Source organism: Helianthus annuus, chromosome 10 (assembly GCF_002127325.2).
Source record: "Helianthus annuus cultivar XRQ/B chromosome 10, HanXRQr2.0-SUNRISE, whole genome shotgun sequence".
Classification (NCBI taxonomy): Eukaryota; Viridiplantae; Streptophyta; class Magnoliopsida; order Asterales; family Asteraceae; genus Helianthus; species Helianthus annuus.
This window is the reverse complement of record NC_035442.2, coordinates 146,025,252-146,097,340: the sequence shown is the minus strand read 5'-3', so window position 1 is coordinate 146,097,340 and position 72,089 is coordinate 146,025,252. Positions and strand designations below refer to the sequence as shown.

At 38.7% G+C, this 72,089-nt stretch overlaps 2 protein-coding genes and 1 long non-coding RNA gene across 3 annotated transcripts; all 3 read right to left on the bottom strand.

The window, feature by feature from the left end:
- Positions 1–24,864: 24,864 nt before the first annotated feature.
- LOC118483128 (S-type anion channel SLAH1-like) lies at positions 24,865–26,298 on the bottom strand. The gene has a single exon (XM_035978669.1). It carries the CDS (start codon positions 26,262–26,264, stop codon positions 25,065–25,067), a length of 1,200 nt encoding a protein of 399 aa, XP_035834562.1. The 5' UTR covers positions 26,265–26,298; the 3' UTR covers positions 24,865–25,064.
- A 25,119-nt stretch (positions 26,299–51,417) lies between these two features.
- On the bottom strand, positions 51,418–52,251 carry LOC110882936. The gene is made up of 2 exons (XR_002560300.2): positions 51,808–52,251; positions 51,418–51,669 (listed from the first exon to the last, which is right to left on the bottom strand). It is a non-coding gene; the product is annotated as an uncharacterized LOC110882936 (long non-coding RNA).
- Positions 52,252–63,926: 11,675 nt separating this feature from the next.
- On the bottom strand, positions 63,927–64,681 carry LOC110882893. Its single transcript, XM_022130791.1, has 3 exons — positions 64,334–64,681; positions 64,071–64,265; positions 63,927–63,956 (listed from the first exon to the last, which is right to left on the bottom strand). Exons 1-3 carry the CDS (start codon positions 64,679–64,681, stop codon positions 63,927–63,929), a joined length of 573 nt encoding a protein of 190 aa, XP_021986483.1.
- Between the last annotated feature and the right edge of the window lie 7,408 nt (positions 64,682–72,089).

The following is a 72,089-nucleotide window of genomic DNA, read 5'->3' as shown; positions in this document are numbered from 1 at the left end:
ATTCACACCCCGGTCTTCCGTATAGGTACGGTAGTAGAACTCCAACTCAGACTCACCAGGCTGAATGGATGGTTCTTCAAAACCTGTACCCCCAGAGGCAGAACCAGAAGCCTTCTCGACAGCAGGAGATTTTTGCTTTTCAGCATCAGCAAACTTCAGATTCAGATTATCTCGCGGGGGGATCAAATTATCATGAGAATCCACCGTATCAAAGATTTGATCCGCGGTCTTCTCCCAAACTTCCTCTGCTTGCACAGAAGGATCAGTAACCACTTCGAAAGAAGGGCTTCTTGTAAACTCTTTATTAACCCCCGCATCCGCAGCCGCGTCATGCGCGGGGGAAGTGGGAGCATCAAACAAGGAGAAGCCTCCATCTTGCGGTTCTGCGAACAAATCAAAAACAACTATAAGTTACAAGCTTATAGTAGCAAACACTTGTAAAGTTATGATTCACTTACCAGCCACAACCGCAGGCTTCGGCTGCGAGACGGCAGTTGTCCGTCTCGTCCGCAACTTCGGACGTTTCTGCTCCCCAGCACCAACAGCCTTCTCCTCTACCTTCCTGTTTTTCTTCTCATCAGCAGGTTTGGAACCCGCAGAGGAACCACCTGCAGCCGCACCACCACCTGGAACACCCAAACCCTCAAGGGTGTCAGACACTACCGCGTAATCGGTGTATCTGCGGAAACGAGAACGAGAGATACCTGCCACCTGCGGCACCAAAGGAGGAATCACAGCAGGCTCATGCATTTTCATCTGGCGAAACCACATACCTTTCACCACCTGCTTTTTGGGAACACCCTTCGCCTCAAGGTCTCCCAAGGCCCCAAGATCACCAATGTTTCAATCAAGCAGATCAGCAAGGCCACGTTTTTTACAAAAACAAGTAAAGACATTATCTACTATACCTTTGCCTTGCGGCAGTGGTGCTTTCATCGCATCGCGATCAGGAATGCGGAAGTTGTCGCGAATGGTCAAGTTAAAACTTTCTTCCCCATCCGCACACGCAAGCACCTCAACCTTGCCCTTGAAGTCCGGATCGAATATTCTCCACAGGGCAACATCCTCTGATAGTACACTTACAAATCAGTAATACATAAGGGAGTAAGAAAACCGCACAAGAGGAAAAGTACTTACCACCACTTTTCTCCCGCACAACGGGCCTTGCTTTCCTACTGGGCCTGGTTAGCATCATCCGCAGTACCCACAACTACGAGTTGTCCAGCTTCTTAAACTCAACGGTCCGCAACTTTGAGAACCAATCCACCGTATCAGCCCTGGGGACAGCAATGGTCTCCGATATGATGGTATCAGTCACATTCCAAAAGGTCATCTTGGCAACGACCGCGGCAGCTTTAATATAGAAGAATTTTCTCTTCCACTTCGTGATACCCTTGGGAGGGGTCATCACCTTAGGGCTCCCATGTCGTTGGCCAAAAGAAAAGAACCCACTGTGCACTGTCAACTGATAAAATCGCCGAAAATCTTCGACGGCAGGTTCCATACCAAGAGCACGAAAAGTATACTCAAAATTTCGAACCCGGATCATCCCAAACGGGCTCAGTTGAGAAATGTGGATCTTGTACCACTCCAAAACTCGACAAAGAATACTGTTAACGGCAGTCGGAGGTTGCCATCACCAAAGAAGTCGGCGCACATGGTGACGTATCCCGCCAGAGCATCGACACCGGTGTCACCTTCCTGTGGGTAGATAAACCCATACTCTTGGGGCATCTGAACACTAGTCATCAGGGTATCGTACTGACCCTTTGACCACTTCAACACTGGTAAGCCTCCGCCGGGGGCACCACCATCTTCCTCCTCCTCCGCCGCCACCGGCGACGAAGGATCTGGGTTTTTACCCTCAGCAACATGAGGATTTGATGGTTCAGCCATTGTAATGAAGAAGACAGAAACTAGAAGATGAGTTCAAAAACTCATAAACCTCACCGGAAAATCAAACAAATGATCGGAGACGACGAAGGAATATCTCTTTCTCTCACCAGAAATTTTTTTGAATTTTTGAACAAGTGAGGGGAAACTGCAAACGGTTTCCCCTTATATACCCATCGCAATAAATGCGGAGCAGAAACCGAAATGTCATGGGTAAAAAGAACAAACCAAGCGGTGACACGTGTACAGCGACGGTTCCGCTGACGGTTACAACGCGCGAGTAGCCGCTCACGCGCCTGACAAAAGAGACTTTTACACTCCTGCTACATTGCATTGATTACCTCAAGCAGTGCAAACGTCCTTTCGTTTCAGCACATGTCAGGCAAATCTCACCAACTTCCACCAACTCGCACGTGCGGTCTACAACGATTGTAAAAAGCTACCAATGAAGATAACTCTAATGTACGTGGCATGAGGTTTTTTTATGGTTTCTCAAACCATAACCTAGACCGTATGTCGTTTTTTACATCCCCTCAAAAAATAGAAAAAATATATTTACACTATGTAAAGAGGATAAATCAATATCCGCATATACCTACGAGCACACGTGGAATATGCGGAGATGACACACACGAGCCCGTACAGGTGTGTCAGATACTCAGAACCAGCGTTGTTCTTTGGACTGCGAAAACCGCTTCTCAGGAACCACAAATCCGCATCACCTTGAAGTTCTTCAAGCTTCAAATCCCTCGTGTCCGGTTCATAATCACAGAGGGGACGCAAACAGCTTCTCGTTAGGGAAAAGGATAAGTATGATGAGCGACCACACATTCGCAACCCTGACTCCTGATCTTTCAAGAGCCACATCCAAGTACAAAACTCTTTTAAAGCGAGTCTTCTATTACAAACCGCAGACACTCATGAGTCATTGCGGTTACACATAAAGCTCCGTGATCGGTAGATACAGAAGAGCCACAGCTAAGTCGTCATGCATATGAACGGAGCTACTTCAAGGAAAAATGCTTCCCATTGAAGCATGAAGGAAAGTGGCTACAGAATGAATGCGGACGAGTTTCACCCAGATTCCAAAGCACCTAAGGTGATCTCCTTGAGCAACAAGCCAAGGAACAGTGGTAACAAGTCTGCTTATGACGTTGTTTGCCCACCTATGAGCCGCATAGAATAAACAATGGTGGGCATAACCATGCCTATGACCATGTTTATTTGACCATTATCCAGATTCACATTGTTTGACCAAACACGGCCAACAATGACGCAAGTACCGCACATTATTCGACCAAACATGGCCAACAATGCAACGGAACGAGGTAACCGCAAAGGACGTGCGGTTACTTGAGAGCTAACTGGAAGAACAAGAACACCCCACAAAATAGGGATCATCGTTGCATGTCCAGTTGCTGAACATAGAGCTTGAGCAAAGCATTTACAGCATTGCATCAGCTGACGCAGAGGTTACAACTAGAGTTGCGGTCGCGTATATCTCCCGTCACGTCTCAAAGGTTGGTTCGAACCCTGCTCACATCTTCAGTCACAATCTCATAGGTTGGTTCGACACACCAACAGGTGGCAACCAACCCTGATGATATCAGAAAAAGGTAGACCATACTACCGGATCAAAACCCTAGGGTGAGAATTCTGCATCAGACGGAACTTGCTCACCGGTACGGAAGAGACGTCACACGACTCTACCAGATCCCCAGCTTGATTTACGAAAAGCAGGAGCCATCTACATGGCCTAGAATCTTCACCAGACTCCAAACTACCTTCTAGACACCATAGTCCAGTACTCCTCCCATATACAACTTGCATGAGGAATCAACACTAGACTGGGGGGCTTGAAGGGGTATGGTCCCAGATCTCGCGTCAGCATGACCGCGAGTGACCATTACCCTTATCAAAAACCCCCACCAGCAAGAACTTATCTGTGTCCGTGCGGGCACGCGCGAACACAGCAGTCGAATCCAATCGGTCAAGCGATAGGAAGACTTACCTTGTGTATGAAAACGGGTGTACGCATAGCGATGCGGCCTAGCACCACATCCTATGAACATTCTCGTCATGACAAGGGATCTGGATAACAGCAACAGTCACCACAAGTGACGATGCGGCTTGGCACCGCATCCCACAATCTTCGCCAGAGTGAGAACGCGGAAACAATAGTAGTTACCGCAGGCAGCGATGCGACCGCATCCTGCCCACGAGGCAAGTGGGACTGACACCACAGGGCAAGTAGCACCAGTGATAGTCGCCTGTTAGCCCATACGTAAGCAACAGAACAGACTGACACCGTAGTAGGACGTGGCTTCACCTCCAAAGCCGACAAGCCTGACACACCTCCATAAGGGCGGCGCGTCGTCAGTCTGTCCACTCAACCACCCTCCTTCACTCATCGGCTATAAATACCCATCCCGAACCAGGTTTGAGGGATCGCTTCTAAACTCTCTCACTACTACTACCACTACCACTACCATTACCACTACCACTACCACTACCACTACCACTACCACTACCACTACCACTACCACTACCACTACCACTACCACTACCACTACCACTACCACTACCACTACCACTACTACTACTACCGATTCTCACGCCGGAGAGTGGTAACAAGGAGCACCCCTACCTCTTCCTACTTGTTACGAGTCACGGTGTGTTTTCCTTGTGCAGGAGATCAACTAGTGGACGGTCCAGCCACCGATCCTCGGAAAGAAGGGATCAACCCTACTTCACGAGACCAGTGAATTAACCTCTCTTGGTTAACCACTGTTTCATCAGATGGCTTGTCTTGAAATTTTCGTTGTAGCATTTTGAAAACAGAGAAGTATCTCTACCTTTCAGGTCGTTCGATCGAACAGCGGTTCGATCGGATGACGATCCGTTCGGCGAGGTATTTCTCAGAGAACAAGTTCACAGCAGGATTGTCATCCAATCGGATGGTCTACCGATCGGGTGGCAATCCGTTTAGAACTGATCATGCTTTGGAAGTTATAAAAATGTTAAGTATGGAGGTCCAAGTGTAATCCGATCGGATTGCGGTTCGATCGGATGGAAATCCGATCGGACGGCAATCCGTCTCGCGACCTGATCGTGTTGCTAACTGTCACACCCCAACCGATGAGTGGCGCGTTTAATGGTGGAAAAATACCAAGTGTCGGATGGTAATCCGATCGGAAGGCAATTCAATTGGATGGTCATTCAATCGAATGTCAATCCGTTCGGATGGTCATCTGATCGGATGGCCATTCGGTCGGGTTGACATTCGTTTGGTAAGGATGTGTTTGTGTAAGATGGCTTGTCTTTTGAAGTTTTCGTTGTAGCGTTTTGAAAACAGAGAAGTATCTCTACCTTTCAGGTCGTTCGATTGAACGGCAGTTAGATCGGATGATGATCCGTTCTGCGAGGTATTTCTCAGAGAACAAGTTCACAGTAGGATTTTCATCCAATCGGATGGTCTACCGATCGGGTGGCAATCCGTTTAGAACTGATCATGCTTTGGAAGTTATAAAAATGTTAAGTGTGGAGGTCCAAGTGCAATCCGATCGGACAACAATCCGTCCCGCGACCTGATCGTGTTGCTAACCTGAAAACCTATTAAGTTTTGCGGTTTGTTTGAGACGATATGACAACGTGCTAAGCAACAGAAACCCCATCAAGACCTAAGTGATCCGATCGAACAGGAATCACCCTAGTCCGATCAGTCGACTGTTTGAGACGGTGGTTCATGCTTAACCCGAAATCGGTCGTCTCTTAGATAGAAATCGGATCTTGAACCAATACATCACTAAGAAAGAGTAGAAGATCAGAACAAGTTCTGATTCTATCGGTTTTGAGTGCATTGAGTGTAAAAGAGTTGAAAGAAAGTTGGAAAACCATCTTTCAATCCTTTAACCATGGAAATGTTCAGATCTATGTGAGAATCGTGTTTAGTCATGTGGAAATCCTTCAGATCTGAGTTGTTCTTGGTGGAATGAGGCCAAAACTTGAAGTTCATAAGAACTCCATGATGACATCACCCTAGAACTCCTCAAATCCACTGATTTCACGGTTAAAAGTTAAGATTCAAAGGTGAAAAAGATGAAGAAGTGTGTGTAGATCATAGAAGTACAAGATTTAGGTTGGAAACTTACAAGAATCGAGAGAAATGAGTGCTTGAGCGAGCTGGTCGGGTGGGGGAGCTGTCACATCACAAATGATGTGGCAGGAGGGTATTTATAGGGTTTCCAAAAGAGGAAAGTGCGCAGGGTCGAATTGGTCACTGATCGGATGGCAATCCGTTCGGATGGCCACTCGATCAGTTGGCCACTCGATCCTAGTGTCGGGCGTGTTGAGTATCGTCGTTTCGATTCGCGTGTTGAGCGTTGCGTTGCGATTCGTTTCGAGTGAGCTATGCGATAGATTTATAATAAATACACAAATACTATATCTAACATACAATCATCATATATAGCTGGCGTTTAGCGTTTGTGATTCGATTGCGATAGAGTTGCGATTGCGTTTTGATTAATCACCACAAACAATAAGTAAACATGCACAAGTAACACATAAATAGCACACACACGTAAAACAATATCCAGAATGCATAATTCGGGTTGCGAATGTGATTGCAATGCGATAAGCGATAAACAACAAGACATGCGATTAAACCTCGATTATTCACAGATACCCACATAATACAACTAAAGCAAATAAAACAAAGGATTCGATTGCAAGTCAAAGAAGTAAAAAACAGTAGTTGAGCAAGGAGTGACAGATCGCAATTAGCAATCTTTTCTTCCTTTGACTTCAATCTTGACTTTGACTTTAACTTTCGAAACACGGGGTGTTACACATAACAAGCATGTAACATGTAATGGGTGAAACAAGTAACTATCAACAATGATACAACCTAACCACGAGACTGCGTTGTGGAGTATTGATGTGTGTAAAATGCAACATATAAATCACATCAATTAAGGCATAAAACTAACCCTTTTTAAGTACTAATGTTGGAAAAAGAGTGTTTTTGTCTTCCTTTTGTATTTTCATGATGAAATGAGCTCAAAATCACAAAAGAAGCAAAAAGACAACTAATTCTACCATAAAATACAAGAAAAGGAACAAAAGTGGACTGCCCGGACCCTCAACGGCACCTCCCAAGGCAAAGGAGAAGAAACAGAGTCTGAACACGCCCCGTGTCCAGTGAACACGGGGGCGTGCCCAGGAAGCAGTAGAAAAGACAAACCAGTAGAAGCTTCCATTGCCCACCACGGGGCCGTGTCCAGCGAGCACGGGGGCGTGGTGAAAGTACAGCAGGCGCATTAATTGTAATTCGCAATTACAATTAATGAAGTGAGAGAATGTCAGACGGGCACGGGGCCGTGTCCAGCGGACACGGGGCCGTGTCCAGCCTTCTGTTCAGCCTATAAATAGAGGAGCTTGGCTTCATTCTCTCTCATCCCTTGGCACACCACCTCTCTCACACCTCATCCACCACCCACCACCACCATAACACCATCATCCACCACCATCATCCATTGTCCATCGTAGAGTGTGTGAGTCGTCTCGGGATCCAAGATTGATCGTAAGAGTTCTTGACAATCAAGGCCATGTTTGCCTAAGTCTCTTACATCACTTGGTGACGACAAGTGTTTAGTATAATACTTTTTATTTTTAATCTTTTGCACTTTTTATTTGGTTTTGTATTAATGACTTTAATAACTAGTTACTTATGTTGAAGGTGATCTTTCCTTATCGTTTGTCCGTGGTGTCTTGGCATTATTTTACTGTCTATATAAAATAAAAGATTTTCACCATTCATATCTCCACGGTCTATATGGAGGTATCTTGGCTACCTGGTCGGGGGTTAAGGGAACGGTTTGGTAAGGGTCTTGCCCTTGTTCAGCGTTTAGAGGTCCTGCTTGGGACCTGGGTCAAATTTAGTAGGATCTCCTTCAATGCCCATTGGTATTGGATGGCGGGGATCCAAACTCTTTGACCCCCTCATAAGTTAACTACTATTAATACTATAACCCGGCTATTTAGGACTGTATCCCTGCTGACTCAGACTACTTAGCCGAGGGTAACGTCACCGCCAAAAGCGGGGCCTACCATAATTTGCATTAATAACTTAATTCATTATCTTTCAATAATCCGACCCTTTAGGATTGTATCCTTGCTGACTCAAACTACTGGGTTGAGGGTAACGTCGCCTTCAAAAGAGGGGCCTACTACAATAACTAAGATAATCTCTTAAACAAGTGCAAAAGTGCGAAAATAATCAAAGGTTATACTAATACACGTGTCGGATCCAAGTGATTCATCTTGTCTATCTGTTTTTATTTTATTTTTATTTTCAGCATTTAGTTAGTTTTTATTTTTCTTAGTTTAAAACATTCTTCTCACTTTTTGATTTGATTAGACGTTGAGGATAAACCGGTATTAAAAGCTCTTGTGTCCTTGGACGACCTCGGTATCTTACCAACACTATACTACGTCCACGATGGGTGCACTTGCCCATATGTGTGTTTAGTGTTAGTGAATATCGTGTTTTATAAATTTAAAACTTGGCTAAAAGTGTAAAAAGGGCTTAAATATACGTCTAAAAATATAACACACTTCACGCACATCAAGTTTTTGGCGTCGTTGCCGGGGACACAAGGATTTTAAGAAAGTTAGGAATCAACGGCCTAATCATATTTTTATTTTTCTTTAATTTTTTTTAGGATTTTTTTTAGATTTTTAGCTTCTGCAGAGCTCAACACGGGGCCGTGCCCGCTGAACACGCCCCGTGCTCAATCATTGGAACTGGCAATCCTGTTTTAAGTCAGACAGTAGGCTGAACACGGGGCCGTGTCTACTCAACACGCCCCCGTGCCCAAGATTCAGTTGCTGAAAACAGAACCGTTAGATCCCGGCGGTTGGTAATTTCTGACACGAACATGAGTGATAGTAATTCTTTTTACTTTCGGCACTCTTATGGTTTGTGGTGTCGAATATGTGGAGGCGAACATGAGGAATTAAAATGTTTTTTCCTCACTTATAGGCCCCACTATATAGACCCACCGATTCCTTGTAACCTTAAGAGGGGCGAAAGTAAAAATAAGCACTATTTCTCCCTCGAATGCGCCCAGCCAGATATTCTAGGAGAAATGCTCCTTGACGAGCTATTTCAACTAGAAGAACTACTTCTCAATTGGTCAAAAGAACTCAGGAAGGATTTTTTAGATCCATCCCAAGATGATGACCATGAGGAAATGTTGGAACCGCATTCCGACAACCTCGTTGCTCCCGAAAATACCTTCTTACCTAGAAAAGACGCGGACGATAGTTGTCCCTGTGCCGATTGTGCCGTGAAGGACTCCCCATCGACTTCGTTCGATGCATACATAGACCTGAGCGATTCGGCATACACCTTCTTTAACGAGAGCCCGGGAAAGGGTTGGACTTGTCCACCTAGAATGAAAATAGGAATTACCCTCACCGACAACCTCTTGCGTTCTCGCCTTAGTATAGGACAATTAAGGTATCTTAGGCACTTTGGGGTTGTTCCAACAAGTCAAGAGCCACCCGATATAGATTAGCTCCTTAGTAAAGACAAAACTTCATAAGACAGCTTTCCAACACGGGGCCGTGCCCGGCCAACACGCCCCCGTGTCCACAAAAAATTCCCTTCTGATCAGAACGTCAGAATACGGACAAACTGTATCAGAATTTCATCTGCACACGGGGCCGTGTCCAGCGGACACGGGGCCGTGTCCAGCAGGCTGTCGTTTTCTATAAATGCAGCCAAAAATCCTGCACATTTGGACCAACTTGGGGACAGAGATTTGAAGGAATCTTCTCTCAAACAATCCTAGGTAAGTCTAAAAGAAGTTTCCAACAACCCATCTTGTCCTTTCCTCTTCTAGACATTTCCTTCTTCTTCATCTTTCTTCAAGAACTACCATGAAAAGTTTGAATTTTCAATCTTTGTGGTAGGGAACAATGAGTTTTGATCATAGAATCTTGGTAAAAACATGTTATGTAACATTGTTTAAAGTTATTTACTGTCAAAAAGCTTGCATAAACTCAGAAAATAACTTAAAAACCCAAGATTCCTTGCTCCAAAATTCTGCAGAAAGATGAACACGGGGCCGTGCTCAATGAGCACGGGGCCGTGTCCAGAAACTGTTTCGTCATATAAACTGCTTTTGGTTTATTTTTCGTAGAATGGCGAGTGAAAACAGCGAAACATCATCCGTTCATTCCTCAAACATCCGAAGGGGAAGGAGGCCTTCCGTTGAAGCTACACTTGTGCACTACGTGATAGCGCTAAGGGAAGCTCTCGACGAAATGACGTCAGTAGAGGAGGTCCTCATTGACCGTATTAACGATCTTACAATGGGGCTTGAAAGCAGCTTCCAAGAGATTAACCTTTTGCACCAAAGGTTAAACATTTTGGTAGCACCCCCTATGGAACCAGTCCTTCCACAACAAGACTGGAACTTGGCACTCGGTGTTAACAACCCTACCGGGTGGGGAGACTTTCCCGCAGAACCTCCTATGGAAAACCCACAAGAAGTTCCAGCGGAAGTTGAAACTCCTCGAACCAATGCAAACGAGCCCTCTTTTCTCCTTCCAAGGGAGGTAGAGGAGTGGCTTGTCGACATATGAGGAGAACCGCACCTGAAAGGAGGAGTTCTACAAAGCCTTATCTAACCAAGACTAGTAGCTTCTTGGAAATTCTGCTAAATTAAAATAAAACATAGGGCTAGAACTCCATAAGTTTAATATTTATGTAATTTTTATCTTTATGTAATGTCTCTCTATGATTTGCAATGCTATGATGGTTTTTATGATTGATGGTTGTCGTGAGTATAAAACACACTCATGGTGGTAATGGATGAAAAAGGGAACGAGAAAAATGGAACCATGCACGAAGAACAGAGCAACCCGACAAAAATCTCCATCACAGAAGGCTCAACACAGGCCGTGCCCAACCAACACGGCCCCGTGCTGAGCCCCTGCAGAAAATCACCCAGTTCAGGTAACTGGACACGGGCCGTGTTCAGCGGACACGCCCCCGTGTCCAGGCTTCTGTTTCAATTCTGTAATTTGTGTTACTGGCACTTGACCACGGGGCCGTGCCCGGTCAACACGGGGCCGTGTCCAGGATGCCAGTAACATAAATCTTTGCGTTTTAACCCACTTTTATACATTCTAATTAACCAAAAACATTATTTTTGGACACATTGAGGACAATGTGTAATTTAAGTGTGGGGGGGATGCTTAAACCCTTGAAATTTTGCAAAATCCTAAACACAAGCCTTACACAAAACTCTATTGGAACCGCTAAACACCCCAAATTTTTTCAAAAAACTTTTTCATTTTTTTTATTTACTTGTCTTAGTTTAAGTTGGGAATAACAAGTTCTAAAAAGGTTATATTTTTACAAGTTTACAACCGATAGCGTCGTGATAAAAAAAGAACCAACATAAGAAAATTATGAAACGGTATAACAAGTCTAGTTAAAAATTCGATTATATATGCTTGGTCACATTAAAAACCCATTCCCACAAAAGTGAGTTTTGAGCCTTTATTGAGCACAAAAATACACATATTTAGATTAAATGCTCATTTTTCGTTTCTTGTGTGAATAGCCGCTCGGTCCTTACAAATCTAGAACTTGCCACGACGATACATTCCCGGTCCTTACCAACTTAAACCCAAGTAAGTAAATGATGGAGGCATTAGGACTAACCATTTTTCCTTTCAAAACCATTATTTTTCATTTTTTTTACCTACCCAAAATCCCCCTAGATAGCCCCTTTGAGCCTAAACCTTTCATTTCATTACCCCAAAACCCTTTTTACCCACCAAAAACCTTTTTTATTTTTTTTATTTTAGTAACAAGTTCGCTTTTTCGTAAACTCACCTTTTTATGTGACGATCAAAAAAAAAAAAAAAAACAACAACAACAATGATGAAGTCAAAAACAAACAAAAGCTATAAAAGCTTGTTTGGAGAAATACTTCAAAATAAAAAGTCACTAAAAACAAGGTACTTCACGAAAACCGACGCTTGTTACGATTTTCGCCCTTTTTACTAACCACTAACCAACCACCCACCTTTAAACCCAAGCCTTCACCCAAAAAGTCCTCTTGATATTTACAAAGGTAAAAAGTTAAAAAGGAGGAGGATTGATTGCTTGGCAAGCCTATGGAAGACGTGAGTTCCGTGCCGCTCTCGAGTGATTCACTAAAAATATACACCTTCGGCCGAGTGTTGAGTGATCTCCCGTGAGGTATGTGAACTTGTATATAAATGGAATTTTAATAAGGCATGCTATGCCTAAATAAGTAATTCATCTTATGAAACGTTCAAAATAAATCATAACGAATAGGATTGTAAATAAATAAAAATAAAACCTATAAAAACCTTGGATTCCCGACACTCTAGGACAAGCTAAAAAACTTCTCTTCTACCTATTCCATTTGGGAGTGTAAGCCACATTTAAAGAGTTTTGCTTGAGGACAAGCAAAAGTTCAAGTGTGGGGGTATTTGATGTGTGTAAAATGCAACATATAAATCACATCAATTAAGGCATAAAACTAACCCTTTTTAAGTACTACTGTTGGAAAAAGAGTGTTTTTGTCTTCCTTTTGTATTTTCAGGATGAAATGAGCTCAAAATCACAAAAGAAGCAAAAAGACAACTAATTCTACCATAAAATACAAGAAAGGAAAAAAAGTGGACTGCCCGGACCCTCAACGGCACCTCCCAAGGCAAAGGAGAAGAAACAGAGTCTGAACACGCCCCGTGTCCAGCGAACATGGGGGCGTGCCCAGGAAGCAGTAGAAAAGACAAACCAGTAGAAGCTTCCATTGCCCACCACGGGGCCGTGTCCAGCGAGCACGGGGGCGTGGTGAAAGTACAGCAGGCGCATTAATTGTAATTCGCAATTACAATTAATGAAGTGAGAGAATGTCAGACGGGCACGGGGCCGTGTCCAGCGGACACGGGGCCGTGTCCAGCCTTCTGTCCAGCCTATAAATAGAGGAGCTTGGCTTCATTCTCTCTCATCCCTTGGCACACCACCTCTCTCACACCTCATCCACCACCCACCACCACCATAACACCATCATCCACCACCATCATCCATTGTCCATCGTAGAGTGTGTGAGTCGTCTCGGGATCCAAGATTGATCGTAAGAGTTCTTGACAATCAAGGCCATGTTTGCCTAAGTCTCTTACATCACTTGGTGAAGACAAGTGTTTAGTATAATACTTTTTATTTTTAATCTTTTGCACTTTTTATTTGGTTTTGTATTAATGACTTTAATAACTAGTTACTTATGTTGAAGGTGATCTTTCTTTATCGTTTGTCCGTGGTGTCTTGGCATTATTTTACTGTCTATATAAAATAAAAGATTTTCACCATTCATATCTCCACGGTCTATATGGAGGTATGTTGGCTACCTGGTCGGGGGTTAAGGGAACGGTTTGGTAAGGGTCTTGCCCTTGTTCAGCGTTTAGAGGTCCTGCTTGGGACCTGGGTCAAATTTAGTAGGATCTCCTTCAATGCCCATAGGTATTGGATGGCGGGGATCCAAACTCTTTGACCCCCTCATAAGTTAACTACTATTAATACTATAACCCGGCTATTTAGGACTGTATCCCTGCTGACTCAGACTACTTAGCCGAGGGTAACGTCACCGCCAAAAGCGGGGCCTACCATAATTTGCATTAATAACTTAATTCATTATCTTTCAATAATCCGACCCTTTAGGATTGTATCCTTGCTGACTCAAACTACTGGGTTGAGGGTAACGTCGCCTTCAAAAGAGGGGCCTACTACAATAACTAAGATAATCTCTTAAACAAGTGCAAAAGTGCGAAAATAATCAAAGGTTATACTAATACACGTGTCAGATCCAAGTGATTCATCTTGTCTATCTGTTTTTATTTTATTTTTATTTTCAGCATTTAGTTAGTTTTTATTTTTCTTAGTTTAAAACATTCTTCTCACTTTTTGATTTGATTAGACGTTGAGGATAAACCGGTATTAAAAGCTCTTGTGTCCTTGGACGACCTCGGTATCTTACCAACACTATACTACGTCCACGATGGGTGCACTTGCCCATATGTGTGTTTAGTGTTAGTGAATATCGTGTTTTATAAATTTAAAACTTGGCTAAAAGTGTAAAAAGGGCTTAAATATACATCTAAAAATATAACACACTTCACGCACATCAAGTATGCGCGACACATGTTCACCGAAGCGAACACGTGAAGTAAAGTAATGTGATCCCTAGCAACCTCTGTCACACAGGTGCTGAGTCCAAACTATAGTACTATCGTTGCTAGAGGCGGTCTAGTGTAACACTGTATAAGCATATTACAAGCATTCAACAAATCACGTATTGTATCCAGGAACGGTTAAATTTTATAAAGTGTTTGCATTGTGTGTTGTGTTTTGATAGAGAACGTATGTAACACACAAAAGTACGTTAAATGAAAATGGGTTCGAGTATACTCACAGTGTGTGTTTAGCAAGTAAACACAATCTGGATTGGATTGAAGGGAGCGCTGGATCAGCCTGCGTACGGGAACAGAAGCATAAGTCTTCCTCAGGTCTGAATGGTCGTAAACAGAATCGAGCGGGTTAAGTATTTGACAGTGCATCCAAACGGATGGGTCTTGCTTGCTTATATATATTAATTCATTATCTTTCAATAATCCGACCCTTTAGGATTGTATCCTTGCTGACTTAAACGAGAGTATACCTCAAAACTATCTACGGCACGTTGATGTAGAGTTTCCCTACTCCTGCTCCTACTCGCGCTCCAAAAACGACTATTAACAACACCCAACGGGGTATCGTATACTCAGGATTCTCTATACTAGAGCATTCCCGTTAAAAAATTGGTACCTAAACAACCTACTGAGACTCTTATCACTGCCAGGGTGAATGGAATACTTAGACTTATGAGCTTCCTCTAAGATTGTATCCTGCAGTCCTCCAAAATTAGGAACCCATATCCTATTGTTGAACCTAAGGATATTATCATTTCCCATTGTCAGTAGCTTCAGTCTCCCAATCATTCTTTCTTTTACAGTATGATTCTCTTTTAAGGCTTCTTGTTGTATATTCCTAACTTGATCTAAGAGACTAGTTTTAACCTCTATTCTGGTTGCACGAATTCTTATTGGTTGAGGTTTCTCTTTTCTACTTAGAGCATCTGCTACTATGTTTGCCTTACCTGGATGGTATTGTATCTCACAGTCGTAATCACTTAATAACTCCATCCATCGTCTCTGACGCATATTGAGCTCCTTCTGCTCAAATATGTGTTTTAAACTTTTATGGTCACTATAGATAGTGCACTTTGTACCGTAAAGATAGTGCCTCCAAATTTTCAATGCGGACACTATGGCACCAAGTTCCAAATCATGGGTTGTGTAGTTCCGTTCATGAATCTTCAACTGTCTAGAGGCGTAGGCAATCACTTTGCCTCTTTGCATGAGTACACATCCCATACCATAGTGAGATGCATCACAGTAGACGGTATTCCCTCAGGAAGTGACAATATTGGGGCGCTACATAACTTATGCTTTAACGTGTTAAAGGCTTCTTCTTGTTTAGGTCCCCAATTAAACTTAGAGGCTTTCTGGGTTAGTGTGGTTAATGGTGTTGCAATCTTTGAGAAGTCTTGAATAAACCTTCTATAGTATCCTGCTAACCCTAGAAATCTTCTGATTTCAGTGGGATTATTTGGTACTTCCCATTTCTTGATGGCCTCGATCTTTGTAGGGTCAACTAGTATTCCACATTCATTTATCATGTGGCCTAGGAATTGCACCTCACGTATCCAAAATTCACACTTAGAGAACTTTGCATAGAGTTTTTCTTTCTTGAGCAATTCAAGGACTGCTCTCAGGTGTTGTTCATGTTCTACCTCATTCTTAGAGTAGATAAGGATATCGTCAATAAAAACGATCACAAACTTATCGAGGTAAGGTTTACAAACCCTGTTCAAGAGGTCCATGAACACTGCAGGTGCGTTGATTAATCCAAATGGCATTACCAAAAATTCATAACGACCATACCTAGTCCTGAAGGCAGTCTTAGGTATGTCTTCTGGTGCAACTTTCACTTGGTGGTATCCAGACCTCAAGTCTATTTTAGAGAAATAGCTTGCCCCTTGTAATTGATCAAACAAGTCGTCGATCCTGGGCAAAGGGTATTTATTCTTTATAGTGGCTTTATTCAAGTCTCTATAATCGATGCACATGCGCATCGTCCCATCTTTCTTCTTGACAAACAAGATGGGTGCTCCCTATGGTGACGAACTAGGTTGGATAAACCCCTTGTCAAGCAACTCTTGTAGTTGCTTCTTGAGTTCTTGCATTTCTGTCGGGGCTAGTCTGTACGGCGACTTAGCAATCGATGATGTACCGGGAACTAGGTCAATGCGAAACTCAACCTGTCTATCCGATGGTAGTCCCGGGAGCTCATCAGGAAACACTTCGGGGTATTCTTGTACTACTGGCACGTCCTCGACCTTCTGCTTTTCGGTAGTGTTTACGACATATGCTAGAAAGGCAACATACCCTTTCCTTAGGCATTTATGTGCTTATGCTATCGTGATGAGGTTCTTAGTCTTGTCAGTGCGGTCTCCTGATACAGTTAGTTGTTTGTCGTTGGGTAATCGGAGTCGGACGATCCTTTTGTCACATATAACTTCCGCATGATATGGTGTCAACCAGTCCATTCCTATGACTATGTCGAATTCTCCAAGTTCCATAGGCATTAGGTATATAGGGATGACATGGTTGTTTAAGCTTACTTTACAATTCTTAACTATGTCAACTATCTCTCTTTGACTTCCATCAGCCATTTCTACTGTAAAGGCATGATCTAGGGTTTGGGACGCCTGGTTCAAGTAAGGTCTAAAGGTAATCGACACTAGACTTCTATTTGCACCGGTATCAAATAACACGCGCGCATATACATCATTTACGAGATACGTACTCGTGATAACGTCTGTATTGGTCTTGGCTTCTTCCGTGGTGAGTACAAATGCCCGCCCTTTTGGCTGATTTGGTTGTGTCCTATCATTTCTTTTAAGTTCGGGACATTCAGATCTCATGTGGTTAGGGTCTCCACATTTGAAACACTTCTTCTTTTCCTTGCATTCTTGAAGAGCATGACCCGTCTTTTTACAATTTGGACAAGGAAAACGACATTCCCCCGTATGAAAGCGTTTGCAAATTTGACATTGAGGAAATGTTTTAGGCCTTTTAAAGTTGTTATTCCGGGTGTCCCCCTTTATTTCTTCCCACTTTCTTTTTGGTGCGAGAGATTCAGCCTGCCGCAGAATCATCTCGGCAGCCATGACGGCGCCAGCCTCAACAGTTTCTGCAAAAGTCTTGGGGGATTTGGATTTGATAAACACCCTCATTTCAGAGGGTAGACCCCAAATAAACCTATTGATCAGTTGTTCCTCGGTCAATGCTAAATAAGAAACCAGTCGAGATATGTCGTTGAAACGAGAAACATACTCTCGATAGTTTTTATTTCCCATTTTTAACTGAAAGAATTCTACTTCCAGTTGCTTGGTCTTACTGGGAGGACAATACTTAGCAAGAAACTTATGAATAAACTCCTCCCACTTCATCTCCTTAACCTTTTCTTTTCCCTCTGTTCAGACCACAGTGTTCCACCAGTGAAGGGCTTCAGCTTCAAACATATGTACGGCGAACCGTACTTTGTTGCGGTCATCACACTCACATATGTCTAATACTGACTCCATTCTGTTGAGCCAGTCTTGAGCTTCTAGTGCTCCCTTTCTTCCGTCAAAGGATTGAGGTTTACAGGACATGAAGTGCTTATAAGTACATTCCTTTGCTTTGGAATATTCACCTTTTCCTTCTAGTGGCATTGTTGCAATAGTGTTTTTCCTTTCGCCCATTCCTTCCCTTTGAACTGGAGTGGAGGCTTCTGAGCTTTCTTCATGTCGTTCTCCAGATTGGTTAACATTACCGGTTTGTGCATTCTTCATTACCTTAGCCACTTCCACAGCTATATTGTGGATATCCTCAGTATTTAGACGCATGCTTGTACTAGACCGGGACCTGACACTATGAGAGGGAGTTCGAGTCCTATAAGAATCTTCCTCTCTCCTTCTGTTATTCTGATTATTTCTAGACCCTTGTTCATCTCTATGTTCAGACATTGTCTCCTACCTATAGGAATATGAGTATAAAGAGTTTCTAGTATGTATGATACATTATTATCATATAACAACTATATACATCACATAGATATATATATATATATATATATATATATATAGCACATAGAAAGGCACAACATAGTTTACTTCTTCTAGCGTTACTCAACTGACTATGCAAGTACTTTTCCTGAGAACATGTTATTTGGCCTAGTATGAGTGTGCTATTTAATCTTTAGAGAACTACTGGTTAAAGCTTAGGCATTCCTGCAATACCTAATTCGCTAAAACCTCGGGCTCTGATACCAACTGTGACACCCTCACCCCGTAACCCGGGTGATTATGCACAATTGATACACTTACAGCGGAAACAAACTACTTTCATTAAAACTTATAATAGTCTGAGTACAACACTTTATTTATTTACGAACTTTTGGCAACTAAGAACTCCTTGATCTTCTAAAACTCCCCAACTGTCAAGTAGTTCCTATAGCTTTCCTCATGACTAACCCAAGATAAGTATACTCAAAACGACGTCAGATATATACTGGTGAGCTCATACTATACAATTTTTATAAAGACAGACCACAGTTTACATTATATGCATACACAATATGGGCATGTGACCACATTATAGTCAGGTTGGACCTCATTAAACCTTATAGGTCACATTTGACTTGTCACAAACCACCATACAAGACACATACTGGTCCTCCAGCTGTGTCCCCCTACGGCCGTCACATAGGTATGAGTGTGTGTCGCGGGACCTTATAAGCACGAAGTGCCTGTGGGTACAACACCTTATTACCCTTCCCAGAGTGACACACCTCATTAAGCATAATAGGATCCCATATACCCCTACTGACACATGCATACTGCAACATTCTCATTATTACCAGTTATGGACGAGTATACTATCACAGTTTAAAAGACAAGTATGATGACTCACCTGATTAGCAATTGCTTAACAGCCGCTAGTAATACTGGGTTATGTCTCAAGGTCCTGACACAATTACATAATCCTAGGTTAGGTAATGGTACACCTAACTAGTCATTATCATGGTTGGATATTGGTTAACCCTACCTTGTTTAAGCATGGGTGATCAGTCCATGCCTAACTAAGGCTAGGCTACCCAATACCCGCCCCTGACAATAACCCTAGTACCTAAAAATAATACTAACACTACTATTACTAATATATTATTACTAATAATAAAACTAATATTAACTACTAAAAATAAATAATAAATAACTAAACATGAACTTAAACGAGAGTATACCTCAAAACTATCTACAGCACGTTGATGTAGAGTTTCCCTACTCCTACTCCTACTCGCGCTCCAAAAACGACTATTAACAACACCCAACGGGGTATCGTATACTCAGGATTCTCTATACTAGAGCATTCCCGTTAAAAAAACTGGTACCTAAACAACCTACTGAGACTCTTATTTAAAGGAAGCAAGCAGGCACCTCAAATTATACCTGGGGCGATGTGGGATAAAAGTGACGTGCCTACCTGCCTGCTTGACCTGCTAGCTTGCTTGCTTATATATATTAATTCAGCTGCTTAACTCGTTTTTCTTGTATAACTTTTAAAATATGACGTTTTATAAAACGACGAATATGTCATTAGAACGAGCATATTTTTATCTACGTTTTAACCTAAGTTTCATTAAAAACGGAGTAAGGTAAATAAAATAATATATTTAATTATTAATATTAACGGTCTCCTATATTAGCCAAGGTTTGTCAAGATATTTCACCTTTCACACAATCATCTTACTCGTTTAACAATATATGAAATATAAATTACATATTTCACACGTTTATAACCAGCACATTAAGATTCGGGGTATTACATTATATGGTCATTCCTTAGTTTGCCACTTTTGGTGGTCAATCTCATTATGACTATTGTTACAATTCTAATAGTCGATCTCATCATGACTATCATTTCAATTATTGTAGTCGATCTCATTATAATTTCTAATGGTTGATCTCATTATCAACATGACCATCATTGTATTTTTCTCAGTGATCACAATGATCAATATATATTCATTTCATGGAACAAAGTAAAACCAAACAATTTTCACGGTTTCCATTATTTACTCGGACATATAAATCTAAATTGATTTAGAACCTTTTGTTTCTTTTTAATGATATTGCTACCTTAGGATCATATTTGAGGTTTGACAAACAAAGTTTGTTTTATCCGATTTTCCCTTATAAATAAACTTCTCTTTGTTTTCCGAGTCATATAATAATACCGGTCTAACATCTCACGATCATTTAAAACTTGATAATGAGATACATGGAGTATGACACTTTGGGTGTCAAATCTACGCATATTTCTCCTCTTTCATGAGAGTGACAATAAACCATGATCTGGTTTAATCGTTCCATTCAATATTATCGATGCAAAGAAATGATAGCATATAGAATACAACATATAGATAGCAACAAATCATTCAATACATAATCTCATAGCATGTCATCATATAAAAACAACTTATAACAGGCCTTTATGAAATAAGAAACCTTTTCATCACTAATAAGCAAACGTATATAATTTATGTAATAACATATCATGGTATAACCAATCACAAAGATATGATATAACCAATCACAAAGATATCTTATATATATTCGTTACTTACTTTGAAACTTAAACATAGATCTCTTTCAAGTTCTCAGATTATTTATTATTTGAAAATTGGAATATTTATGAACTACATAGCGTACTCAATTTTTTCTTCTCAAATATTGATATTAAAAAAAAACTAATGACATCAAATAAACAATCTATATATTGCACATATGAATCATATAGCAATGGTCATTATTTTATACAAGCAATAATAATTGTTAATCAAAAATTAAATTATTAAACATTATGACATGGCCTAATGAATGCATGAGAAAAACCGACATCGCTAGAAAGGGTTTCTCTAATAACAAATAATGATATCTAGCAATAGGAATCAATTACATGAATTTCTTATATGCAAAATTTGTTATAAATGCTAGTATAACCCTAGTATAAATACCAAATCGTTATTTTTATAATCATGCTATAACAATAATAATACATTGCATTATAGATTGTATACTTTATTTAAAACTAAATCACGTGACGTTTCCAATGAACACTACACACATAACTCATTTATATCTAATTGTGTAAAAGTCCTTTGGCATGCTATATATTAACAATGACTAATGAAAACAATTAATTACGATCCACATTATAACTCATTTATATCTAATTGTGTAAAAATCCTTTGGCACGCTATATATTAACAATGACTAATGAAAACAATTAATTACGATCCATATTAATATTTTATCTTTTTTTTTACGGCCAACAAGCAAATAATTTCAGTTAAAGGAGTAAAAAAGGACTTCACTTGGGGTTTAACAGAAAAAGTGTATATATTATGTCCTTGATTGAGTAGTAAAACTTTATGAGATAAGATATTCTTTTCGATCAATTAAAAAGCATAAAACTTTTTTTTAAATAAATTATCATGGTATAATTAATTATAGTGTAACAAAAAAAATATCTCACGTATACATATCTGTCATGTTAATTTGAAACTATGATTTTAACATATCATCATTTGTTTACTAGTAAATAAGCCCACCTTTTTTTTTACTTTCTACAATAATAAGTTATGTAGTTCTATATAATCGTAAAAGTATCACAAGGGTCTCAATGCTATAAATATAATATCTTACCATGCAAATATTTCAGATATTCATATATAACATCTATTTGATCCAACTTTATGAATAAGATACCAACTCATCAATATAATCAAAATCACCATAACAAGATACAAATTTAATTAAATCCAATTACTTGGTGTATGCTCTTGTGTTTCTATGCAACCATCTAAATTCATTTTTTTTACCATTGTGTTCATATATTCTTATCTAAGCATTAAAAATAAATTAAGAAGTAGCCTACATATTGTTTATTAAAATAATGAGTAATACGGTATCTAATATGAATGGATAATTTTTTTTTAACTATATCTTTTATGTATGAACTGAAATCAATATTTTGGATATATGTCCTGGATTCATTTTTTTGTCTTATCAATAAATTAAAATATACTAAATAACAAAATATCAATATTTTTTTTGCACTTAGAAATATATTATATCAAAAACTGAAACTTAAATAGTCATCTAAAATTGTAAATACAACGGTATAACGTCTCCATTATTTAAATAATCTTTTGAGGTTGATATAAATTGAATCAAAACAGAGATTTAATTAAATAGTTAAATAATCTTTGAATTCGTTGTCCCATACAACAAACTCCCATTTCCAAGTTAAAATTCAATCCAAATCAATATAATATTATAATTCGTCAATGCATATCAACAGGATGTGTATATGTATTATGAGCAATAAGTTTTTATGTTGTTACCTTATTTGCCACTTGAGATAGGTTCGTGATTGCGGAATGGAACGCCCCGTCAAACGAGCGATGAGTGGGATGTTGGTGATAGCTGTTGTCAAGTGAGACTCGCAGTTGGTGGCTCCAGTAGGCAATATTAACTTGAACAAAACAATAGAGAATCGCTACCGCTATGGTTTTTTTCAACAAAAACACCGTCGTGCTGATAACGTGTTGTAAAACAATGGTCTATTAGCTACTAATATATAATTATATAAACATGAGAACAAAACTATAAAATCATGTAGAGAATAGAAGATGGGGAATTCTTATTCATTAATCAATCTTCACCATATACAAATGCCTCTATATATTTAGGCATATACATTAATACAAAGAAAATAAAGAGATATGAGTTATGTATGTGGAGAGTCACCATATAAATGACTTATTTAAATAGATTTAATAACTTGAATTTATAATTCATAAAAATAACAAAATAGTAAAGTACATGATGACAGAAAACATTTAATGTTTACTCTAAAACAAGTTTCTCAAAATCCAACATACAAGTTAAATAAACATTAAATATTATTAAATAAAATTTTCTGTTTCTCTTTCTTCTTCGCATGAAAATGAAACCATTCTTCTTCACTCACATAAAGCAACGCCTGCAACCGAGTCCAGCCGCCCTCCGCCATCGTCCTCCTCCACGAGATTGTTCCAGTTTTTCCTCTTGTTTTTCCTTTCTAACTACCTTAAGTTGATAATTTGAGGGTTAATATCTAGAAACGCTACTATGTTAAATATACCCTATTACCGGAAAGTTCAACCGGCCGGAGGGTCAGCTAACCCCTCTGACTCTTCTGTGGTTCCGCCACTGGTGGAGATGAAAATGGGTGAAGATGAAGGAGATGGTAGCTGGGTGGGTGGGGGTTCATGATTTAAATAAAAAAACCCACTTCATTTCTTAAAAATTAATTATATTCCTTTAGTTATTAATTTTTAATAGTATGGGTAGTTATGTTATTTTACTTGGACTTAACTTGTGTATGAACCATTCGAGTAATAACTTGTCAAACCACAAAGAACATACATGTAATTTTAGAAATGTAGAGACTAAATGTGAAATGTTAGCAAACCACGAGTAGTATCCATGTATTTTACTCTATACAAAAATTAGGATCCCATTTACAGTCATTCTATATATAAATTTATATATAGAGCCTCTTCTTTTTCTACTCACACGGGGTATCTGAAGGCCTCCGAATTCTCATGGACGACCTTAATGGCCGTTCATGTCAACGTATCTAGGATCTTGATGAAATGGCTTGTGTTTTCGAGGGCACATTTAAAAAATAATCCTATATATATAGGATGAGTATTATTACTGAACACTAACTATTGCGAGAACAAAAATAACAACTCTAAAACACTAAATTTTGGAATTTAAGGTTCATATTTTTTAAATTTTATGTTTCTCACATTCATATGTGTATTATATATACATAAAAAGACCGTATATTTTTACCTACACATAGCCTATATATATGTTGATAATTTAACCTACACATAACCTACATACATGTACATTATACCAAAAGTGAAAATTTTCCATATTTTGTTTTGAATTATAGTGTAAGAAACAGTAATTAATCTTACATTTGTAATATTTTCATTTACTTTTTATATTTTTAGGATTGAAAAAATGGGTGATTCATTATCTTCTACGTGTTCTCGCAATACACACACACACATTAAATAGTATATCCATAAGAAACACCAAGCTATTAATAAGCCCATTTACAAGTCTATCTTGAATTTTATAAGTTAGCATATTAGGTTTAGCCCAATACCCGTTTGATTTATTTTTAAATAATAAAACAATATTCTTTAATTTGTCTGGCAATTCGCAAACCTAGAGATGGAAATGACGCACACTCGCAAATCCTTGAACAACAAGCCAACAACCCACCACTCAAATACCTAGTTCGTCCTCTCTGATTGAAATCCTTGAACGTGAAGGCAAAGACGGGACTGTTTTGTCTGTCGCAGAATTTGCAATCCACCCACGTCCAGTTGTCATCTTCTTGCTTTTCACGCAACTCCGGCTCGGCGTCTTGCAACTTGCAAGGCTCCGCGGCACTGAGTAGGTATGAGTAGTTAGGTGCTATTTGGCGTATGATTGTCGATTATTTGCGTGTTATTTGGCGTTAATTGTCAATTATTTAGATGTTAATTGTTAAAAACTTAGTTAGCAATTGGGGCTTTGCACTAAATATTTCGTTAAGTCATAAAGGGAACATTTTTCAAGTTCGAACAGGACACCTGAATTCTCAAAATCATCGTATTAATAGTGTCAATTAGCTATTCCCATTGGTTAACAAATTTAATGAGTTTTTCTATAGCATGTTCTCCGGTTAAAAAAGGAATAGTAATATATGTCAACAGTAAATACAACAATAGTTAAAGTGAATTTTTTAAACGCATAGATTACTAGCTTTTTCTTTGAAGGTTTGTAGAACTCCCAAATAACTAGTCACCAAACATGGCCAAGATGGTCATCGTCACCGTCTCTAGGCAACAAGATATTCGTGTTGAGAGCTGTATACACCATTAAAACAAACGAAACCAATACCGAAAGTCCCGTAAGAACAAGCATAAGCAAATGAGCAACATCAGTCTTCATTCCCTGTGCATAATCTATCGAACCCAATGCCAATATTGTTAACGGATATGAGTATGCCCACCATACCACACTAAACTTCTTCATTGATTTTTTGAACAAATTGGGCCTTGAAACCAGAGACAAGAACAGAAACAAAGAAAGATAGAAAAGCATCTTTGATGAACAATCAAACGTGCCCGAAACCGAACCCCAAGCCAAGCCGGCCATGCTCGGAGCAGCGATGAACAAGAACATAACCGGCCGGAGCATTGCCGGCATGCAGCTGTTTCCCGACAGTCTCTGATAAAGCGTCACAAATAGCACAAGATAATGTATAAGTCCTAATGAAAACATAATTATGGCACACTCTCTCCATCCCATCTGGGCAGCTGCCCGTGCTCCCACAAAGTTTCCGATCACAGTAAGTTGACTTGCTGGATTTGCAACTGTTGATAGAAACCTTTTTCCTTTTGTGAACCACTGCCCGTATATTTTTACGTCAAGAATAAATATTGGAAAAACAAATACCCAAAAAAGAATGTTATAATAAACTGTCGTTGGAGCGAACAATGGCGATGATCGGAGTAAAAGAAGCCATGAGATCCAAGGGGCAAAAAGGTAATTAACGCTAATATGATTTAGGTATTCGTCTTTAACTTTGTTGGATAATAAGGTGCATCTTAAAATGTATAAGATGGAAAGTGATACGAGAATGAATAAAGATAACGACCACATGAGGACGAATGCGGCGTAGGGGATAAATCCTAGCATTCTCCGGTAAGCGTGGGCGTTTTCCGGCGGTTCCACAAGGGTTTTCCAAAGTAGGGTTTGCCAACAAAGGGAAAGACTTATGCGAAAGTAGCCTGCATGGAACCGTGAAATGACTGGAAGTATCCTGGATTTTGTTATTACGAAAATGCCATCATGGGGCGCGACAGCGTTAGGGAAGGTTGTTAAATCGACCGTTAACTCCACCTGCGGCGGCGCGGGTGGGTTTTGTTGTGTTGATTTTTGGTGTATTGTGGTGGTGGTGGAAATGGAGAAGGTGGTTTGTGTGTGTGTTCTACACATTGTTACTAGGTGATGGATGGTATGCAAGTTTGCCTCTCAGTGGTGGTGGTGTTCACTTGTTTGGACTTGGTAGCAAAAGGGTGTCTATATATATAGGAAATAAAGTTATATGTGTGTGTTTTTTTAATTAGCGGTTTTACTTTAGCATACATGTTGAGACAACCATTGTATTTGATACCTTTTTCTTTATTAGATCATCTTTATATTTTTTTAATTTTTTTATTATGACTTTTGACAGGCCACTCAATGATTTTTTTAAGTCAGGATTTAAGAGGAAAAAATGTTGTTGTGACAAAATTTCTATATCGTTTCTCTGAAGAAAAACGTAATTTTCTTCTATATATCAAATAACACTTGACTTATATTTAATTTTTTATAGTGTTAACTTGAGTGATTTAAATGAATTTATAATTCCTGATTAGATTTTCTTACATTTCACATTAGTTGTTATTGCAAGTACTTAAAAAAAGGTGAATGTATTTGATGATTGATGACATGCTCATTAAGCATGTAATTACTAGAGAAATAACTTTGATATAAATAGTTTGGGGATATAATTGTATGAACTGTATGAACTTGGTGTATAATTTGGTGAACCTTTCGGTTTAATAGTTGGTTATCGGAAAGCATGATTAAAATTTTGTTGCCCTTTCAAAAAAGAATTACTAGAGAAGTGACTTTCATCAATAAAAGTTTAACAAATTAACGGATCTTAAATAACTAAATGTTATTGATACACTAACGGGTCATAGCCGATATGATCCGAAAAAGGTTCGACGAATGTCTCTAAGCATTAAAAAATAGAAAGAGTTATAATTTGTGGTATCTATTGGCAATCCATCGATAGTACCCGATGAATCACCTAGTAATTGCAAACCATTACATAGCTATATTTGTAAAAGAATATAACTTTTTCGACCAGAAAATATTAAAAGAAGAAAAAAAACACTTGACGGTTCAACCAATAAATCTATATAAATATCATGCGTCACAAAATATGCTGATTCAATCTTCTATTAAATTCGTTTTAATACCTTCTTAAATTATTTATTTTGCACTGAAGGAATTAAAAGGGTGTGAACATGGATCAAGATGTTGTCTATTTTTTTAATTTTTTTTCAACATGCATGTTCTTGGAAGTTTACGTGGGACTAATGGAGGCGGACTAACTCGGCTAACCCTATTGGACCGAACCGGCTAGACGGCTCGTTTCACTTTTCACCTTCTTTTCCAGCTAGATGCCATGATAGTGCGTGGACCCATTTATAAAGCTCGGCTTAAGGGCTTGACTAGTGAGTCAAGTGGGCAGACGATTAAAGTTCACGCATCACTTTTGGTTTTTAATTCCATAAATTAAGAAACATAAAGGACAAAATTTGTCAAATTTAAACATAAAGGACAAAACTTGCAAAATGACCTAAAGATAAAGGACAAAACTTGCAATTCACTCTATAATCAATAAAAGGAATTATATAACAATACTTAAATATATAAACTTTAATATATATATATAGAGAGAGAGAGATTAACATAACATGTTCAACATGAAGATGATTTATAAGGGGAGATGGGGCGCCCCGTTATGGGGTGATCGACAACGCGTCATAAGCGTGGAACACCGTTGCCGCCGGTGATGATCACGCGTAGAACCTAAAACGCGTTGAACGCTATGCAGTTAATGCGGAAAAATATCAGATATCGATTAAGGACTGATATTTGAGATATCAGTTATTGCGGTGGGATATCGGTAATTTATAATATAATGTAAAAGTATATATATATAAATAATCATACATATATATATTAATATCTAGAACCTATATGGCTATATATATATATATATATATATATATATAGGTAGAGGATCCTGTAAAAAGTGCTAAAAGTGTGAGAAGTGTATTATAACACTATATATAATACTATATAACACCATATAAACACCGTATAACAATATGTAACACCATATAATACCATATAACACTATGTAACACTATATATCATTATATAACAAATATAACACTATAGGTTGTTGTTTTGGTCAAAAATCACACAAGGATAATGTAACCAAACTTTATGTAAACGGGGTATGATGCTTGGTTAATTATAAAAGTAAAGGATCACTTTTGTGAGAAATATGCAAAGACACAATGATTTATACGAGGAAAAAGCCCTTGATCAATGTATGATCTCCGGCATAAAAAACCTCGGGTGATGGCAACTACTGATCACCAACTTCAATATAAGAAAAATATAGTTACAACTTCGGATGATAATGAGCTGAGTACAAGGGTCACTATAGTTTCGAGTGTCTAAGCGTGTGAGAATTGTGTTATGTGTTGTCGTGTGTTCTTCCAAATGAGGAAGAGTGGTATTTATACAAGTGTAGGTGACCTATTTTAGGTAAAAAGACTAATAATCAGCTCATTACCCCTTTAGAAATAAAAGACAATCTAGCCTAAATTGCCGCCCATAAATCAAGCTAAGTTTCCATATCCTTTGCAACGTCTATCATCGATTAAGCTCATGCTATAATTGTAAAGACGCGTCCCTTGATTATGATGCTAAGAGCGTATCCTGCTAGATGTTCCTGCAAAATAACATTGTTTTAAACGAAGGTAACTGTTAGCATGAGGATCCTTTGATGGTCCATGATCCTGATCCTGAAGTCCTGATGAGGATCACTGTCTGCCAAAGAAACAAGGATCACTGGTTAGGATCACGTATAAGGATCACGTATAATAAAAATCCAGCCCTAACAATTGCCCCCAAAATATAAGGAGTTTATTGTAAATTAATGAGTTATATTTTGCTCTGATCTTATCTTCAACGGACTACTCGGATAACTAGCCGTTATCAGCGAACTAGCCGTTGTGATCATTACGTCATAGATGTGACAATCCCTGCAAATCATGATTATAAATAGGAGATAGGGTTGGGATCACTCTGCATTTAAATTCAGGATATACTCCCTTTATAACCTCCACCGAAGATTGACCAGGTATTCTCTTCTTCTCTCTTTCCTTTCTTCCTTCTCTTGCTCTGTTTTTTTCTGCTTTTACTCTGTTTCTGTTCCACCACGAGTATGTTGCTTCGAAATTCTCCACATAAGGATTCCAAGAAGAGCAGTCCCCTAAAAAGCCAAGGGATCATCAAGGACTCTCCTACGGAGAGATGTTGCTTTACTGATGCTCATGTAGACAGGATTCGTCATTGCTTTCCGGCGAATGCTGTTTTCAAATCCTTCACACCTACTGCTTTGAGCGACTTTGTTTCAGACGTCTGGGTGGCCTTTCCTGCTACTCCGTTCACCATAGGGTATTCGTATCCTTTTCCAGCCTTCACCCAATCCTTCTTTTCTTTAACCGGCATATCTTATATCCAAGCTATGCCGATGATCTGGAGGGTCCTGTATACCTTCGAGAGGATCATCGAGCAGAAGGGAATTGATTTGGGGATGGCAGAGTTGGCCGCACTTTATGATCTTACCACGTTCGGTTCTTGCCGATATCTGCTAAAACGGAAAGCTGGGGAGGATCACCCTGTCTTCAAGGTTACTAAGAATGACACAAACTGGAAGCGTCGCTTTTTCTTTGTTAGAAGGGATACCATCCCAGATGGGAAGGATCTGCCCAAGGAATGGGCCACTCATGGTAGGGTAGAGGATCCTGGAAGGATCACTATCAGACTTGTCTCATACGATGAGGATCACTAACGTCTTTTTTATTTTTTGTGCAGCTATATCCATTGCTTATCTTAAGTTAACCCCTGCTGCAAGAGAAAGAGTCTTAGCTTTTAAAAAGCTTAATCCTGAGGTCAGAAGTTTCCAAGTCACCGTCCAAGATTCACAGGAAGTATCCTCCGCATCTGCCACTATGTCAAGTAAGTATCCTTGTAAAAAGTAAGTTATATGTGAGATTGTTTGATTAATAAGGGAACTTATCTTGTTTCTGATTGTGTAGGCGCTGGAAAGTCTGCCAAATCTGCCAAGTCTGCTTCCAAGTTTGGGATAAGTGATCTTGCCAACGTCAAGTCTTCGAGGAGGAAGACTTCTGCTGCCAGTCCCTCTACTTCAGCCCTTAAAGCACCCATTCGGGGTAAGGGAAAAAAGAGAAAGACTTCTGAAGATCTCCAGGGATTTCCTCTGCTTCGCCAACAGTTTCTCGACTATGTTAATGAGGTAAGGATCACTGCCCCTGTTGGTTATCCTTCTTAAGTATCCTGCTTGAATATCCTGCTTCCTTTTGGATCGCCTGATCCTGAATCTTCCTTATACCTCTTCTGCAGAAACTTGCTGAGATCGAGACCTATCTTGGCCATGTCGAGGATCAAGAAAGCCAAATTGCCGATCTTCAACAAATGGGCGTATTGAAGGATCTCAAGATAGCAGATCTTGAGAAGGAACTCCGGGCTACGAAGGATGAGGCTGCTCAAAGATTGATTGATATGGATAGCGAGAAGCAGGAGATCATCCAGGATGCCAAGGTCTCTGCGGCAATTGCCATGTACAAGATACAACTTCAGATGGCTGCGGAGGCTCAGGATCCTTCCTTCGACAAGAGCACATGGGATGTTGAAGATTGGAAGGCAAGGCTGGCGGAACTGGAAGACGAGGATGAAGCTGAGGATATCCCAATGCTGGAGGGTGGTGATGCTGACAAGGATCAGGGCGGAGAAGCTGGTGGTGATGGAGCAGCAAAGGTGTAAGCTGCATGATTGGGCGATGATGGATATTTGTGACTAGGCCGGAGCCCAATTTTTTTTTTTTTTAGTATGGTAGTGGTTTGTGGTAGTGGTATTTGGAACAATTATGGTCTGTAATTTGAACAATAGCTCTTAGGGTTAAGGATCCTGGATCCTTTGGACAATAGGTAGGATTGCAAAAGGTGGAGGGATCCTCTGTTTAGGGGATGAAGCCTTTGTGATCCTGCCGCCTTTAATTTCCTGTACCTGCTAAGACCGCAAAGACAATGGACACCCTTTGCCAACCCATGTGGACGGGCCACGTTTTGCTGGTAGAAATGTGGGTTGGCAATTTTGACAACTTTTGAAGGGTTAATCCTTTCGTTAATAAATAAAATCTTAAACTTTTGTCGCTTATTTTGTGTTATTATCCTTTTTAATTTCAATTGTTTTGACACATGTTTGTTTGAGTAAGAAAAGTTGAGCAAATTATGTTTAAGAAATTTAGGATATGATCCTGGATCAAATATCCTATAATCGAAAATTTTCAAGGTAGTTTATTTTCAGGATCATAGGTTCAGTTGTCAAAGTGCAAGGGTTGTTCAGTATAATCAAAATAGTCAAGGATCATACCTGAGGATCCAAGTTAGGATCCTAACCTTTGATCAAGATAACCATAAGTGAAATTTTAACGGATAACAAGGATTAAGGATCCTTATTCGTTTAGCTTTGGGAACCTGAAAAATGGAACATAACTTGGGTCTAAGCCAATGTAAAAGATAAATTAGTAGCTGGGGACATGCCCAAAGGATAACGGAGGATGATCCCAAAGGATCACTGGGGACAAACCCAAAGGATAACTGGGGACAAGCCCAAAGGATAACTGGGGACAAGCCCAAAGGATCGTATGTAAACTGGAGTATGGCCCTTACTGGCGAGTATCCACACTTAGTGACATGAAAATGTCAAAACCTTAGCTAACATGAAAACGTTAGAAACCTTATGAACGGATGTATGGTACGTCTACCATTATACGTAGGATCCTGGGTATAGCCAGTACGATGAGGTTGTCAGCCCCGGAAGTGGGTACTGGTCCCAAAGACGTGAACTATATCAGGATCATCGTGCGCTGCTGGCGGAAACTGGGGATAATCCCAAGGATAACTGGGGACAAGCCCAAGGATCTGCGTTGCTTTTGAAGATCTTTGACGATATGCTGTAGATACCTGAACTATCATAACTCAAATGGTTCGTGAGAAGAGGATGAAGGATACATGATCCTTATCCTTTGGTAAAAAAGTAAGGAAACGTAAATGTTTTAAGAGAAGGATATTACCAGAGTAAGGATCACTGACATCACCGGGATCCTTCGAGGATACTTCAGTGTAAGGATCACATGCTTGAAGGATCATGTTCACATAAAGTATCTCTTTAAGTGAACAGCATTCCAGGCTCTTGGTAACAAGTTTCCTTCCATAGTTAGCAATCTGTATGCCCCCTTTCCTGCTTCAGCTTCAATCAAGTAAGGGCCTTCCCACTTTGTTGCTAATTTCCCGTCAGCAGGATTAATAGTGTTTTGGAATGTTTTTCTCAACACCATATCTCCGACTTGGAACTTCCTTATCCTAACATTTTTGTTGTAAGCACCAGCCATTCTTTGTTGGTAGCTTGCCATCCTTATCCTAGCCAGATCCCTGATTTCCTCAATAGTATCCAAATCCTGAGCCAGGATTGCAGCATTTTCTTCAGGATCACGAACACTTGTTCTAGCAGTTGGGATCACCATCTCTGTTGGGATCACTGCTTCTGCCCCAAATACTAAAGAAAAAGGTGTTTGACCAGTGGCATTCTTGGGAGTTGTTCTATCAGCCCATAGCACGTAAGGTAACTCCTCTGCCCATTTTCCCTTTTTGGATCCTAGTTTCTTCTTCAGATTGTTGATGATGATCTTGTTGGATGATTCTGCTTGGCCATTGGCCTGTGGATGAACTGGTGTTGATGTTATCATCTTGATTCCCCAACTGTCACAAAAGTTAGTAGTTCTGCTTCCAATGAATTGGGAACCATTATCACATACAATTTCAGAGGGAATGCCAAATCTAGTTATAATGTTTCTTTTGATAAAGGATATAACTTCTTTTTCTCTGACTTGAGCAAAAGCTTCAGCTTCTATCCACTTAGAGAAGTAGTCAGTCATGGCAAGCATAAATACTTTTCCACCAGGTGCTTTAGGGAGCTTGCCAACTATATCCATTCCCCATCTCATGAATGGCCAAGAGGATGGTATAGGGTGTAGCAATTCAGCTGGTTGATGAAGGATATTGCTGTGTCTTTGGCAAGGATCACATTTCCTAGCATATTCTACAGCATCCCTTTTCATGGTTGGCCAGTAGTATCCTGTTCTTAGGATCCTTGAGAATAATGCCCTGCCCCCAGTGTGGTTTCCACAATCTCCTTCATGGAAGTCTCTCAACACTTCTTCAATTTCAGGATCCTCAATACATCTTAAATATGGTCCTGCAAGGGATCGTTTATATAGCACATTATTTAAGATTGTAAATTGAGATACCTTAATCCTGAAAGCTCTAGGATTTTCTCCCATCGGAATCTCCCCGTGTTGCAAGTATTTCATGATTGGTGAGACCCATGATCCTGCATAAGATTGAGCTTCTTCACTAGGGATTACTGCAGTATCCTCTTCTATTTCCATGGCCACTTGATTTTCAATAGCAGGAGCCAGGATATGGATGATAGGGATACTTATGTCTTCTGGAATTTTTAAGGATGATCCTAAGTTGGCCAATGCATCAGCTTCCGTGTTATCCTCCCTTGGTACCTGTGTTAAGCTGAAAGAAACAAAAGAGAGTGCCAATTCCTTGACTATCTCTAAATATTTGGTTAGTTTTTCACCTTTAACAGCATAGGATCCATTAAAGTGATTGGTGATCAATAATGAGTCTACATATACTTTAAGATATTTCACCCCCATATCCTTAGCAATTTGCAAGCCAGCAATTAAGGCTTCATATTCAGCCTCATTGTTAGTTGCTTGGAACTCACAGGCTATGGAGTGGGGTATTATGTCCCCCTGTGGCGATTTTAGTAGTATCCCGAGCCCTGTGCCCTTGATATTTGAGGATCCATCGGTGTGTAGTATCCAAGGATCCTTGGTTTCATCCAGCTGCTGGACTTCCAATTCTGCTTCTTTTTGTAGATCACTACTGAAATCAGCCACAAAGTCAGCTAATGCTTGGGATTTAATGGCTGTTCTTGGCTCGTATCTTATATCATGGGCACTAAGCTTTACTGCCCACTTAGCCATTCTTCCTGACATCTCTGGTTTCCTGAGGACATTCTTAATTGGAAAGTTAGTTCTAACAACAATAGTATGGGTTTCAAAATAATGCCTTAACTTAGTTGATGCCATGATTAATGCAAGAATAAGCTTTTCGAGGTGTGAGTACCTAGATTCGGCATCAAGTAAACTCTTACTTACGTAGTAGATAGGATATTGTGTACCTTCATGATCCTTAACAAGGACAGCACTTACAGCGGTTGAGGATACCGCCAAATATAAGGATAACACATCTCCTTTTTCGGGCTTTGATAATGCTGGTGCTGAGGACATATATTCTTTAAGGGCTTGTAAAGCATTCTCATGTTTCTCAGTCCATTCAAAATTCTTGTTCTTCCTTAGGATATCGTAAAATTCTTTACATTTTTCTGAGGATTTTGATATGAACCTGTTCAGAGCTGCTATCCTGCCTGTTAGCCTTTGCACATCCTTAGCATTGGCAGGGGACTTGATGTTCACTAGTGCTTTAATTTGCTCCGGACTTGCTTCAATACCTCTCTGAGTTACCATATATCCTAGGAATTTACCTGCCTTAACACCAAAGTGGCACTTCGAAGGATTAAGCTTCATGTTATAATTATCAAGGATATCAAATGCTTCCTCCAAATCCCTTAGGTGATCCTCAGCTTTCTTTGATTTGACTACCATATCATCTATGTATACTTCCATAGTTTGTCCAATTTGATCTTTGAACATCATATTCACCAGCCTTTGATATGTTGCACCTGCATTTCTTAATCCAAAAGGCATGGCAATATAACAATACAAACCTGTTGGGGTCATAAAGGCTGTATCCTCTTGGTCAGATGGTTCCATCTGAATTTGTTGGAATCCAGATGATGCATCCATAAAGGTCAACAGTTCATGCCCCGCTGTTGCATCCACCATGGAGTCAATGTGGGGTAATGGGAAAGGATCCTTGGGACATGCCTTATTCAGATCAGTGAAATCGACACATACCCTCCACTTTCCGTTTTTCTTTTGGACAACGACCATATTGGCTAACCATTTTGGATACTTTACCTCTCTGATCATACCTGCTCGAAGTAGTCTCTCTACTTCTTCTTGGATAATGGCATTCCTTTCTGGTGCAAACTTCCTCCTTTTTTGATGGATTGGTTTGATAGACCTGTCAATGCCAAGTTTGTGAGTAATAATATCCTTAGATATACCTGTCATATCTTCATGTTTCCAAGCAAAGGTAGATTTTCTTCTTTTGAGGAAGGATATTAAGTCTTCTTTCATCCTGCCAAGGATCCCTGATCCGATATAGATTTTTGATTCAGGATCACTAGGATCCAAGAGGATTTCGTCCACATCTTGTTCCCTTGCCTCCAAGACATTCTTCGGAGGATACTGTAATTGCTATTGCTCCCTTGGCTTCGAGGTTGGCTTCATGGATGATGTATAACAATCCTTAGCCTCCTGCTGATCACTGTCGATCTTGATTATTCCCCATGGGCTAGGGAGTTTCACACATTGATGATAGGTGGATGGGACTGCTTTCATATCATGTATCCAGGGCCTGCCAAGGATAACATTGCAACAAGATAAACAGTCAATAACACAAAATTTTTGATAATTATGTAATCCTTCCACGTAGATTGGGAGTTTGATGTCCCCCAGAGTTTTCTTCGTTTCTCCACTGAATCCTACAAGCACGGAGGATCTTGGTGTGATGTCTGATTCTGGAATACCCATTTTCTTCAGAACATCAAGCTGGATAATGTTCACTGAGCTTCCTCCATCGATAAGGATCCTGCGGACAAAATGGTTAGAGATAAAGAGAGTAATAACCAAACTATCATGATGAGGATCCTGAATGTTAATGCGATCCTCCTCATCAAACGTTATCCTCTTCCCCTCTGAGACACTTGATGTCCTAATAGGTCTTTCTCCATTATCCATTTTTGACTCCTTTGCATGCCTTTTGGCCGCCGAGAAGGATGTACCACAGATGTCTGATCCTCCGGAAATAAAGTTGATCACTTGTGCATTTGCCGGAGGTGCTGGAGCCTTTTCAGGGATCCTTTCAGGATCCTGAGTCCTTTGCTTTTTTCTTCCCAACAATTCTTTTAGGTGCCCCTTGCTTAACAGATATCCAATTTCTTTTCTTAAAGCTATGCATTCTTCAGTTAGGTGCCCGAAATCCTCATGGTATGCACACCATTTTGACTTGTCTTTAGTCCCGGATGGTTTATCATTCTTCCTGGGCCACCTAGCTTTTTCACCTAGATTCTGCATTGCAAGGATTAGTTCATGATTATCAACGGAAAAACAGTATTCTGAGATTGGAGGATAATCTTCATCATCCTCTTCTTGGTCAACAGCATGCACATTCTGGTTCTCATTTCTATGGTAGGATTTGAATTTGTTGTTCTTGAAGGAGGATCCTTGCTTCTCCTGTTTTGAGGATCCTACTTGTCTCTCCTGGATCCTCTTGTTATCCTCTAGCCAGATGAACCTGAGTGCCCGAGTCCTTACTTCATCTAGATTCCTGCATGGTGTCATAACAAGATCATCATAGAATAATGAATCCTTAAGCAGTCCCATTTTGAAGGCTTCAACAGCCGTAGCCATATCCATGTTGGGAATGTCCAAGGATTCTTTACTAAATTTAGTTATATAATCCCTTAATGATTCATTATGACCTTGAGTTACCCTATATAAATCACTGGTTAATCTTTCAAATTTTCTACTACAAGAGAATTGGTTATTGAATAAATTAACTAAATTAGCAAATGAAGTAATAGAGTAAGGGGGAAGACTTAGCAGCCACTTAAGAGCTGATCCAGTGAGAGTGGATCCAAATCCTTTACATAGGCATGCTTCCTTCAACTTTTCTGGGATAGGATTGATCTCCATCCTCTCCCTGTATTGTGCTATGTGTTCCTCTGGATCCGTTGTACCATCATACAGCTTCATAGTAGGGATATGGAACCTTTTGGGTACCTCTGCATCACAAATTGGTGGTGCAAAGCGAGATACCTTGTGGCTTCCATCTGCAATCTCAGGGATAGGCTTGACTACCCCTGGAACACTTGAGATCATATCTTTTAGCTTCTGCAATTCCCTGGCCATAGCATGATTGATACCTGTATCCTGCATGAATCCATGGTTCGTGGTAAGATAATTATTTAAAGTGTTACCTTCTATTGGGTTCAAGTTAGTGAATCCATATTGCTGGGATTCTGGAATAACGGAGGGACCAGTGGAAGCAATGGTCTGCATTGGAATGAAGTCCCCTTGATGGACATCTAGATTTCCTGTTTGCAAACTTTTTAGGGATCCTGGCATCTGGAAGGATCCTGGTATCTGGAAGGATCCTGGTATCTGGGATGATCCTGGAACGAAGGAGGATCCTTGAACCTGGAATGATCCTGGAACAAAGGAGGATCCTTGACCCTGGGATGATCCTGGAACAAAGTAGGATCCTTGAAACTGCTGTGCTCCCGGATAGGCTCCCGAATTCATGAAGGATCCCATATGCTGGGGATAGGATCCTGCCGGCTGAAAGTGTGAGCCTGATGCCTGAGTCATTGCTGTCGATCCGAGGTGCAATCCTCTTGATTCTCCCATAATTTGCACGTCTGGAATTCCCGATGGCTGAGAAGTGATCATTGGAGTATCAAAGCTCAAGGATTTGGGCATCAGTGGGGAATGATCCTCTGCCGTTCTCTTTTGTCTTTTGAGATCTCCAATTTCCCTGAGGATCCTATCATTAGTTTCATCCTGCCGCTGCATACGATCCTTCATCTGCAAAATCAAAGTAAATACATCACTAGTACTGGGAATATAAGAATTCATAGCAGAAGAAGATGGAGGTTTAGAGTTAGTAGGAGTTTGTCTCTTCTCAGCATTCTTCTGGGATCCTGCCGGTGGGGGAGGCAGAGTGTTCTGAGATGAGGTGACTGCAGACATCGCCGTGGACATGTTTTTCAATGATGAAGCCATGTAATTCTCTGAAATGATTTCAAACAACAGGTTTTCTTATGAATGAAGCACCAATTGCCCCACGGTGGGCGCCAAACTGTTTTGGTCAAAAATCACACAAGGATAATGTAACCAAACTTTATGTAAACGGGGTATGATGCTTGGTTAATTATAAAAGTAAAGGATCACTTTTGTGAGAAATATGCAAAGACACAATGATTTATACGAGGAAAAAGCCCTTGATCAATGTATGATCTCCGGCATAAAAAACCTCGGGTGATGGCAACTACTGATCACCAACTTCAATATAAGAAAAATATAGTTACAACTTCGGATGATAATGAGCTGAGTACAAGGATCACTATAGTTTCGAGTGTCTAAGCGTGTGAGAATTGTGTTGTGTGTTGTCGTGTGTTCTTCCAAATGAGGAAGAGTGGTATTTATACAAGTGTAGGTGACCTATTTTAGGTAAAAAGACTAATAATCAGCTCATTACCCCTTTAGAAATAAAAGACAATCTAGCCTAAATTGCCGCCCATAAATCAAGCTAAGTTTCCATATCCTTTGCAACGTCTATCTTCGATTAAGCTCATGCTATAATTGTAAAGACGCGTCCCTTGATTATGATGCTAAGAGCGTATCCTGCTAGATGTTCCTGCAAAATAACATTGTTTTAAACGAAGGTAACTGTTAGCATGAGGATCCTTTGATGGTCCATGATCCTGATCCTGAAGTCCTGATGAGGATCACTGTCTGCCAAAGAAACAAGGATCACTGGTTAGGATCACGTATAAGGATCACGTATAATAAAAATCCAGCCCTAACAGTTGTCTGATAGCATGTCTATGATAGATGTATAGTGTTATATTTGTTATATAATGATATATAGTGTTACATAATGTTATATGGTATTATATGGTGTTACATATTGTTATACGGTGTTTATATGGTGTTATATAGTATTATATATAGTGTTATAATACACTTCTCACACTTCTCAGACTTTAGGCCCTTTTTACACTATCCTTACCATGTATATATATATATATATATATATATATTAGAACCTAGTTCAAATATTTGTTCTAATGCAATGCAAATATATTAGTTTTTAAACGCCAAGTTGTAGGTAATTGTTTTGGTCAAAAATCACACAAGGATAATGTAACCAAACTATATGTAAACGGGGTATGATGCTTGGTTAGCTATGAAAGTAAAGGATCACTTCTGTGATGAATATGCAAAGACACAACGATTTATACGAGGAAAAAGCCCTTGATCAATGTATGATCTCCGGCATAAAAAACCTCGGGTGATGGCAACTACCGATCACCAACTTCAATATAATAAAAATGTAGTTACAACTTCGGATGATAATGAGCTGAGTACAAGGATCACTGAGTGTCTAAGTGTTGAGAGTTGTGTCGTATGTTGTGTGTGTTCTTCCGAATGAGGAAGATGGGTATTTATACATGTGTAGGTAACTTATTTTAGGTAGATAGACCACTAATCAGCTCATTACCCCTTTAGAAATAAAGATAATCTAGCCTAAATTGCTGCCCTTAGATCAAGCCATGTTTCCATATCCGGCACAACGTTCATCTTCAATTCAGCTCTTGCCATATTTGTAAAAGCGCGTCCCTGGATCATGATATGTAGGGCATATCCTGCTAGATATTCCTGCAAAATAATATTGTAGTAATCGAAAATGACCGTTAGTATAAGGATCACCATATCGTCCCATGATCCTGATCCTGAAGTCTGGCTGAGGATCACTATCTGCCAAAGAAACAAGGATCACTTGTCAGGATCACATATAAGGATCATTTATAGTAAAATCCAGCCCCAACAATTGCCCCCAAAATATAAGGAGTTAAATGTAAATGGATGAGTTATATTTTGTTTTGAGCTTATCTCTAACGGACGATTCCGATTTACTAGCCGTTGCACATGGACTAGCCGTTATGATATTTACGTCACTGATGTGACAATCCCTGCGAATCATCATTATAAATAGGAGATAGGGTTAGGATCACTTTGTATTTAAATTCGAAGTATCTCCCTTTATAACCATCATTGAAGACTCTTGATCAGGTATCATCCTCCTCTTTCTCTTCTTTGCTCTGTTCTTTCGTGCTTTTACTCTGTTTTCATCTCGAATATGCTTCTTCGGAATTCACCGCACAAAGGCTCTAAGAAGGATAGTCCCTTGAAAAGCCAGGGGATTATCAAAGATTCTCCTATGGAGAGATGCTGTTTTACCGATATCCAAATAGACAAGATTCGCCATTGTTTCCCAGCGAATGTTGTTTTCAAACCCTTTGATCCTACTGCTCTGAGTGATTTTGTTTCGGACACTTGGGTGGCCTTTCCTGCTACTCCTTTCCTCATCGGGTATTCATATCCTTTTCCGACATTTACCCAATCTTTCTTTTCTCTTACCGGCATCTCATTTATCCAAGCTATGCCGATGATCTGGAGGGTTCTATATACCTTTGAGAGGATCATCGAGCAAGAAGGGATTGATTTGGGGATGTCAGAGTTAGCTGAGCTCTATGATCTCACCACCTTTGGTTCTCACCGGTACTTGTCGAAACGGAAATCTGGGGAGGATCACCCTATCTTCAAAGTTACCAAGAATGATAAAAACTGGAAACGTCGGTTTTTCTTTGTTAAGAGGGATTCCATCCCGGATGGGAAGGATCTGCCCGAGGAATGGGTCACTCATGGTAGGGTAGAGGATCCTTGAAGGATCACTATCAGTCCTGTCTCGTATGATGAGGATCACTGATGTCTTTTCTTTTTTGTCTTTTTATGCAGCTATCTCCGTTGCTCATTTAAACTTGACCCCTGCTGCCAAAGAGAGAGTGTTAGCTTTCAAGAAGCTTGATCCTGAAGTTCGAAGTTTCCAGGTTATTATCCAAGATTCTCAAGAGATATCCTCTGCATCTGCCACAATGTCAAGTAAGTATCCTCATAGAAAATAAGTTTTATGTGAAAGTATTTAATTTAACAAGGGAACTTATCTTGTTTTTTGAATGGTGTAGGTGCCGGAAAGTCTGCCAGGTCTGTTAAATCTGCCTCCATGTTTGGGATAAGTGACCTTGCCAATGTCACGTCTTCTAAGAAGAAGAAGGCTCCTGCTGCCAGCCCTTCAGTCTCAGCCCCTAAAGCACCTGCCCGAGGCAAAGGGAAAAAGAGGAAGGCTTCAGATGACCTTCAAGGATTTCCTCTTCTCCGTCAGCAATTCCTTGACTATTTTGATGAGGTTAGGATCACTGCCCCTGTTAATTGTCTTCGACAAGTCCGAGGATCACATGTGTCTGATGTTGCTTTCCTGTTGTCTTCTTTAGAAATTCTCCGAAATGGAGACTTACGTCAATCAGGTTGAGGATCAGGATCGTCAAATTGCTGACCTTCAACAGACGTGTGGGCTGAAGGATCTTAAGATTGCCGATCTTGAGAAGGAGATCCGGGCAGTCAAAGATGAGGCTGTTAAAGCGTTGATCAAGTTTGATTATGAGAAGCATGACATTACCCAAGACGCTAAGGTCTCTGCTGCGGTAACCATGTACAAGATACAACTGCAGATGGCTACGGAGGCTCAGGATCCTTCCTTTGACAGGAGCACATGGGATGTTGAAGGTTGGAAGGCAAGGCTAGCAGAATTGGAAGATGACGATGATGCTGAGGACATCCCAATGCTGGAGGGAGGTGATGCTGGCAAGGATCAAGGTGAAGATGCTGGTGGAGATGGAGCAGCAGAGAAGTAAGCTGCATGATTGGGCGATGATGGATATTGTTGACTAGGCCGGAGCCCAATTTTTTAGGTTTTTTGGTAGTGGTTTGTGGTTGATGGTTTGTGAACAATTATGGTCTGTAATTTCTGAACAGTAGTTTCTTTAGGGTTAAGGATCCTGGATCCTTTGAACAATAGGTAGGATTACACATGGTGGAGGGATCCTCTGTTTGGGGGATGAAGCCGTTGTGATCCTGCCGCCTTTTAATTTCCCTGCAATACTTTTGAACCTATTATCATGGACACCCTTTACCTACCCCAGCGGACGGGCCACGTATTGCTGGTAGAAGCTTTGGGTAGGTAATTTTGACAACTTTTTTGAAAGGGTTAATGATCCTTTGGTTTAATAATATAACTTTAATCTTTCTGGCTTATCTTGTGTTGTTATCCTTTTTGATTTTCAATTGTTTTGACACATGTTTGTTTGAAAAGTTTGAGCAAATTATGTTTAAGAAATTTAGGATATGATCCTGGATCAAATATCCTATAATCGAAAGTTTCCAAGATAGTTTATTTTAAGGATCATAGGTTCAGTTGTCAAGGTCTAAAGGTTATTCAAATGAATAATGAAATTAAAAGTAGTTAAGGATCATACCTGAGGATCCAAGTTTGGATCCTAACCTTTAATTGGAACAACCGTAGGTAAAACTTTAATGGATAATAAGGATTAAGGATCCTTAATCGTTTAACTTCGAAAACCTGAAAAAATGGAATATAACTTGGGACTAAGCCAATACAAAAGATAAGTTAGTAACTGGGTACAAGCCCAAAGGATAACTGAGAATGATCCCGGAGGATCACTGGGGACAAGCCCAAAGGATAACTGGGGATGATCCCGGAGGATCACTGGGGACAAGCCCAAAGGATAACTGGGGATGATCCCGGAGGATCACTGGGGATAAGCCCATAGGACAACTGAGGATGATCCCGGAGGATCACTGGGGACAAGCCCATAGGATAACTGGGGACAAGCCCAAAGGATCGTATGTAAACTGGAGTATGGCCCTTTCTGGCAACTATCCAAACTTAGTGACATGAAAATGTCAAAACCTTAGCTAACGTGAAAACGTTAGAAACCTTAGGAACGGATGTATGGTGCGTCCACCATTATACGTAGGATCCCAAGTATAGCCAGTACGATGAGGTCGCCAGCCCCGAAAATGGGTACTGATCCCAAAGACATGAACTATATCAGGATCATCGTGCGCTGCTGGCGGAAACTGGGGATAATCCCAAGGATAACTGGGGTTGGACCCGAGGATCTGTGATGCTTTTGAAGATCTTTGATGATATGCTGAAGATACCTGAACTATCATAACTCAAATGGTTTGTGAGTAGAGGATGAAGGATACATGATCCTTATCCTTAGGCAAAAAGTAAGAAAATGCAATAGTTTTAGGATAAGCATGTTACCTGAGTAAGGATCACCGATATCTCCAGGATCCTTCAAGGATATTCAATGTAAGGATCACATGCAGGAAGGATCATGTTCACATGAAATATTTCTTTAAGTGAACAGCATTCCAGGCTCTTGGTAACAAGTTCCTTCCATGGTTAGCAACCTGTATGCCCCCTTTCCTGCTTCAGCTTCAATTAAGTAGGGACCTTCCCATTTTGGTGCTAGCTTCCCGTCAGCAGGATTAATAGTATTTTGAAATGCTTTTCTCAATACCATATCTCCGACTTGGAACTTCCTTATCCTGACATTCTTGTTGTAGGCACCAGCCATCCTTTGTTGGTAGCTTGCCATCCTTATCCTAGCTAGATCCCTGTTTTCCTCAATAGTATCCAAATCCTGAGCTAGGATTGTAGCATTTTCTTCAGGATCACGAGCACTTGTTCTAGCAGTTGGGATCACCATCTCTGTTGGGATCACTGCTTCTGCCCCAAATACTAAAGAGAAAGGTGTTTGGCCAGTGGCATTCTTGGGAGTTGTCCTATCAGCCCATAGCACATAAGGTAACTCCTCTGCCCATTTCCCTTTCTTGGATCCTAGCTTCTTCTTCAGATTGTTGATGATGATCTTGTTGGATGATTCTGCTTGACCATTGGCTTGTGGATGAACTGGTGTTGATGTTATCATCTTGATTCCCCAACTGTCACAAAAGTTAGTGGTTCTCCTTCCAATGAATTGAGAACCATTATCACATATAATTTCAGAGGGGATGCCAAATCTGGTTATAATGTTTCTTTTAATGAAGGATATGACTTCCTTTTCTCTGACTTGAGCGAAGGCTTCAGCTTCTATCCACTTGGAAAAATAGTCAGTCATGGCAAGCATAAATACTTTTCCACCAGGTGCTTTAGGGAGCTTGCCAACTATATCCATTCCCCATCTCATGAATGGCCAAGAGGATGGTATGGGGTGTAGTAATTCAGCTGGTTGGTGAAGGATATTGCTATGTCTTTGGCAAGGATCACATTTCTTAGCATACTCTACAGCATCCCTTTTCATGGTTGGCCAGTAGTATCCTGTTCTAAGGATCCTTGAGAATAATGCCCTGCCCCCAGTGTGGTTTCCACAATCTCCTTCGTGGAAGTCTCTCAATACTTCTTCGATTTCAGGATCTTCAATACATCTTAAATATGGTCCTGCAAGGGATCGTTTATATAGCATATTATTTAGGATTGTAAATTGAGATACCTTGATCCTGAAAGCTCTAGGATTTTCTCCCATTGGGATCTCTCCGTTTTGCAAGTATTTCATGATTGGTGGGATCCATGATCCTGAATAAGATCGAGCTTCTTCACTAGGGATTACTGCAGTATCCTCTTCTATTTCCATGGCTACTTGGTTTTCAATAGCAGGAGCCAGGATGTGGATGATAGGGATACTTATATTTTCTGGAATTTTTAAGGATGATCCTAGGTTGGCCAATGCATCAGCTTCCGTGTTATCCTCCCTTGGTACCTGTGTTAAGCTAAAAGAAACAAAAGAGAGTGCCAATTTTTTGACTATCTCTAAATATTTGGTTAGTTTTTCACCTTTAACAGCATAGGATCCATTAAAGTGATTGGTGATCAATAATGAATCTACATATACTTCGAGATACTTTACCCCCATATCCTTAGCAATTTGTAAGCCAGCAATTAAGGCTTCATACTCAGCCTCATTGTTAGTTGCCTGGAACTCACAAGCTATGGAGTGGGGTATTATGTCCCCCTGTGGCGATTTTAGTAGGATCCCTAGCCCTGTGCCTTTGATATTTGAGGATCCGTCGGTGTGTAGTATCCAAGGATCCTTGGTCTCATCCAGCTGCTGGACCTCCAATTCTGCTTCCTTTTGTAGATCACTACTGAAATCAGCCACAAAGTCAGCTAGTGCTTGAGATTTAATGGCTGTTCTTGGTTCGTATCTTATATCATGGGCACTAAGCTTCACTGCCCACTTAGCCATTCTCCCTGACATATCCGGTTTCCTGAGGACATTCTTAATTGGAAAATTAGTTTTAACAATAATAGTATGAGTTTCAAAATAATGCCTTAACTTCGTGGATGCCATGATTAATGCAAGGATGAGTTTTTCGAGGTGTGAGTACCTGGATTCGGCATCAAGTAGACTTTTACTTACATAGTAGACAGGATATTGTGTACCTTCGTGATCCTTAACGAGGACAGCACTTACAGCGGTTGAGGATACCGCCAGATATAAGGATAACACATCTCCTTTTTCCGGTTTTGCTAATGCTGGTGCTGAGGACATATACTCTTTTAGGGCTTGTAAAGCATTTTCAAGCTTCTCAGTCCATTCGAACTTCTTATTCTTCCTTAGGATATCGTAGAATTCTTTGCACTTTTCTGAGGATTTCGATATGAACCTGTTCAAAGCTGCTATCCTGCCTGTTAGTCTTTGAACATCCTTGGCATTGGCAGGAGACTTGATATTTATTAATGCTTTGATTTGTTCCGGGCTTGCTTCAATGCCTCTCTGGGTTACCATGTATCCTAAGAACTTTCCTGCCTTAACACCAAAATGGCATTTTGAAGGATTAAGTTTCATGTTGTAACTATCAAGGATATCGAATGCTTCTTCCAAGTCCCTTAGGTGATCCTCAGCTTTCTTTGACTTGACCACCCTATCATCTATGTACACCTCCATAGTTTTTCCAATTTGATCTTTGAACATCATATTTACCAGCCTTTGATATGTTGCACCTGCATTTCTTAGTCCAAAAGGCATGGCAATATAACAATATAAACCGGTTGGGGTCATAAAGGCTGTATCCTCTTGGTCAGATGGTTCCATCTGGATTTGTTGGAATCCGGATGATGCATCCATAAAAGTTAACAGTTCATGCCCCGCTGTTGCATCCACCATGGAGTCAATGTGGGGTAATGGGAAAGGATCCTTGGGACATGCCTTATTCAAATCAGTGAAATCGACACATACCCTCCACTTTCCGTTTTTCTTTTGGACAACAACCACATTGGCTAACCATTTAGGATACTTTACCTCTCTGATCATACCTGCTCGAAGTAGTCTCTCTACTTCTTCTTGGATAATGGCATTCCTTTCTGGTGCAAACTTCCTCTTTTTTTGATGGATTGGCTTGATAGACCTGTCAATGCCAAGTTTGTGAGTAATAATATCCTTGGATATACCTGTCATATCTTCATGTTTCCAAGCAAAGGTAGATTTTCTTCTTTTGAGGAAGGATATCATGTCTTCTTTCATCTCGCCAAGGATCCCTGATCCGATATAGATTTTTGATTCAGGATCACTAGGGTCCAAGAGGATTTCATCTACATCTTGCTCCCTTGCCTCCAAGACATTCCTCGGAGGATACTGTAATTGCTATTGCTCCCTTGGCTTCGAGGTTGGCTTCATGGATGAGGTATAGCAATCCTTAGCCTCTTGCTGATCGCTGTCGATCTTGATTATCCCCCATGGGCTAGGGAGCTTTACACATTGATGGTAGGTAGATGGAACTGCTTTCATGTCATGTATCCAAGGCCTGCCAAGGATAACGTTGCAACAAGATAAACAGTCAATAACACACAATTTTTGATAATTATGTAATCCTTCCACGTAGATTGGGAGTTTGATGTCCCCCAGAGTTTTCTTCGTTTCTCCACTGAATCCTACAAGCACGGAGGATCTTGGTGTGATGTCTGATTCTGGGATTCCCATCTTCTTCAAGACATCAAGCTGGATTATGTTCACTGAGCTCCCTCCATCGATAAGGATCCTGCGGACAAAATGGTTAGAAATAAAGAGAGTAATAACTAAACTATCATGATGAGGATCCTGGATGTTGATGCGATCATCCTCATCAAAGGTTATCGTTTTCCCTTCTGAAACACTTGATGTTCTAATAGGCCTTTCTCCATTGTCCATTTTTGATTCTTTTGCATGTCTTTTGGCCGCTGAAAAGGATGTACCACAAATGTCTGATCCTCCGGATATGAAGTTGATCACTTGTGCATTTGCCGGAGGTGCTGGGGCTTTTTCGGGGATCCTTTCAGGATCCTGGGTCCTTTGCTTTTTTCTCCCCAGCAATTCTTTTAGATGTCCCTTGCTTAGCAGGTATCCAATTTCCTTTCTTAAAGCTATGCAATCTTCAGTCAGATGGCCGAAATCCTCATGGTATGCACACCATTTGGACTTGTCTTTAGTCCCGGATGGTTTATCATTCTTCCTGGGCCACCTAGCCTTTTCACCTAGATTCTGCATTGCAAGGATTAGTTCGTGATTGTCAACGGAAAAACAATATTCTGAGATTGGAGGATATTCTTCATCATCCTCTTCTTGGTCGACAGCATGCACATTCTTGTTCCCGTTTCTATGGTAGGATTTGAACTTGTTGTTTTTGAAGGAGGATCCTTGCTTATCTTGTTTTGGGGATCCTACTTGTCTCTCCTGGATCCTCTTGTCATCCTCTAGCCGGATAAACCTGAGTGCTCGAGTTCTTACTTCATCTAAGTTCCTGCAAGGTGTCATAACAAGATCATCATAGAATAATGAATCCTTAAGAAGTCCCATTTTGAAGGCTTCAACAGCTGTAGCCATATCCAAGTTGGGAATATCCAAGGATTCTTTACTAAATTTAGTTATATAATCTCTTAATGATTCGTTATGATTTTGAGTTATCCTGTACAAATCACTAGTTAATTTTTCGAATTTTCTACTACAAGAGAATTGGTTATTGAATAAATTAACTAAATTAGCAAATGAAGTAATAGAGTAAGGGGGAAGACTTAGCAGCCATTTAAGGGCTGATCCAGTAAGAGTAGATCCAAATCCTTTACATAGGCATGCTTCCTTCAATTTTTCTGGGATAGGATTGATCTCCATCCTTTCCCTGTATTGTGCTATATGCTCCTCTGGATCCGTTGTGCCGTCATACAACTTCATGGTAGGGATATGGAACCTTTTGGGTACCTCTGCATCACAGATTGGTGGTGCAAAGCGAGATACCTTGTGGCTCCCATCTGCAATCTCTGGGATAGGCTTGACTACCCCTGGAACACTTGAGATCATGTCCTTTAGTTTCTGTAGTTCCCTGGCCATAACATGATTGGTACCTGTATCCTGCATGAATCCATGGTTAGTGGTAGGATAATTATTTAAAGTGTTACCTCCCATTGGGTTCAAGTTAGGGAATCCATATTGCTGGGATTCTGGAACAACGGAGGGACCAGTGGAAGCAATAGTCTGCATTGGAATGAAGTCCCCTTGATGGACATCTAGACTCCCTGTTTGCAAACTTTTTAGGGATCCTGGCATCTGTAAGGATCCTGGTATCTGGGATGATCCTGGAACGAAGGAGGATCCTTGAACCTGGGATGATCCTGGGATAAAGGAGGATCCTTGGCCCTGGAATGATCCTGGGATAAAGTAGGATCCTTGAAACTGCTGTGCCCCCGGATAGGCTCCCGGATTCATGAAGGATCCCATATACTGAGGATAGGATCCTGCTGGCTGAAAATACGAGCCCGATGTCTGAGTCATTGCTGCTGACTTGAGATGTAATCCTCTCGTTTCCCCTGTGATCTGTACGTCTGGGATCCCTGATGGCTGAGAGGTGACCATTGGAGTCTCAAAACTCAAGGATTTTGGCATCAGTGGGGAATGATCCTCTGCCGCTTTCTTTTGTCTTTTGAGATCTCCAATCTCCCTGAGGATCCTGTCATTAGTTTCATCCTGCCGCTGCATACGATCCTTCATCTGCAAAATTAAAGCAAACACATCACTAGTACTGGGAATAGAAGAATTCATAGCAGAAGAAGATGGAGGTTTAGAGAAAGAAGGGGTTGGTCTCTTCTCAGCATTTCTCTGGGATCCTGCCGGTGGAGGAGGTAGAGTGGCTTGTGCTGAGGTGACTGCAGACATCGCCGTGGAGGTGTTCTTCAATGATGAAGCCATGTAACTCTTCGAGATGATTTCGAACAAAAGATTTTCTTTATGAATGAAGCACCAATTGCCCCACGGTGGGCGCCAAACTGTTTTGGTCAAAAATCACACAAGGATAATGTAACCAAACTATATGTAAACGGGGTATGATGCTTGGTTAGCTATGAAAGTAAAGGATCACTTCTGTGATGAATATGCAAAGACACAACGATTTATACGAGGAAAAAGCCCTTGATCAATGTATGATCTCCGGCATAAAAAACCTCGGGTGATGGCAACTACCGATCACCAACTTCAATATAATAAAAATGTAGTTACAACTTCGGATGATAATGAGCTGAGTACAAGGATCACTGAGTGTCTAAGTGTTGAGAGTTGTGTCGTATGTTGTGTGTGTTCTTCCGAATGAGGAAGATGGGTATTTATACATGTGTAGGTAACTTATTTTAGGTAGATAGACCACTAATCAGCTCATTACCCCTTTAGAAATAAAGATAATCTAGCCTAAATTGCTGCCCTTAGATCAAGCCATGTTTCCATATCCGGCACAACGTTCATCTTCAATTCAGCTCTTGCCATATTTGTAAAAGCGCGTCCCTGGATCATGATATGTAGGGCATATCCTGCTAGATATTCCTGCAAAATAATATTGTAGTAATCGAAAATGACCGTTAGTATAAGGATCACCATATCGTCCCATGATCCTGATCCTGAAGTCTGGCTGAGGATCACTATCTGCCAAAGAAACAAGGATCACTTGTCAGGATCACGTATAAGGATCATTTATAGTAAAATCCAGCCCCAACAGTAATGAAGGGTTAAATCTGTAAAGTAGATAACATAGGAGTAAAAACATGCAAAAGTTATATTTTTGAAGGGGTTTATTCAAAATTCCATTCAACATTCCATTCAACCCTAATACATTAGAACATGTCATATTATTGCAGCCGCCATCATGTGCTTGCTTTATCCTCTTTGATTTTTCTTTTTGTTCTTCTATCAGTTCTTGTTCTAAACTTTCACCATAAAATGCCTTAGATTATAAACAGGCGTCATTTGTTTCTGAAAGTGATTCAACATCTGAAGCTTCTTACTCTATCTTCTTCTCTACCCTTAACACAATAGAGCTATTTTGCCGGAGCTAACAGCACCGCCGTCGGACCACCGCATATTTGTCGGGCCAACCGATATTATCAACGAGACAACCGATATCACAATTACAAAATATCGGCGATATATCGGTATATATCGCCGATATTATCGGGACCGAGATTATTACCGAGATTTTAAACCGATATTCTTGTGGAGGTCCGATAACCGAGATATCGGTGATAATCACCGAGATATCGCCGAGATTAACTGCATAGGTTGAACGTTTCAAGCGTTAAAAACTTGATGCAATTCAGTTTTGTTTTTTTTTAATGATTTTGATAGTGTATGGTGAGTGATGGACATTTCCACTAAAATCTATCACTAGTGATGGAATAACGCTCGATGACATGACGGAAATTGATTGAGTGTTGTGAGTGACGAGTGAGTGGTGAGTGATGGGCGCCCCTACCCCTAATATGTTGTGCTTATAAAGGGGGTAGGGGTGGTCATCAGTCATCACTCACAACTTCCAATTAAGTTCTGCCATGTCATCAAGCAATATTCCATCACTATGGATGAATTTTAATGGAAATGTCCATCACCGACACACCCAACAATTTCTCTCAAAACCAACAATTTCTCTCACCATCCAATGCCCATCACGCGTCAAAAATACCACACGTTCTAAAATTGACGCGTTATACATTTGAGTAGCGATGGTGTTATTCTCCCCATCACGCGTGCTGGCAGTCCATCACGTGATAAACTTCTTCCACCCCGGTCCCCTAATGTTGATAACTTATATCATCTCAACATATTATCCTAGGGTAAATTACTTTTTGAGTCCCTGTGTTTTATGTGTTTTAACTAGTTAAGTACAAAAGCAAAAAGTTTAACGACCTGAGTCCCCATAAACATTTTCTTTAACTATTTGAGTCCAAATTTCTAACTCCATCCATCAAGTCTGTTAACTATGAGGATAATTTGGCCATTTACACACAAAGTACAAGTCTTATATGCACATAAGTACAAGAAACAAGTGTTTAATGCATGAACTTTTAATATATAATATATATATAAACACCACCCACAGCCACCATCCCCACCATCATCCTCACCACTGCCACCACCATCATCCTCACCACAGCGGAAGGGTTTAACTCGCTTCGACTTCTCCAGATTGTACCAGTCTCTGCCCAATGTCAAACAAACCTTAGATGAAGATCCCTCCCTCAAGGACGACGACAGAGATAAGATACATGATGATAAGTAACAAGTCATAAAGTAACCAACTATATTTGTAAATAAAGGAAAGGAGGACTGGACTTACACACTGGCATCTTCCCTGCCAAGAAGTTTGACAGGGGTTCCAGATTTGGGAGATATGAGATGCGAAGCAGAGCGCTCGTCAGAGCCCAGTATCTTACCCGGCCACCACGACCCGTTACGCATCTGAACCCACACGATCGTTCCAACACAATAATCAACCATGCCCCTGTTTCTGCCTCCATCATATCTTTTTCTAGCTGATTCAGTTACTAAACCTCCATATTGAATTGAATTGAATTGAATGGGGATGGGGATGTAGGGTTAGGGCTCAACTTCAATTCAAATTGGGGGTAATTTCATATCTGGAGATTATTAATTATTTGAATATGCATAACGTATAACAAAATACAGTTCACACCATTTGAGCCGGAGCTCTACCAAGTTGAATCTCCTCATCAGGTGTATGTATGATGGTTATGGTGGTGTATGATGGTTGTTGTAGTGGTTGTTTTGAGAGAAAGATGAGTGCGGTGTTAAATAATACAGGGTTATTTATTTTTCTATTTTTTAGTATGGGGGGCATTTATTATTTTATTTTTTTAATTATAAGGGTATTTTGGTAATTTAACAATATTTAACCAAAAAATTCTAACAGTGTTAGAAATTTGGACTCAAATGGTTAAAGAAAAAGCTTATGGGGACTCAGGTCGTTAAACTTTTTGCTTTTGGACTCAACTAGTTAAAACTCATAAAACACAGGGACTCAAAAAGTAATTTACCCATTATCCTATTTTCAAAATCATGAACTAATGACGTTTTCGGTTCAACATCCACTAGAGTGTGATCAACTCCGTGGGGGCAAAAAAACCCACTAAAAAAATTAGGGAATATATTATAATAAGAATTTTTTTTGCGCTTTTACATTACAACGAGGTACATGTACGCAAGAAAGACAAAGATTAAAGGCAGAGCCTTAATTCAAGTTAATATCATGATGATCTAAGCAATTGAAGATGACAGGTACATTGTGATTTGTGAGGTCTACACTTTACCTAGGTGGATTAGCATGAGAAAAGATGAAAAATAAATAAAAAAACTTTAAACATCTTATTACGGATATGTCTTGCACTGTTACAATAATCAGATTTCAAAACGTAATTTTTTTGTATGTTTAGATGTTATAACATGTGAAATTAATATAAAATCTTAATGCTTTATTAGTTAATAAATGTAAAACCTTATCAAATGTTTTAACACTCTTCTTTTCCCTCCAAGTAGTCTTGAAAACTTTTCGTATAACGAAGAAAAGTACTACGTACCAAGTCTAATATTTGCCTAGTTAGCCGATATAAGGTGATAAATTTCGGGTCTGTCACTGATTCCAATTTTGTACATATTTTGTATCTTTGTATATACATCCATACATACATTGGGTTTGTTTAGGGAAATTGTAATTGAGAAAGAACCTACGCGACAATGCTTCTTGAATTTTTTATGCCCAATGTTACTACAAAACTTATGCCTTTAGCATGTCCGTTGAAAAATCGTTGGATGGTTCGCCATAAGTCACAGCGTGGGTAATGTGATTTTTGATAACTAAATTACCAACGAATTAACAACAGTTCAGCAACTTGATAATAAGCTACGAAGCACTCTGCAAGCATCACAATCAAATGGTTTTATTGATAGATTACTGACCGATAGTTACCGACGTATTAAATCTGATCCTCATTACCGACGGTTACTAGCTAACAGATCTTCAGTTGGCAAAAAGTTCCGAAAAAATGATGGGAATGATAGGTTGATAGGTTATAAAACAACGTACGTGATGAAATATCTTATTTGTTACATTTTTTATTAACCGTTCTTAATTTTTTCAAATTTAGTTATCAAAATGACATCTATGTTTTTTTAACTAAAAACAAATAATCTGAGAGTGAAGATCTTGGCCAACTCCAAAACCAAAAGAAAAATGAAAAAAAAAAAAATTGGAGGGCAAAACAAGAGACTACTATGACAGTATCATTTAAGGTTGTAACTAGTTGCGCTTACTCCATGTGTGACTAAAGGTTATTGCATTAATGAATTAAAACGTACTTATAGTCTAAGTATCATATTTCCAAATCATGGTTAATTTGAACAAGTTGCTGGAACTCTAAATAATATAATAAAGAAAATATATTCAAAAATTTTTTACAGATGTTCCAAAGGATCTGAGTATTATCGTTTTCGAGTATAGAATTGAACTCGAGGAAATCAGCAAATCTTGTAATCATATTACGAATCAGTGATTGATTTTTGCAGGTGCATATCAAAAGATATTCGTATTAGATGATGGACAAACATTATCCAATATGATACAATAGTACAATATGATACACATCATCTATACTATATAATAAAAAAAACCATTTTTGGGACACTTGTCATTATATTAGGCCATATCTTATAGATAATTATTATTTTAGTTTAATGTATTCTAATTAATTATAGATAACCCTCCTACTAAATATTGTTTAGTTTAATTATTACTTTTATAGTTATCTATTTACTTCAAATTCAAACTCAGTTATCTAATCTGATATTAGAGTAAATTATGATTTTAGCCCCTGTGGTTATATCACTTTTACCCTTTTAGCAGAATTTTTTTTTTTTTTAAATCTGAGCCCTCAACGTTTATTTTTCTAGCCCTCTTGGATTCCAACGTCTTTTTTCTAACCCTTTTGGCCCCTAAAAGTAAATGGATGGGTTTGGTGTTAGGGGCCAAAAAAGTTTTAAAAAAAAAAGACGTTGGGAGCTCAGATGTTAAAAGATTCATTTTTAGGCTAAAAGGGTAACAATGATATAACCACAGAGGCCAAAATCGGAATTTACTCTTGATATTAACTATATATTTGAACGTTTTGTTTAGTTTGGTATCAAATAGATTTTACAAAATTTAAAATAAAATTAACTAATATTATTTATCATTTCTACATTTACAACTGTTAAATAAAGGGTTAAATTTATTGAGACTTCGTTACATTTACAAATTTTAAATAAAGGGTTAAATTTATTGAGACTTTGTTAACAAATTTTACTACAATAGAATAATCTATTTATACCAATCTAAATATATATCTATACTATATAATAAAGCATTAATGTGTGACACCTATCATTCATTGTAAGCATTTATTTTATGATTTTCTTGCCTCACTTCCAAACGTATCTTATATTAATTAAATAAATATTCACCCGTGCAATAAAAGGGGGTTTTTAAAGATATATTGTTTTATTATTTAGTATATAAAATTCATTTATTCGACCCGTGTAATACACGGGGTTATAACCTAGTAATATAATAACACAAGAAAATCTAACTTATAATAAAAGACTCTAAATAATGTCACATGGTATTCTCACCTTCAAACTCATAAATTTTATTTATATTTATTTAATAACTTTCTTTAATAAATTTCTTTTAATATTAATATTAATTAATAACCAATATATATATATATATATCACTTATGTTTATCCTTATCTTTATCTAAAATTAATAAATAACTTCAATTTTGCAATTTAGACCCTTTGTTTTTTTTTTAATTTTAACCCAAAATTTTTTCATCTTTTGCAATTTAATTCCAACTCTTTTTTATTTTCAGTTTTGGTCCACCATACTTTTCATCATTCCCAAGTTTTTCGTTTCGTTCTAAATTTTGTGAGTTAACACACCGCAACGTGCGTGTGGGATTCAACATTTTTTCGTATATTTTTTTTCTTGTTGGATCTATTTTTCTGCGTTTGACAAGTTCGTCCAACACGCGGGTCCTGGATGGACTTAGTTATTTTTTCTATGTTTTACGTTTTGGTTTAATTTCTCAGCAACGAGTGTGCGTGATTTAAAGATTTTACGTCTGCTTTTCACTCGACGTTATTTTTTCCCGTTTTTATTTATTTTGTTTTTACGACTTTTCCGGTGTTGGTGGTCGTTGACAATAGTATAGTACTGCTACTAAACATAGTTTTATAACAACCGCTGCAACGCATGGGCTTCATCCTAGTACAATATAATATACACACACGTTTAAATCATTTACCTACAGATATATGTATATATATTTTCTAAATGCGTTCAATGCTTCACACTTGAATAACCAACTTTCGTACTTCTATTCTTTCAGTATTTCAATCTTAGAAATGAATATAATTTAGGGAAAATTTTACAGATAGTAACTAAGTTTTAAAAGTGTTTTAATTAGGTTATTGGTGTCGTTTTTGTCACAATTAGATAACTTAACATTCAAATCGAGCCATGTCTTTTTTTTCCACGTGTCAAGAAAAAAATGGAGCACAAGATGCTGGGGTCGAATTATTTTCGTATATCAAATTATATTTATTAAAAATAAAAACCATTTAATTACATTAAAAATTAAAAAAAAAACAAGTTATAATCCACGTCATCACTCGACGTTAGCATCAAATAAAAGAGAAAAAAAAAACAAAAATCCACATTATCACGGTTACCTATGAAACAGATTAAAAAACCTTAATTTTAATGAAAAATTAATGTTGAGTGATTTAATTGGAACATTTTTCAAAATTTGAGTGAGCTAATTAGAATATTTAAGAGTTAATTGCTCGGATGATCCCTGTAATTTCATGTTTTTTCACGTTTAGTCCCCACATTTTGAAAATAGCAGGTATGCTCCCTATGGTTTGTCATTTTGTTACTCGGATAGTCCCCTGACATTTACTCAGGAGACTATCCGAGTAACAAAATGTCAAACCATAGGGAGCATACCTGTTATTTCCAAACTAACTGCATCTACTCAGGGGACTATCCGAGTAACAAAATAACAAACCATAGGGAGTATACCTGCTATTTTCAAAATGTGGGGACTAAACGTGAAATAACATGAAACCACAGGGACCATTCGGGCAATTAACTCAATATTTAATGTTAGTGCAAGAAAGGCACATTATAATATAATAATGTTAGTGCAAGAAAGGCAAATATGATTTAGTGGAAAGATGGAAACAAAATTAGGAAAAACGAGTTGCACACGGAAAGTGTTTTTAGAGATGTTGTTTAGCCCCACCCAATCTCACATGATATTATTTTCATTAAATTATTTCTGTTTGTCGAGTTATATATATATATATATATATATACTAGGTTAGTTCCCCGTGTGTTACACGGGTTGAACAATTTAAACTATATAATAACAGGGTCGGGCCAAACCCAAGTATTTTGAGGCTTGGGCCTCAGGCCACCAAATGTATAGGGCCTCAAGATTTAAAAAAAAAATATACTATATGGGTATGAGCCTTGTTATTAAAAGGTTGTAGCCCAGTTGGTGCGCATGTCATCTGTGTACCTTAAGGGGGCGGGTTTGAATCTCCGTTAGGCCGATCGATCGTCGTTTATTCTTTTTGAATAAGAAAAAAAATAGGCAAGAAGAGCCCCGATTTTGAAACTTGCTTTAGGCCTCTAAAATGGTTGAGCCGATCCTGTATAATAAATATTTCTTGTAAATGCAAATCAAAGACGGACACACTTATATATATTTGAAAAATAATGAAACTAATAATAATAGTAAAAAAATCTCATACATGTGTATACTCATTTAAGTAATCGATATACATTTGATGTTATCCTATATTTTTTGTATTCAATTAACATTTTTCTATTTAGTATTATTTACAATTATTAGAAGATATATATGAAAGAAAAGCGGGAAAACTTAAAAAATATGTGTCTTCAATAAATGACACGTGTTACTATATATATAGAGTATAGATGTTACTGAATTTTTGAAGAATAATTTTTAAGTTTGACATATATATTCAAGCTTATAAGTATATAATATAGTCATGAATTTTTAATAAATCCAAAAAAATTATGTGATTAATGGCAAAGTGTGTTTTAGCCAAATCCTAGAATTTAAAACATAAAAGACCAGGTGCAAAAAAACGTGAAACCCTTTAAAACTTCAATAAAAGGGTTATAGTTATCATATAAACATTTTTCTATTTAATATTATTTACAATTATTAAAACATTTTTCTATTTAATATTATCTACAAATTAAAAGATAAATTGTTAGAAGATAAATATGAAAGAAAGGCGGGAAAATCAAAAAATAGACGGCTCCAATAAATAACACGTGTCACACACTGGTTTACTTTATTATATGTATAGATATATCAATTAATTAGATAATTTTCCAATATATCTCTAATTTTATGAGTGTTAGATTAGAACATCGTACTTGTGAGCTCATTTTATAACCTTATCTATAAATATGTAATTTCTGTTTGTCGAGTTAGATATTAATTAGATAATTTTCCAATATATCTCTAATTTTATGAGTGTTAATCTTGATTAGAACATCGTACAAGTGAGCTCCTTTTATAACCTTATCTATAAACACGTGATATATGAGTATCATTTTTTTCTCAAGAAAAGTTTAAATATTCAAATATGAGTATCATTTTTTTCTCAAGAAAAGTTTAATATTCAAATATAATCATTGTTACAAATGTAAAAGTATAATTAAATATAGTATGATACTTTTTTGTATGTAAAAGCACAATTAAATTTAATAACATGATACTTTTTTGTATGCTGACGCAGTGAGACGTTATGACTTATAGATGTCTATTTTGAGAAGAACTTCAGAGAGAGACTGTTTTATAAGAGCATCACCTAAGGCATATTTGAAAGGGAAAATAGCTAAAATGGCTTATGGTTAACTTTTCCAAAATAGTCAACTGAAACGTCTTGGGGAGACGCCACAAACATGTTCTAGCGTCTTGCCGGCTGACCAACCATACGCTGCCACATGTCCGACACAGCTCAGACGTCTTAACGTCTTGGCTGAGAAGTTTCAGACGGCGGCTTGAGACGTTTTAAAAGTTGAGTTGATAAGCTGATAGTTTTGCATGGCTTGAGACGTTTGAAGCCGGCTTGAGACGCCTCAACACGGCTTAAGACGTCTGAAATTATCACGTTTTTTAAAAAATTTTAAGACGTTTCATTAAAATCTTGAGACGTTTGAGACGTTTCACGGTTTCCAAAGTTCTTTTTAAGACATTTCATTTAAACTTTGAGACGCTTCCCGTTTTCCAAAGTTCTTTTTAAGACTTTTGCCGGTTTTCAAGTTATTTTTAAGACGTTTGAAACCTCTTTTTAAGTCGTTCACAATTTTCGACCCTGTTATACACAACGTTTTATTCTTCACCATATTTTCTACCCCATTGGTGTTCACAACTTCAAAAAATGGGCAGACCCCCTGATTCAACAAACGGTTCTAAGAAGTTATCTAAACGGGTCTAAGAAGTCATCTACAAGGGACACATATCTTCTCCCATTTAATGGGATGAGAACGGATTTCCCCTTCTACGTGCTCTACGGGGTCGATCGCGTTCAAGAACTCATCTACAACGGACACGTGAAGGGTTAAACGGGTTGTTCGGGTCATGACGGTTCTGCCCGTTTAGGGTGGTTGATGAGAGTTTGGCTAACACAATGGGCTCTCACCAATGTGTTTGCCAGGTCCTCTAACATCACCGAAGCCGCAGAAACGCAGAACCAAATGTTAACAACCCGTTACATATCACCTAGGCCAAAATAAATGTGGGTTGATGGAACTTACCATTTCACGTCCCATATTTATTCCTAGGTGTTTCTATGCAAATTCCGGAATCAAAATCCGGATCTCCTACCCCATTTTAAATTTATGGAAGTAGCGGTTTGGTGTATTCTAGTTCAAATGATTATGTTTGTATGTTTGTATGTTATGTTTTTATGTACTTTGTATTCAATGATAATAAAGTTATAAATTTTACTAATTTACGTTTGAATTCTAGTTCAATTCAGTATAATCCAATGTTTAAAGACGTTTCAACAGTCTATTAAATGTTAAGACGTTTCAACAGCCTATTAAATGTTAAGACGTTTCAACAGGGAATTAAATGTTAAGACGTTTGAATTTTATGTTAAGACGTTAGAATATTTAAAGTTATATTAAATTAGGGGAAGGTTCATTTGAGAAGAAAATTTAATTGAGAAGAAAAAGAACAAAGGGTACAATTGTAAAACATCAAATACTTTTTCACTTATCCCATTTATTATCATCTTTAACTAATTAATTACTCATAAAAACTACCATCCTTCACACTAATGTTTTTTTGACTACACATATCAAAGGTTACCCTACACCTTTCGAAAATTACCCTACACATGTTGAAAGTTATCCTACACAACTCGTAATTTATCATATATACATTGTAATTTATCCTACACTATAAATTATTTTATTTTATTTTTTTGTAAAAATATATATTTTGAAGATAAGTTACAAATTTTAATAAAGTTAGCCATTAAAGAGGAATCCTACTAATTAATGATCTTTGTAGGTTTATCATATTACCCTTATAGTAACATTAAATACTTATATTAAATGAGTTAAAATGAAGCATTTTTATTGGTTGAAATTTCTTCTTTTTTCTTCTTACAAAAAGTTTCTTCTCATTTGAACTCTCCACTATTAAATTAAATATTCATTTAACCAACCCTACTATATATACCCCTAATTCTAAACACACAGAAACACACACGCCGTTTTTCTTCTACTTTCTTTGTTCTACTTTGTCACACCCCCAAATTCCACCTGCGGAGTACCATCCGCTTGAGGGCGTGACTGACCAGGATCCAGCCACCAATTATACTGAATAATTGAATTAGTAACCAAAGTAATACTTACTAACCATACGATTAGCAAATATCAAGTTCAAAGCTTAAAGTTTTAAGTTCAAATAGTAGTAAGTAGCGGAAGCATAAGTAAAACAGTTTTAAACAAGGTTCATAGTTCATGTTTATTTAACACCCAACACAGGGGTAGACGAACACTACACATTCCCAAGCAGCAAGCTCCTCAGTCACTGGTTACCTGCAAGGCATGCAGTAAGGTGTCAACAATAATGTTGAGCGAGTTCACTAGTTGTCCAGTTTTAATTACCAAAAACTTGTTTCACCAGTTAATTTATCCGTTTATACATGCCATGGGGAGCTACCCCAAAAGTTAGCGACTAAACTGTTTTTCCAATACCGAATACTAAGTTAACCCCGCGTTTCCGCTGTGCCCCGTTTGTCAATGTTCTATCATCATTGACGGTTGTCGGAGTCTATTAGTTCACGCCCGTTCCCAGTAACAAGGGTCGGTGTGAGGCTGGTTAGACCTAAATAGCGCTATCAACTAATAACCCGTTCGCCAGACCCCGGCGACTAATCGGTATAGTGTAGTAGGGACTTAAGTGATAGAGTTTCTTTTGGTGCCGTTTGTTGCAATCCGTATAAACAGTAATTAACTAAAGGTCCCCAATAACAAGGGAAGAAAAATAAGTTGTATCCCTCACAAGGGGATAGTGTTGTCTTTAGTTCCGTTTCCCAAACCACCGGGAACGCATGCTTTAAGTTGTGAACTCACCTTGGGTTGCTCGGTAGATTAATTACCCGGTCAATCACGTTGGTCACCACGTCCTAGCATGGTTACCAAATATAGGTTAAGTTGGGGTACAAGTAATCACGTAGCAAACACGTATAGACACACTTAGCATGCATACATTCAAACAGTTGGGTTATTGGGCCTGCCCTAACATTATCACAAATAAACAGTAACAGAAACACATACAGCCTAGTCAACAGATAGCCCAACAAGTCGTGGCCCAATAACACGTAGGCAGCCCAGTCAAGACAAGGGTGGTCTTGACTCGAGAATACACGGTCTCGAGTCGCAACCGGGAGATCTCGAAGAATCACGTTTTGGTCTCGAGTGTGCTGCTTGCGAGTCGCAATCTCAGGAGTCTCGAGCCCAGTCTCGAGTCGAGATCATGTCGTCTCAAGTTGAGACTTAGTCGGTCTCGAGTCCCTGAAGCCCGTCTCGGTTCATCATGCTTTGGTCTCGAGTCGCAACCAAGGGTTCCGACTCGCAACCATGATTACGTGCACAGAAATCTTCTAGAACCTGGCGAATGTACTGACCAATAGCATTTGATTTCATGATAATGTGTACTATCCAATGAGAGTGCACAAACATGTTTTCTTGTCCGGTTATTAACCAAAACGGATCAAATAACATGATTTTCAAATATTCATATCACCTTCAACATGTTCTTCACATATTCAAGCCACATTCAAATAGTTCATCACCTTAGGGTTTTCCTACAATAAATCAAACATGTTCATCCTATGTTCATACCATATTCAATACATATTCATAATCCTACATAACCTTGTATTTTTCGGACAAAAATCATAGCACATAGACTAGATACCAAAGCAACATTTCCCTTCATTTTTCTAGCATGAATCACTTGTTCAAAGCACACTAGCTTACTCATATCATTTTAGTTATTTCAAGTCATTCATTTGGCTCATAAGCAACACATTGTTCATTTGAATTTGATAACAAATCTATTACCTAACAAGCAACATAATCGATCAAACATCCAACTAATCAAAATAGTTTGTGCATCATGAACCATCATTTTCAATCAAACAACTATAATATACTAACCGGTTAGATGGAGGAGTACAAGAGATTGATGAACCAAGTTCCGAATGACGATCTCGAGCTAGTCCGAGAGCTTTTTGGTTGTCGCCGGTCCGATCCGAGAGAGGGAAGGAGAGGAGAGGGTGATGTTTGTTAGGGTTTTAGTGAGGGAGAGGTAGAGAGTGTGAGAGTGAAATGAGGGAGAGTGTAAAGGAGAGTGTGTTGGTTTTTGGTTATTATAAGAGGGTGGTGCACCTTGAGTGGGTTGAGGGCTCCCGAAATGGGCTTCTCGGTTGTATGGCCCAACCGGCCCGCCTGTTACTGTTCACTCGAGACCGGGAGTGGTCTCGAGTCGGATCCTTGGGGTCTCGGCCCACTTGTAACACACATATATTTATATAATATACATACATACAACACATAGTAACAGATAATCCATAGTTTTCATTTAATAATATACGTACACGCAATGTTAATTCGATAAAGTTGCCCGGGAAAAACCCGAAGTGTCACATTATCCCCAAGTTTTAAGAACTTTCGTCCCGAAAGTTAAGGCAGCCACTGTCAAGCTAGTGTAAATGAGAATGTTTCAACGGGGTGTTACATACTTTCTTCTACACATAGAAACACACAAGCAGACATGGCTTCTTCCTCGTGGACCGAAGTTGAGCACATTACATTGGTGGAGGCTTGGGAGGAGGTGTATACCAATCCTCCTCGTCGAGGGCAGGGGGGTCTTTGGGTCCAGGTGCAACAATATTTTGCACAACTCCGTGGTCCGAACCACGGCCGTACCGTTGACGCCTTATCTTCAAGCTTTCGGGTTATACGCTTGAAGTGTAAGAAGTTCGAGGGTTACTACAAGTCTATGGAGGATTCATCCCAGGGCCTTAGCGAGGAGGACATCAAGGCGGTTGCGCTCATCAACTTCCGCCACGATGAAGGACATGATTTCGAACATGTCGCGCAATGGGAAACAATTAGGGTTTAGATTTAGATCTTTGTTTTTTTTAATGTAATGTTGTTTTTTTCTTTTGTATATATTTGTTTTTTGAATTTAATGTTTAGTATGTATTTTCTTTTTTTTTAATATAATGTTTTATATTTTCTTTAATGGGTTTGGGCTTACGGGGTTGGGCTTACGGGTTTGGGCTTACAGGGTTGGGCTTACGGGTTTGGGCTTACGGGGTTTGGGCTTACACCCAATATTTATTAAAACTGTAGAAATAAACTTAACTATTTAAAACTATATAAATAAACTTAACTATTTAAAACTTGAACCTTAACTACTAAAATTCTAAATTCTAAATATTTATTTTATTTTTTGTTAAAACCGTCATTATTTGAAATTACTATTTTAGGGGCTAAATTGTCATTTTTGAAACTATATAAATACAAGGGCTAAAAGTGCAATTATTGCAAACTACACGTTTAGGGTTCTTTTGGCCATTTTTGAAACTTATTTATAAAAGAAAATAAATAAATATATATTTTGTTTTATAAAGTCCAGGGTTCATTTGGTCAATTTCTTGAACTTATACTCCAGGGACTGAAATTGATATTTTATAAACTTATATTAACTATAGACACTAACCGGGTTAGTGTTTATATAACAATTTCTTTCTAAAACAATAACTCAGTTAAGATTTCTTAACTGAGTAAGGACCAAACTGGTAAAGTTGGAAACTTATATTAACAGCGACGTTTTATAAACTTATATTAACTAAGCGGGTGTTTTCTTTTGGACGGCCAGATTGACGTTTTGTAATATGCGGGGGTAATACACTGCCAAGGCCTTCTGGTATCACCCATTCAGACCTATGAGGCAGAAGATTAATCGATTCTTCATACGTTTTTTTGTATACTTCGTTTGAATAACACGAGAATGCATAATGACTGCAGTCAGGTTCACCAAAAAATCTTGAAACAGCAATCACTTGCCCACAAGGTAGACCAGAAACTTTCCAGACACCCGGCAACTGCACGAACGATTCAAAAAATCAACTACACCCCTTTTCCCACTGTCTTCAACAACAAAACTGTTTACCTGGATGCCTGCAACAGTCCAGGTTCTAGACCCTTCAATTTTCTTTAAAATTTTCTTCTGTGCCCACTGAGTCAGTGAATGACTCTCCCGCATGCCCTGCAGTCGACGGTCATAAAACCATTTTTGTATAGACTCGCGGAAGAATTCGATAAATTGCATTATCGGCATCTTACGCGAGAATCTAGACAAAGAGTTAATAGACTCCGCACTATTAGATGTCATATAGTGGTATCGATTGCCAGGACAATGAGCTCTTGCCCATCTACCAAACCCAATATTTGTTAAAACCTGGCGTATTCTAGGAACGGCAAGACACAAAGCATTGAATGACTCGTTAAAGTCAGACATCCGATAAGATTTACATGTCTTCCACCATAGTGCCTTGTACTCTTTTTTAGATGACGGCAAACGTAAATTCATCATTAAATGACGACAACCAACCCGTGGTAAACACGTTTCTAACACCTACATGTATAGAATTCGCCCTATCCGAAATGATCGCCATATCTGCTATTTCACCAACACAGTCTCTAAGCTTTGAGAGAAACCATGTCCAAGATTCACCATCCTCTGATTTTCCAATGCCATAAGCAATTGGTAAAATCTGATTATTTCCATCCATGCCCACTGCTAAAAACAACGTCCCTTTAAATTCATCCTTTAGGTGTGCCGCGTCAATGATAACGACCGGTCTTAGATTAAACATAAAGCTACGAATCTGAAAATTAATGATAACAAAATAAGATCAAAACCCATGTTACTTTAAAAAAAAATAAGAGCAAGTACAAAAGAAAAGGTGTAAATTACCGCAGCACCTAAAGCAACAAAAACCATTTCAAAACGACTCTGCTCATCAACCAAGATGTGAGTAACGCTTCCAGGATTTGCAAGCTTCAAATTGTAACAGTATATTGGTAGTTCGGCAAAAGAATCTCGGGTTGTTCGTTGTAGAAGTTCAAGTGCATGGCTTTTACCACGCCAAGCTTGAAGGTTTGTTATCTCAACCTCGAACCTTTGTCTAAAATCTTTGACAATCTCTTTCGCTCGATATATCCTACCACTGTTTTTAGTTGTTCCTTTAAAAAGTGATCCAAAACCTTTGGGTTAGCCTGACGGAAATGTGGGTGTGTTTGCGTCTTCGAACAGGTGTGTCTATCTTTCATATGTTTAACAAAAAATAAACTACCACTAGGAATAGCATATGCCTTGAATCGCCATTCACAACCATCACCCATGCATGACACTTCATACCGTGTCTTAGATGATCTATCAACTTTAAACTCGAAATGCTCTAACAAACATTTCTTTCCCAACTCAAGCTTCATCTCTTCTTTGTTATTGAATATATGACCGGCCTCAAACACTATATATGAAGAAGCTGATTCGATGTTAGACGTGGATGATTTTTCAAAATTATTTTCTAAAATAGGACACTCATCGTTTAAAACATCAACACTTTCTTTTACTGAAATATTTAGATCTGGAGTTTTGAAGTTGTTTAAAGAAGAAAAACCAGAGGAACCAACACCAGACTCTTGAATAACATATAATTTATATAATTCAAAAGGATTCTGCATCGCCAAATCAAAAAAAAATCTAACATCTCGATCATTAATTATATCGATCAGATCAGTAAACGTAGACATCCGGTATGACAACCATGTAATGTTTGGAGTATCACACATCTTAGAAACATAGTTTAAAAAACTATTATATTAATGATATGTTTCAATTTCTAAACCACGTCTCCTTGAATCGCTATCAGTAACATACTCAATGTTTCCGTTAATGACATCCCACTTCCCCCCAGTATAAACAACAAACTTGACCCTCATGTTGTGAGATAATACTAAAAAACAAACTTTTTGAATCTTAGATTTTAACTTCAAATACGGTTTTTCATAATTTATAGTATTTACAAAAGGGATCCTTCTAAATAAATGCAAAATGTCTTAAATTCCTAAAAAACGTTTTAAACTCGTACAAAAACGTCTTGAATTCGTACAACAAACGTGTTAAAATAAGAAATCCGGCTGGAGCTGATGTAGCCGGCTAAAGAGAGTTAAATGGCTCAAGCCGGCCGGAAACGTCTCAAGCCGTCTGGAAAAATGGGCAGCCATAACGTAACGTCTCAAGCCGTCTGAAACGTCTCAGCCAAGACGTCCAGACGCCTGACTTTTCTGTCGGACACGTGGCAGCTTTTGGTTGGTCAGCCACCAAGACATTTGAACATGTTTCTGGCGTCTCCCCATGACGTTTGACTTGGTTATTTTGGAAAAGTTGACCATAACTTGGCCATTTTGGCTATTTTCCCTATTTGAAATGTGTTTTTGGTGATGTGGCAATTTTTTGGTGTTTTTATTATTGGGTGAAGTTGTTTTTAAGGAGAGAGAGTGTGGTTTAGTTTGTGGTGAAAAGCTATAAAATATGAGTTATGTGAGTGTATGGAGGAGAGAGGAAAGAGAATGGTGTTTTTAAAGAGAGAGAATTTGTTGTGAGTGAGCATGAAAGAGAAATGAGTTGGGCAGGTGCAATGTCACTCATTTTTTCTCCCCCTTATTGTGGATGCTCTAACTACTGAAGCCTAACTTATGTGTCTATTTTGAGAAAAACTTCAGAGACGTTTTATAACCACTGAAGCCTAAGTTAACTTACAAAAATATGTTAATGGAAATCAGGACCTCTTCTTTACACCGCGTCTTGTTTTCCAACCGGATATTTAAGCAAAATTAAATAAATAATGGTTTATTCTAGTGGCATGAACTTCCAGAACGATTTGAACCAAACACCCCAACGATTTGAACCCAACACCACAATTATGAATATCTATAAACGGATTCTAATCAGCTTTGGTTGAGGTCTTGAAACAAATTATCTAAATAGGCCATGCTAAAGTCAATTTGACAGATTACAGATTCACAGTCTGTTCCATTTTTTATAACTTTGAAGTATTATGTTGGAACTTAATAGTTAAAAAATAACAGGAAAGAGATTCAATGGTTTAAATATAATTGTTTTACATGGTTATAGCGAAAATTCGAAAACTCTATATTATATATAATAGAAATGGGATTAGGAGAAAACGCTCAAAAGTGTGAGAATGGTGAGAATGCTTCCTGGCCCAACACATGTCACGCCGCTTAGAAAAGGGCGGAGAGGATTTTTTGTCCTTTCATCTTCTGCTTTTCCAGTTCCGCTTTTCCCAATATTGTTTTAATTTTTGGTTTTTAAGATTTTTGGCGTTAACCAAATTCAATAATTAATGGCGTTTAATGGTTTCATTGTATTAACATTTTGGCGTTTATGGCGTTTATTCAAATCGTATGCCATTGGAATCCAGGGGGTCAGGAAATCTATTTGAATAGCGTTTTCAAGGCGTTTTAAACAAGATGGCCCATTTGTTGGTGCATGCGTCTGTCGACTTCGTCTTGTATCGAGTCTTGTATAGAAATAGTTAGATCAGGGCACGAAAATCAAGAAAGTGGAAATTAGAGTGATTCCGCTTGAAATGACATTAGGTCAGGTTCAAGCGAAATCAACAATATTCCTAATTCCGCTTGAGATTAAGTTCCTGATTCCGCTTGAATCAATGATGTTAATTCCACTTGAGACATGTTCAAGCGGAATCTTCATGCCTATATATAGGGCATTTCAAGCGAAATCATGTAAGAATTTTCCGGTTTTGCAACGAAGTGCTGCCGAAGTGTCGTCACGCTGTAAAACGTCATTATATCAATCAAATTGACAGTTTAAAGTGATATTCTTGCTGAATTGACCTCAATACGTCTGTTTCTGCCTTTCGTATTGAGAAAAACTCTTCTGATCGACTCGTTCGGGTCCGAAAACGATCCTACAAGTGGTATCAGAGCTCAGGAAGAAGAGTTCATACCAATTCAGCTGCGAATTCTGTTTTCTACACCTTCGTTTTCAAAATTCAAAATTTTTCACGGTTAAAATTGGCTCACAGAATGTGCGCAATAGTGTTTTAACAAAGCCTTGAAAGTTTCAGGCCTAAAATCGATCTAAATCTGACAAATTTTGGTATTCCGCTTGAAAATCAGCGAGAGAATGATGACATCAGCAGCATTTCAAGCGAAATTAGTTTGTTGATTCCGCTTGAAAACCATATTCCGCTTGAAAGTTCTGTTGATTCCGCTTGAAACCAGTATTCCGCTTGGAATTTGTCCTGATTTCGCTTGAATCTGGTATCTCGCTTAAACTTACTTGGTGATTACGCTTAAAAGTGATTTCGCTTGAAAGGAGATTTCGCTTGAATGAACTGATTCCGTTTGAACAGGGATTCTGCTTGAGATTGTGATTTTGTTTGAAGTTTGTGTTTTCGCTTGAACGAACTGTTTAAGAATATCTTAAAAAACCGAAACATGGCAGAGGAATTTTATAACGCTTTTGCTACCCCGATCACAGTTGCTCAGCAGACGATGTTGGAAAAAGAAACAGGAACTATGCAAAAACCGCCCAAACTCATGAACATCGAGGAGTATAAGAGTTGGGAAGAACGTTTTGAGAACTGGGTGCAAGCAAACTATCTTGATGCTTGGGAATGTATTGAAATGAAATACGTTAGACCAACAAATGATGATAATGAGTTGATTGCTATTAAAGATCTTGGTGCCGAGGAGAAAAAGAAATACAAAAACGAAAAAATGATGATCAGCTTACTGCAACAGGCAGTCAAAGAGGATATGTTGGTCTTATTACAACACACTGGGAGTGCATATTCGATTTGGAAAGCATTGCGATCTAAGTTTGTTGGAAGCCAAGAGATGATCAAAAACAAGAAATCACTTCTGGAAAAAGAGTTTGATTTATTTCGTGGTTTGAAAAATGAAAGCACAAAGCAGATAATTGAAAGATACTGCAATTTATTGGTGAACATGAAGAGGGCTAGCATTATCAAAGAGAATGAAGAGTTGATTGAGAAACTGGCTGATGCATTACCACATGAGACTTGGGGTACATACTTGATGATGCTAAGAAACAAAAAAGGTTTCAACAATCTAACACTGAGCAAGTTCATTGAGAAGCTTGAAGCACAAGAAATGGAACAGATAAAGATTTCAAGAATGAAAGTGTTTGATGGTGAACAAGACATCCGTTTGTACTACAAAGCAGGATTGAATGAAAAGACAAACATGTCACCGAAAGTTGAAACTACATTTAATGCAAAGGGTTCATCAAGTGGTTCATCTAAAGGATCAAGCAGCAAAACGAGTTTTTCATCATATCCATCATTCGATCCGAATTCGGCAACAACAAAGAATGGCAGAAAACTACAGTGCAACATTGTTTTGAATCTTGAGGATGATCAAGATGACACAGAAGAAATTGCAAAAAGCCACATATCTTTCTTGGGAACTGTTATAGAGTCGTATGGAAGTTTTGTTGCAGGTCGGATCGGGAATCCAATGCTCACTAAGGAGGATTACGATCAGATCGATGCTGAAGAGATGGAGTTAATGGATATAAAATGGTGTTTGGCTAGCGTGTTGAGGAGAGCTGAGAAATTCAAGCAGATCACATGAAGAGATGATCTCCGTGAGGCTAATGTTTCTACTTTAGGTTTTGATAAATCTAAAGTCACTTGTTTTCGTTGCAGGGAAAAGGACACTTCAAGAGGGAGTGCACTAATCGCGAAGCAAGTGGAGCTCAAAATCCATTCAACAACAATGATTACTACCGAAAGGCCATCTACCATCAAGTTGCTCATCAACCAAATCAACAACAGGGACAAACGACACATGGAAGGAATGTGATCGAAGAGTCTTCAAAAAGAGCTTGTGTGGTGAATCAAGATGAAAAGAAGTCATCAACAGGGTTCAACTGGGATAAATATATTCCATCTGATGCTAAAGCATGTGTGATTGATCAAGACGATGAAAAATTACCTGAAGGATTTAGCTGGGAGAATTTCAATTGGGATGATTATGATCCTAACAAAGCTCCACTTCACACAGCTTTTGTTGCTCGAGTTGAAGAAGACAGTGATGATGATACTGAATATTATGCTAAAAGAATGAGAGATCATTTGAAAATGATGGCTGAAAGTGACAGTGAAGATAAGAAAGCTAAGTGGAAAAAGAAAAGATCAAAACACCGGTCAATAGTGATGATGAAGATGTTCCGGTGATCAGAAGAAAAGTAAAAGAAGTTCCAAAGTTCAAGATTAGTGAAGATGTTGATGCTAGTGGGATTCCTGTGAATTGTGAAACAATTGTGAAACCTGTGAGATCATGAAAAAGAAAAACAGTGAGTTGATCAACAACATGAACAGGTTGAAGGAATCTTACAATGTGTTGAACAAAGCAATGAACATGTACAATGACACAAGTGAAGAACAGGCAACAGCAATGAAGACACTTCAAGGAGCTTTCATGATCAAGCAGAAAGTGGTGAACAACTACATTGAGAAGTGTGCTGTTCTAGAACAAAAACTGGAGGCTCAAAGGATTGAAACTGAAAGAGTTAATCGTTTATTGAAAAGTTACTCATGTACTTCTTATGTCATTGACAGGATTTATCCAACTGTTGAAGGCATGAAGGCATTCGAAGAGGATGAAGTGACAGAAGAACAAACTGAAGAAAAGATTCCAGAGAAGAAGAACGAAAAGAGGAATGACACAAAGAAAAAGACTGACAAAAAGAATTCTTGTAAGAAACAAGGTTTCAGTTACAACAAGTGTCCACCCCCGCTGGAAAATGGATATTTGCCCAGAAATCCAAATTCTGAAAGAGTTCAAAAGACTACAAACTTACAGTGGGAGTCGGAGTCCTCAGTCAATTTGCCAGAAAGTATTGATGTCACGTTTACATCATCTGACACTGATCAACAATCTCAATTGATGAAGAAAGTAGTGGATCATGTGTTAGATAACGATGAAACTGAGGAGTCAAAGTCGGAGTCAATGTCGGAGTCAAAGTCTGAGTCCAGCGCTCCGGGTCAAAATGAAAAACAGGGCAAAAGAGTTTATGATAAAGAGTTCCTGTTATCAAAATCTAATTTGAATGATGAAACATTTAAAGTGGCATATACTTTGAATGATTCGGACACATTATATTCTGATGAGAAATTTCCAATAAGAGGTGTCAAAACTGAAATGATAAAAAAGGTTTTCAAACTAACAGAAATCAATATTTCTGAAATAAAAGATTTAAATCTTACTGATAAACCTAAAAAGTACACCTCAAGAGTTCAACAAAGAGAAAACAAGAAAAAAGATTACGGTTCTGGTTCTGGTTATCGAAAGAAACCAAACCATAACGGTAATTTCAAAAAGAAAGGGTTAGGTTTTATTCCAACAGAAAAACAGAAAAATGAAAAATATGTTCGAGACTTTAAATCAAAGATGACATTTGTTTCAGGTACATCTTCTGAAGAAGAGAAAGAAAAGATATTCAGAAAGCAGTCAAACAGAGAGTTCCTTGCAAAGAAGCAAGAAGAAATGCAGACTGTGGATCAGAAAAAGAAAACTCGAACCTGTTTCAAGTGTGGAAAAAGTGGTCATATTGCCATGAAGTGTTCACAGGCAATTCAAACCAAACAAGGAGTTTCTAAACAAAAAGAAAAAGTGGTTGAGTTTGAACCGCCAATTGATAGAACTAAACTATTCAAAAATTCAAAATTTGAAATTGGTGAATGTTCAAACAGGTTTTACAAAAAGAGAGCTAAATCTGACAACAGAAATGGGTTGTTAAGAATTCTGGTGATAGTTCTAGCGATGATTCTGATAGGTCAAAA

Bases quoted from the DNA above. Each gene is read 5' to 3' on its own strand.
- LOC118483128 (XM_035978669.1), bottom strand. From the start codon at position 26,264: ATGTGTAGAACACACACACAAACCACCTTCTCCATTTCCACCACCACC.
- LOC110882893 (XM_022130791.1), bottom strand. From the start codon at position 64,681: ATGTCTGACTTTAACGAGTCATTCAATGCTTTGTGTCTTGCCGTTCCT. The intron at 64,266-64,333 runs GTAAACAGTTTT...TCGTTCGTGCAG, and splicing joins GGACTGTTGCAGGCATCCAG to TTGCCGGGTGTCTGGAAAGT. The intron at 63,957-64,070 runs GTATTACCCCCG...CAACTTTACCAG, and splicing joins TACCAGAAGGCCTTGGCAGT to TTTGGTCCTTACTCAGTTAA.